This window comes from Lathyrus oleraceus, chromosome 2 (genome assembly GCF_024323335.1).
Source record: "Lathyrus oleraceus cultivar Zhongwan6 chromosome 2, CAAS_Psat_ZW6_1.0, whole genome shotgun sequence".
In the NCBI taxonomy this organism is placed as follows: Eukaryota; Viridiplantae; Streptophyta; class Magnoliopsida; order Fabales; family Fabaceae; genus Lathyrus; species Lathyrus oleraceus.
The window spans coordinates 13,728,579-13,793,374 of record NC_066580.1 but is presented as its reverse complement, the minus strand read 5'-3'; the positions used below and the strand labels follow the sequence as shown (position 1 = coordinate 13,793,374).

General features: G+C 37.2%; 2 protein-coding genes and 2 non-coding genes across 5 annotated transcripts; 3 read left to right on the top strand and 1 right to left on the bottom strand.

The window, feature by feature from the left end:
- The first annotated feature begins 22,194 nt into the window (after positions 1-22,194).
- On the top strand, positions 22,195-36,303 carry LOC127117665 (DNA mismatch repair protein MSH5). 2 transcript variants are annotated; one of them, XM_051047752.1, is made up of 34 exons: positions 22,195-22,423; positions 23,515-23,546; positions 23,845-23,939; positions 24,185-24,265; positions 24,339-24,411; positions 25,000-25,063; positions 25,315-25,469; positions 25,594-25,695; positions 25,771-25,798; positions 26,002-26,033; positions 26,121-26,178; positions 26,336-26,422; positions 26,808-26,864; positions 27,773-27,874; positions 27,950-27,994; positions 28,216-28,293; positions 28,563-28,613; positions 28,700-28,781; positions 30,305-30,378; positions 30,459-30,558; positions 31,066-31,162; positions 31,236-31,325; positions 31,411-31,475; positions 31,584-31,642; positions 32,501-32,577; positions 32,720-32,806; positions 33,310-33,371; positions 33,477-33,538; positions 33,980-34,033; positions 34,129-34,214; positions 34,723-34,754; positions 34,835-34,858; positions 35,833-35,948; positions 36,028-36,303. In XM_051047752.1, the coding sequence occupies exons 1-34, from the start codon at positions 22,385-22,387 to the stop codon at positions 36,109-36,111; spliced, it is 2,430 nt and encodes an 809-aa protein (XP_050903709.1). In that variant the 5' UTR covers positions 22,195-22,384; the 3' UTR covers positions 36,112-36,303. The 2 variants fall into 2 exon arrangements, with proteins under 2 accessions (XP_050903709.1, XP_050903710.1); XM_051047753.1 differs by lacking the exons at positions 22,195-22,423; positions 23,515-23,546; positions 23,845-23,939; positions 25,000-25,063 and having other exon boundaries at positions 24,196-24,265.
- LOC127117666 (GDSL esterase/lipase At5g55050) lies at positions 36,180-38,147 on the bottom strand. Its single transcript, XM_051047754.1, has 5 exons — positions 37,827-38,147; positions 37,584-37,729; positions 37,172-37,405; positions 36,837-37,083; positions 36,180-36,640 (listed from the first exon to the last, which is right to left on the bottom strand). The coding sequence occupies exons 1-5, from the start codon at positions 38,065-38,067 to the stop codon at positions 36,420-36,422; spliced, it is 1,089 nt and encodes a 362-aa protein (XP_050903711.1). The 5' UTR covers positions 38,068-38,147; the 3' UTR covers positions 36,180-36,419.
- On the top strand, positions 37,445-37,517 carry TRNAF-GAA (transfer RNA phenylalanine (anticodon GAA)). The gene has a single exon. It is a non-coding gene; the product is annotated as a tRNA-Phe (tRNA).
- Positions 38,148-58,501: 20,354 nt separating the features above from the next.
- On the top strand, positions 58,502-58,608 carry LOC127124593 (small nucleolar RNA R71). Its single transcript, XR_007804066.1, has one exon. It is a non-coding gene; the product is annotated as a small nucleolar RNA R71 (small nucleolar RNA).
- The last annotated feature ends 6,188 nt before the right edge of the window (positions 58,609-64,796 follow it).

Genomic DNA, 64,796 nt, shown 5'->3' with positions numbered 1-64,796 from the left:
TGACCATTTTCTCATTTCACCCTTATTTGTTTGGACCCTACCGCAAGCTTAACTCTACTTCTCACATTCCCTGTGATGTGAAACCTACAAAGTAATGCATATGATTTAGGAAACACCTTTGCAACCGAGTTCATCAATGTAGTATCACAGTCAGTGACAATGACCTTCGATGTGTTTTCCTTGTCCTTCAATACTGTCTGACACATTTCTAAAGCCTAAGTAACATTGTCCTCTTTTTCACTTTCCAAAAATGCAAACCCAACAGAAAAAGTCTTTTTCGTAGAAGTAACACCAATAATTTCCAATAGTGGAAGTATGTACTTGTTGGTATTATATGTTGAATCAATAAAGAGTACATTGGGAAATATGTTGAACAACCTTTTGGAATTAGGATGACTCCAAAATATATCTCGAATCATTTCTCCATTCTCACGCACTCGGTACCTAGATATATAATGATTATCATCCAAAAGCTTCAACAATTGTTGCATTTTAGTTTTATCGCCTTGTTGTTTCGGGAACGAACATCGTATACTTGCTTGATATTTGAGATATTTTGAGCTCTTTTCCATTTCAAAGTTGTAGGTATGTTTTTTGGGCTGCACCATGGTCAATGTCATGCAGAAATGATTTCCTTCTCTTCAAGCATAAGGCGATATGCAATGGGATGACTAGATAACTTGGTACACATGTCATAATTACATGTACCATAGATTACATTAAATATCCATTATTATTTGTCAAAAGGTATCCACGTAACTTAAAAGGACACTCACATTTTCTCGAATCGATGTCATCTCGTTTCAATTTCCAAATAGGAATTGTGTAGTTGCCACTTCTTTCGTATCTCGGTGTCACAAATGCAAATCTTTTATTTGAAAAATTATGTGACCTTCCGATTACATTTCCGAACCCCAATTTAGAATCCTTCATGCCAATCCATTGGAGCATATGATCATGAACAACAAACTCTTGCTCATTTGTAAATTAGTTGCCAACATGTACCTTGACATCAAACTGTTTGACATCCGTATACACAATAGGTTTGGGGACAACATCAGAGGCCACCAAATCTAAGGAAAATCATAACATAAAATATTCAAAAAATGTCCAAGTTCAACTATGAGCTAATCCAGAAATACACTATCGGATGACATTTAATAAAAATGCATAAATGCATTTTCAAACACAATGTTCATTTGTTTAGAGCAAAAACCAGACCAATGTAGGTGATAAGGAAGGAAATACATGTACATTACCTTAAATTCCAACTTGTTTTGCTCTTTTTGATGTGAAAAAAATAATAAAGAAACGATATTTCGAAGTAGAACAATTGATTGAGTGTGGAAGGAGGTTTTGGTAGGGTTTGAACAAAAATAGTGTTTTTGATCACGAGTGAAGCCAATGTGCAAGGTGGTGTTTTATTAAATTTTTGCTTGAAATTTTGGGAAATGAACTTCCAGAATTGTCATTGATATGTAGAAGTGTTATTTTTTCAAATTCCCGTTGTTAAATATGTTTGGACCTCATCCCTAAAAGTTATCTCAAATGGTAAAATTATCTTCACATATTTATACAATCAACAACTCAGGATCCTAAGCAATGTGAGACTTCAAACAAACTCTTACAACATATATACCAACTTCAACACCCACCATATCACTTGGCGTATGATTGAGTCAGATACCCATATTTCAGTTCTTAACCCGATTTCGATACCATATTAAATATATTTGGATCCCAACCCCAAAAGCTAGCTCAAAGGATGATCTTACCTTCAAATATTTATAAAATTAACATTCTAGAAACCTAAGCAATGTAGGACTTCAAACAAACTCCAACAACACAAGTACCAATTTCAACACCCGCTTGATAAATTTAGAAGTACATTGTTGGATTTGTCATTGAGTTGTTAAATAACAAAACCATTGAAGAGGTGTGTTAGAGATGCACAACCAAACTAGTTTTTTTTTAAGAATAAAGTGTGTTTCACTAACATATTTTAGTGTGAAATTGGTGTGTATGAAAATACACTTATGAATTTATAGAGACTTTTTCAGATTTTCATAAAGTACTTATCCACTTGCGAAAAAAGTAATCCCCTAATTTATAATAACAATATGAAATTAAGTGAACAATAGTATTAGATATTACATTTTAACACATATTTAGAAAGACAAACATGCTTAGAATATATTTTGCAACTTTGTATACATTTTTTTCTTTTGTGATTTATTGTAGTTTACACGGGAAAATTATATTTTTTTACCTAAATAACCCAGTTTTTTTCCCTTCAAAATAACTCACATTTAAGATACTTTCCCAAATTATCCCACTTTACAGAAAAAACACGTCAAAGCATTGTTGTCATACCAATTGACGACTGCACACTAATTTAAAGAGGGGATATCAATTAGATTGACTTCTGCACCTAGTGCTACCAAGCCAATTGGTGCATATGTGTAAGGTTATAGTGTTGACGTCAATTACCGTGACACCAGTGTGTGTTGTGTTTTTTAGGTATAAATAGAGGTGTGATGTGATCTATTTTTTCACATATATTCTTATTATCTTATAATATTGCTAACATGGTTTGTTGCCGCAAAGGGAAAGTGATTTATTCGAGAGACAAGTCTCCGATGGAGATGCTCTTCTGGAACATCTGTAGTTTCGAGCAACTACAAAGGGAGTTGATTCATTAGTTAGACAGAGACATACCTAAAGGAGGAAAAATTAGAAGTATTGAGAGACACGATGCCCTGCGTGGGTGGGTGCGAGTTAAAAATGATAAGGATGTGAGGGAAATGATGTTTGAACCAAATGATTTCGGTTTTATTGTTATAATCAGTTATAAATATTGTGGTTAAGTATTTTTATCTTTTTTTATATTTGTTGTATCTGTTGTTTATTTATACCCGTTGTTGTTCGTTTTATGATATCTGCTTTCTTGTTGGAAAATGTTATTGTTTTTAAGTCTGTTTTAGTTGGGGTGATGTTTGCTGTCAACATTATTGTAACAAAAAGTTAGTAATATATTAAAATCTAAGGTTATAAAAATTGAAAGGAGAAACTAAATTATGATGCAGAGGTTGCTCTGACATTGAGATGATTTTTACGATTGTGTCTGGACTGACGATATATACTACATAATCTTATCATTTTATCATCCATATCCATTTTTGTTCTAATACATGTGCTATTTGGGCGTCCTTATTTCTTTCTTTGCATCTCATAGTTGTGCCAAATGATGTCCCCTTGATATGGATGTCAATATTCCTCCATTGCTAGGATCGTGAAGCTTTCGTTGTAGACATTCATAATGTTAATGGTCTTGTAAACATTAGATAGATGGTTGTAAGCGTCCTGACAAGTATATGCGCATGCCGCAATGACGTGTGAGCAAAGTACATGGAAGGCCTGAAACTTGCCACAGTCGCACCAACTTGTATTTAGTTTAACACCATAGGATAAATTTGGCACCTGTCATACGGTGAACTGACTTTGTGTGTTTTTGCTTTGGAAAGCAAATGTCGCGGTTAGCAAGAGTCGCCACCGACTTTTCTTTCATCCAATAAGGAAAGGTGGAAAAGAACAGGAAAGACCTTAGTTTGATTTTGGGTTCGGGAGGTACATTATACAAAGGGAAGGTGTTAGCACCCTTTGTATCCATGGTTATCCATGGGCTCTTAATTGCTTGATCACTTATGTTTTTCTTGTTTGAAAAAGTGTGTGAGAGCTATTTAGAAAATGTTTTGAAAAAAAGAGTTTAACTTTGTAATGATTCTTGTACGAATGTATACAAAGTATTTATCTCGTTTAATTTTGAAAGTTGTTTAGAAAAATATAACTTGACAATGGTTCTAGTACGAATGTATGCCAAGTGGTGATTTTCTAATGGAGGTTTTGAAAAGTGTGAGATATGAAAGGTATCTTAAGTTGTGGATAAGCAATTAAGAGTTATACCTACCCAAGGTCTTTATGGGCATTTCCTATCCTTATGAGGGTAAAACTGTCCTTATTATTGAGAAGTAAGTAGTTTTACCCTTTGGATGTAAAAGGGTCATCGTAGGGTCATCGATTGGTCATTGAAGGCAACTTTTGTAGGGATACCTTAGCATTCGAAGGGACGATCATCATTTAACCGTAGGCTATACCGAAGGGTCATCGAGGGACAAAGGCAACATTCGAGGGACTATGATGATTTAACCGAAGGGTCTTTGCTAAGTGTATCCCCACATTCGCGGGACATGACCATAATACCGTAATATCGTAGGGTAACAAAGAGAGGTCCAAGATCGCATATTTAAAGGCAAAGTTTTACAATTAATTAGATAGCCGTAATCGATTAAGTAATTAGGTCCACATTAAAATCGATGAAATCAATACATTAAAATCAGCTAGGTAATTTATGATGGATCTCCACATTAAAATTAAGTAATTCAGAATCCATCTCCATAAGGGTATCCCACACATAAAGTGGAATACCTAGCCGGCCGTTTCCTCGGGAATATGTAAGCCTTTACACAATTCAGCACACGGGTTAGAACATCGAGATAAAGTACAATTGAAAATTGCACCACAAAATAAACACAGCAGTCATAAAGTCAGGCCAAATAATGCAGAATTATAATAAATCTTGATTAGATAAGCATAAGGCAGAACAGAAAAGAAACAAAACAGCCACTGTCCCGTTCGCTCCTGCTTCGCCTAGCGAAGACTCAGCGAATGCTCGCTACAGGCTCGCTTAGCGATGTGCTAGCAAGCGGCTACGGGTTTTGAGTTTGATAGCGGCATGATCTCTGGAACCCTGAACTTTATGGCATTTAATTACAAGAATAGCATGGACAAACATTCAGGATATTCAGGCATACTTAAATTCACATGTGAAATCAAATTACATATCCGAAAATTTAATCATGATGCCTTATGTATGTAGAGATTACCGATTAAAAGCATAAAACAGTAGTGATGCGCAAACCTGTTTGCAACTGAGCTGCAATGTTGAAGGGACTGACAACTCTTGGTATCGGATGGAGTTGGGCGGAGGTAACTTCGGTGCGGATGAGCGGCCTTTAGGGTTTCTTTACTCGGAATTCTCTGAGTTAGTCTCCAGGGTTTCTATGCCAGGGTTTCTGTCCGTCTTTTTCTGTTTCCTTTCGTGACTGAAGTCCTTAGTATTTATAATGCTTTTGGTGACCTAATGGGCTCAGAATGAAGCCCGAAAATTCTGATATATCGCAAGCTTCGCTAGGCGAGTATTGTAGCGAAAGGTTCGCTAGGCGAAGGAGTTGCTCGCCTAGCGAGCAAGCTAGTTTGGGCCTTTTTCTGGATTGGGTCTGTTGTGAGTTGGGCTTTTGTTCCTTTAAGGTCAGTGCCTTGAAAAACAAGTTGGAGGGCCTTGAAAAATGCCTTGTAATATTAACGGGTAAATTTTGGGGTATGACAGCTGCCCCTGTTCAATTTTCTTGAATCGAGAGAATTAGAATGGTATGTACGCCATTCGTGGTCTGGAGGTGAAAGATTATTGAACACTTAGAATGCCCCAAAATTTCCACTTGTTAATCAACCGTTAGTCTTGATGAAGATGGGCTTAAAGATACCATCCAGGAAATTTGATGATGAGGACTTCAGAGTGCGTCGTACATTAGACGATATCTGAAGACATGGGTGTCATACCGGGTCATACGCTAGACCGTACGGTGAGTCATCCATTAGGCAGTCGACTTCGCCAGGGAGTCAGAGTGTTATATGCTGCTGGAGACAAGGGATCCGAATGGGCCAGTTCCAGACCGTATCTGAATCGCAGAAGGAGTTATTCATTAGGCGGGTGATTTCGCGGGTGACTCCACTGGGGACGAAAGATCAGAATGGATCGTACGCCAGATCGTATCTGAGTTGCAGAATGGGCCGTTCATTAGGCTGTATCTGAGGAAGGTAGAATTAGAATAGATCGTTCGCTAGATCGTATCCGAGTTGAAGATCCAAGGGGGTCGTACGTTAGGCCGTATTGGAGTTGCGGAATGAGTTGTCTGTCAGGCCGCATCTGAGGATGAAAGGGTAGTCGTATGCTAGACCGCGTTTCAGAATGTACCGCACGCTAGGTAGTATCCGAGGAATAAAGATCAGAATGGACCATACGCGAGATCGTATCTGAGGGGATGAACATCCAAATGGGTCGTACACTAGAGTTAGGCTATGTCCGACAATATTTGTATATGTTGTATTTACAATAAATGTCTGGGGATGGGCTTAGAGATGCCATCATAAGAAGAATGTCAGGATGAATGTTGACATGGAGTATATCTGAAAGCCGTATCTGTAATCGATAAAGATGTCTGTCTGAATGGACCTTTATTTTGACTGTATCAGGAGGATAATTAACCTGAAAAATAGAGTTAGCTTCATGCCATGTCATGATGCATGGGATGTCTTATGCTTCTGAAAATAAATGCGGTCATTGTATGCATGTGTATGATGTGAAATGATGTAATGAATGAATTATGTGTGGGGAAGTTTTGCCGGGGGAAAGATAAATCCAATATTCTGGTTGGAAATACTTGTATTGATGACCCTTTCTTAGCTGGGGGGTATTTGATTTTTGTCTGATGGTGGAAATACCCACTGGGGATGGAAGAGATGATCCGTCTGTCTGGTGATGCCGACCTCTTCTGGGAAATAACTGGTTTTTGTTGGGGGAATAGAATTAGAATCGGACTTGTTGGAAACCCTGGTTAGACCTTTTTCTCGATCCTGAAGTCTTTTAGTAATTGCTATTGCCATTTTATGTATGTATTTTTGGTAAACCTTGATCATATTCAAATGCATATATTAATTCAAATTAAATCAATGGACGTTTACACAAACAAAACAGAAAAAGTAAAAACTCAATCATCTTTTTGGAAATAAAATTGTATTGATTTTGAAAGAGGGCCTATAAACAGGCAATTCGTGTACAGGGAGACAGAAATCCTAGTAAGAGGAAATTGTCGAGAAAACAAAGAAAAAGCTATGAAGGAAAAGCCCTGTTGATTTTAATTCTACTACTGTCATTATGTCTTCAAGTATCTCATCCCTTGCTGTCGGATGGAAGTGATTAGCTTGTTCAGTCCCTTGAACTGGGTTGAAGCTGACTGAGAACGGGACATAGTCTTACGCTTTAATCCCTAATTTTTTCCTGGACCGCCTTTTCAGGTTTTCAGTCCACCAGGATACCCTTTTTTGCCCAAGTCGCCTTTTCAGGTTTTCGACTTGCCGGGCGTACATTTTTATATGTTTATCCCTAATTTTTGCCCGAACCCTTTTTGGTTCGCCGGGATGCCCTTACTTTTGCCTAGACACGTCGACCTAGCGGGTCTTTTATGCGTAGTATTTTTTAACTATGTCCGTGTTTACCGGATGCGTGAAATCTTCACCATCCATCGTAGCAAGAATCATGGCTCCACCAGAGAATACCTTCTTAACCACAAATGGCCCTTCGTATGTGGGAGTCCATTTGCCTCTGGGATCACCTTGTGGTAGAACGATACGTTTGATTACCAAGTCACCAATCTGATACACCTGTCTCTTGACTTTCTTATCAAATGCCTGGGTCATGCGCTTCTGATATATCTGCCCATGACAAACAGCCGCCAGTCTCTTCTCATCAATCAAATTTATCTGATCGAGTCGAGTCTGAATCCATTCATCTTCATCTAAGCCCGCCTCTTTCATGATTCTTAGAGAGGGAATCTGGACTTCCACTGGTAAAACGGCTTCCATTCCATAGACTAAAGAGAACGGAGTTGCCCCTGTCGAAGTGCGCACTGAAGTGCGATAACCATGGAGAGCAAAGGGTAACGTCTCATGCCAGTCTTTGTACGTTACTGTCATCTTTTGTATAATCTTTTTGATATTCTTATTAGCAGCTTCCACGGCGCCGTTCATCCTTGGCCGGTACGGAGAAGAGTTATGGTGTTTTATGTTGAACTGCGTGCAGAGTTCAGTAATCATCTTGTTGTTCAAATTAGTACCATTGTCGGTGATAATTCTTTCTGGAATGCCGTATCGACAGATGATATTATTCTTGATGAATCGTGCCACCACATTCTTGGTGACAGAAGCGAATGAGGCTGCCTCTACCCATTTCGTAAAGTAATCAATAGCAACAAGGATGAAACGATGTCCATTGGAGGCAGTAGGTTTAATCTCTCCAATCATGTCAATGCCCCACATTGCAAAGGGCCAAGGTGTCGTCAACACGTTCAATGGAGCAGGAGGCACATGTATTTTATCCGCATAGATCTGGCACTTGTGACAAGTCCTGGAGTGATGGTGGCAATCAGCTTCCATGGTAGACCAATAATACCTTGATCTCAAAATCTTCTTGGCCATCGTATGTCCACTAGAATGAGTCCCAAAAATATCGTCATGCATGTCTTCCATAATCTTTTCTGCTTCCTTTTTGTCCACACAGCGGAGCAAAGTTGAATCATGATTACGTTTGTATAATACCCCATTACTCAAAAAGAATTTAGCGGAGAACTTCCTCAGAAATTTTCTGTCATTGATGGATGCCCCTTCAGGGTATTCCTGAGTTTCTAAATATCTTTTCACTTCGTGGAACCAAGGTTTCTCCTCTACTCCCTCAGTATTAAGTTCATAACAATATGATGGTTCATCTAATCGTTCAATGTTGATCCTGGGAGCTTCATTATCCCATCTGACTCTGAACATAGATGACATGGTAGCCAATGCGTCTGCCAACTGGTTCTCTTCTTGTGGAATATGTTCGAATGTAACCTCTTCAAAGTATGGGATTAATGTCAACACCCGCTCTCGATAAGGGATGAGATTCAGATGTTTAGTGTCCCATTCTCCTTTGATCTGACTGATTACTAATGCTGAGTCCCCGTACACGTTCAAAAACTTGATTCGCAGGTCTATAGCAGCTATGAGTCCCAAAATACACGCTTCATACTCAGCCATATAATTGGTACAGTCAAAACATAGTCTAGCAGTGAAAGGAGTATGGCCACCCTTGGGGGAAATGATTACAACACCAACACCATTACCCAATGCATTAGAAGATCCATCAAAAACCATAGTCCATCGGGATCCCAGTTCGGGTCCTTCATCCGGTCCAGGTTCTTCATAATCAGTAACAAGCATGACGTCCTCATCTGGGAACTCAAAATTCATAGATTGGTAATCATCCACTGCTTGATGAGCCAAATGATTGGCCAACACGCTTCCTTTGATTGCTTTCTGGGTAGTATACTGGACATCGTACTCTGTTAAAATCATCTGCCATCGTGCTATTCTTCCGGAGAGGGCAGGTTTCTCAAATATGTATTTGATAGGATCCATCTTAGAAATCAATAAAGTGGTATGATTCAACATATACTGTCTTAGTCGGCGAGCAGCCCAAGCCAAAGCACAGCAAGTTTTCTCGAGCGGCGAGTATCTTGTTTCACAGTCGGTAAACTTTTTGCTAAGGTAGTATATGGCATGCTCTTTTCGACCAGACTCGTCATGTTGCCCCAACACACACCCCATTGAATTTTCTAACACGGTCAAATACATGATTAGAGGTCTTCCTTCAACTGGTGGTATCAGAATGGGAGGTTCCTGGAGATACTTCTTGATTTTATCAAAAGCTTCTTGACATTCATCATTCCATACCATCTCTTGATTTTTCTTCAGTAGTTTGAAGATGGGTTTGCAGGTAGCAGTCAAATGGGAGATAAATCCGGCAATGTAATTCAAGCGTCCCAAGAAACCTCTGACTTCTTTATCTGTACGGGGAACTGGCATTTCTTGAATAGCTCTCACCTTAGCCGGGTCAACCTCAATTCCTTTACCACTGACAATAAATCCCAAGAGTTTACCGGATCTTACTCCAAAGGTGCATTTATTCGGATTCAATCTCAGCTTGTATTTCTTCAACCTCTCAAACAATTTGTACAAATGATCGAGATGTTCTTCTTCAGTATGAGATCTGGCTATCATGTCATCCACATATACTTCTATTTCATGATGAATCATATCATGGAACAAAACCACCATAGCACGCTGGTACGTTGCCCCGACGTTCTTTAAACCGAATGGCATTACTTTGTAATAGAAAGTGCCCCATTGCGTCACAAACGTAGTTTTCTCCATGTCTTCAGGTGCCATCTTAATCTGGTTATAACCCGAGAATCCATCCATGAAGGAGAATACCTTGTTTTGAGCGGTGTTGTCTACCAGAACATCAATGTGCGGAAGTGGAAAGTCATCCTTGGGACTCGCCTTATTCAAATCTCTGTAATCTACACACATTCGCACCTTACCATCCTTCTTCGGTACCGGTACCACATTAGCAACCCATCGAGGATAAGAAGTAATGGCTAGGAAACCGACGTTAAATTGTTTCATAACTTCGGCTTTGATTTTCTCAGACATTTCAGGACGCATGCTTAACAGGACGACAATCTTCCTTCATTGGCAGCCGATGCACTACTATATCAGTATCCAGCCCTGGCATGTCTTCGTAAGACCAAGCAAAAATCTCAATATAGTCATGTAACATCTGAATCAATCTTCCCTTGACACTGTTTCCCAAGCCTGCTCCTATTTTGACTTCTTTCTTGTCTACTTTAGTACCCAGATTTACAATTTCAATTGATTCCTCATGCGGTTGTATGGTCTTTTCCTCTTGCAGTAACAGTCTGGCAAGTTCACCAGGGACTTCACACTCTTCCTCACTTCCATCCTCGGCTTGGTAGATCGGATTTTCAAAGTCATAATAAACAGTAGTATAACTATTATCAACAGGATCCAGAGTGGGCGTGGATCTGCAATTTGTTACGTGAGTGTGTGTAAGAAAACATAGCTTGTTTGGAAGATAACAGGAAAGATAAAGAGCGCAATATTGGAATGCAAAAAGTCCATTGATTTATTGAATGTGAATATGCTTATGAAATGACAAACCCTTAACAAATTAGCTATTGTGCCCCGGGCCTGGACACAATGCTTTAAGAAGTTCAATTGAAAACATTAAAATTAAAAAATTTGCGACACTAAAATAGACAATAACAATTACTCCTGACTAAAGGAAATCGGGATAGTGTCTTTAGCCTTCCAATTATTGAGTCCGTCACCAATTGTTGGGTAAATCCAGCTATCCAGGTCGCAATCGCTGTCAGCGTCTTCTACAGCATTAATCTGATCCTTGACCACCTTCTTAGAGCTAAACCCTAGGCCAAATCTATTAGACATGTACGGTACATTGATCAGTTGACCCCAGCCAGTACGACCACCATCTTCAACCGCAGCTTGAGCATCTTTTAGAGAAATCATAGTAGGAGGAGCACGAATAACCTTGGGCGCACAGGAAGTTGGCTTAAGGACAGGATTAGTCGGAGGAATTACTTCAAATGACTGAGACGGAGTCTCGAAGAATTCACCATCCATCTCAACGTATCTGAAGGTATGCACACTACTGACGATATACTCTTCTTCCCCACATACAGTGACGATCTTACCCTCTATTGGATACCTCAGCTTTTGATGGAGAGACGAAGCTACAACACTTGCCCCATGAATCCAAGGGCGTCCCAGCAAGCAGGAATAGGCAGGACGAATGTTCATTACGTGAAAGATAGTGTTGAAGACTTGAGGTCCTATCTTGATAGAGAGAACCACTTCACCATGGACAACACTCTTCGCACCATCGTAAGCACGCACCACAATGTCGCTAGGCTTCAGTTCAATGCTTTTGCAGTCAAGTTTATCGAGCACGGCTTTCGGTAGCACATTCAAAGAAGAGTCATTATCGATCAATACATGAGACAAGGTGATCCCCTTACACTCAATGGAGATATGCAGAGCTTTATTGTGATTCCTCCCTGCTGGGGTCAGGTCAGCATTGGAAAAACCTAGGCCATTGTCAACAGTCAGGTTAGCAACATAGTTTTCGAACTGATCGACGGAGGTCTCCTGAGGTACATGAGCAGTCTTCAAGAATTTTATCAAGGCATTGGCATGAGATTCAGAAGATAACAACAAGGATAACATCGAGATTTTAGACGGGGTATGCCCCAACTGTTCTACCACATCAAAATCACTCTTGCGGATGATTTTCAACACTTCTTCCATTTCTTGTTTGGCAACATCTGCAGTAGTAACTTCGACCGGTGTCTTTGACTGAGAGGGGTTGACCGGTTCCTTTCCTCGATTTTCGGGGACTGGAGGTGAGATCTCCGGAGAAAAGATCCTTCCGCTTCGAGTAATTCTACTAGTCCCAACAATGTCAACGTCATTAGAATTAGCAGAATTATCATCTTGCTTTACGCCATGGATGTAAACATCACCTCCATAATTCCACGAAATGGCTTTGCTTGAGGAATATGGTACCGGGCCAGGTGCAGTAATGATTAGGGGAGCTACCTTGGGCTCAGCAGTAATCTTCACAGGTACTCTGGTAGCGGTAATCTTCACTGGAACTTTGGACCTAGCAATCACATATATTTCTTCAATAGGGTTTTCCACCTTAGGAACCTTTTCGAAGAGGATTGTATGATCGTCCATCAGTCGTTGAATACCATTTCTCAACTTCAAACAATCACTGGGTCGGGATATACAGAGATCGCAATTTTCAGCACAACCTGGAAATACACCAGCTTGCAACAACTTCTTCTTGATGGCCAGGAGAGGAGATGCTAAGTCAGCTACATTAGAAACGTGAGAATTGTCATCCACAGCATTAACGGCCTTGTCATGATTAAGCATAGGTGCAGTGATGACATTAGGAGTCTCCGGAGGCTCAAATTCAATTTCCCCAGCGTCGATCATATCCTGGATTTTATTCTTCAACGACCAACAATCGTTTGTATCATGCCCGGGGCTATCGGAGTGATATGCACACCTGGCATTGGGATTATAACTAGGAGAAGTAGTGTTGGGTTTTGCAGGAGGATCTCTGAGGGTAATCAAATTTGCTTTTAGCATACCCTGCAACGCCTGTGCCAAGGTCATATTGATCTTGGTAAACTGCCTTCTCGGCCTGTCTTGTTTGTGCTGGAAGTTTTGAGATGGCGGTGCTGCAATCGTAACTGCTCCAATGGTATGGTCACGATTTTTCTTGTTACGACCCTTTTGACTGTACACAGCATTTGATTCGTTCCTCCCCTGGTAGGACCTTTTGGTGCTTGCAGAGGTAGTCGCCTGTATCTTTCCACTTCGAATGCCGCTCTCCACCCGTTCACCTGTCAATATGAGTTCAGTGAAACCCGATGAAGAACTTCCCAGTAGATGGCTGTAGAATGGGCCAGTCAGTGTACCCATGAACATGTCTACTAATTCCCGATCAGTCATAGGGGGTTTGACTCTGCCAGCCAAATCTCTCCATTTTTGAGCATATTCTTTGAAACTTTCTTTAGATCCCATAGTCATATTCTGCAACTATAGCCGAGTAGGCGCTAGTTCAGAATTATACTGGTACTGCTTGTAAAAAGTTATTGCTAAATCAATCCAGGTGCGGATGTTAGAGCTTTCGAGCTGATAGTACCACTCTAACTGTGTGCCAGACAGACTCTCTTGGAAGAAATGGATCCATAGCTTCCTATCAGTGGTATGCGGCTGAATCTTTCTCACGTAAGCTCTCAGATGCATCTGAGGACAAGATGCACCATCATACTTAGTGAAAGTGGGGATCTTGAATTTGCGAGGGATGACCACGTCGGAAACCAGACCCAAGCTTTCAAAATCCAGACTGGGCGCCTTCTGGCCTTCCATAGCTAGCATACGTTCTTCTAGCAACTTGTACTTGCCATCTTTTGGAGAGTACTGTTCATTCTCGTAATCTTCATCGTCGTCCTCAGGGTTGAAGAGATCAACATCCTCCTCTCCTGAATCATTTTCTGTCTCCTCTTCTTGCTCTTTCGGAAGTCTAATCTTGACTCCTGCAGCCTGTCCTTTACGCCTCCTTCCCGGGTTAATGTAACTCACAGGTTTCGGGTCTTTCTTCTTCTCGAGCAAGAGAGCCTTCAGTTCTTCCTGACCCTTGGATAAGCTCAGCATCATCTCCTGGAATTGAGCATTCTGAGCCTGGAGATCTTTGACAGTTTGTTCGAGGGCCATCTTTCTGTTCAGAGGGAAGACCGTAAGAACATTGATCTTTTAGAATACCTGTTATGCAATGTATGAAATGTTTTCAAGGACTTTTGGAATTTAACTTTGCGTAAACCACCAAAAAGAGAGGAACTTTTTATTAATAATTTCTTTAATCATTGTTCATTACAAGAAATAATAATAAAAATACAATGAAAGCTCAAGTCTCCCAGGGACGGCTTCTTTTTGGGCGAAGATATGCATTGAGTCTTCGTTCCTCATTAAGCTGGCTGGTAAGTTCTAACACTTTCTTCCTCTCGGCACAGAACTGGGCTTCAAAAGTATCCCTTTCCTCTCTTAACTGGACCCAGGATCTCTTCAATTCTTCAACATCGGTAGGCATATCTGGATAAGGAATGATCTGAGGAGTACCTCCCTCAACTTCTGGTTCAACAATCAGCGGTCCGACTGCAAGATATGGCATGACAAGCTCACGAGCTCTGGCGCGTACCCATCTGAGATAAGGTTCCATAGGAATAGAATTTTTCTGTCCTAAAGTACTTCTTTTCACCATGCCCCAGGCTCGTACAAACCTGTGACGGAGACCTTGAGAGTCGTTGTCATAGTCAAACACAGTGCCTTGAATAATTACTTCATGTGGACCATCTCTTCGAGCATAACCAAACTGGCGTAGGGCTAAAGCTGGGTTATAAGTAATACCTCCTCTTATCCCCAGGAGTGGTACGTTAGAGAATTCTCCACAACGATCAATGATGATAACATTTTCTTTGAGATGAGGACACCAACGGATGTCTGAATGGGAGAGCGACATTATCTTTTGAGACCATTTCAAATTTGGATCATTCTTCAGGACTGATTGAGGAAGGTGCGAAATAAACCACCTAGACAATAAAGGTACGCAGCACATGAGGGTCCCTTGCCTTTTCATAGTACGAGTGTGAAGGGAATGCAAATGTCTCAAAGCAAGGTGGGCACAGGGTTATGAGTGAGAAATATCTTAATAGCATTCATGTCTATGAATTGGTCGGGATTAGGAAATAGCACCAAACCATATATTAGTAATGCTAGAACATCTTCGAAAGCATGGACGTTCATAACTTTTAGGAATTCTCGGGCCTTATTCATCAGAAACTTGGCAAGTAGACCCTTAACTCCACTTCTTGTTACCCAATTAGTTTCAATGTCGGATTTTGTCAAGTGTAAAGCCATGGCAACTTCTTCAGACTTCAGAATCTTTTCTAAACCACTGAAAGGTGTTCGATCAAGGATAGGTATCCCCAACAGCCTGGAGAATTCTTCTAACGTGGGCACCAACTGATAATCTGGGAAGGTGAAGCAATGATGTTTAGGGTCGAAGAACTGGAATAAAACTCTCATCATATCTTCCTTGGAACCGGTGGTAACCAAATTGAGGAGAGAACCATGTTTCTTGATGAACTGAGCATGATCGGGAAGTTCTGACACTAAATCCTTGAGTTGAGGAGAGATGACTACAAAATTGATCCGGATGGTCTTCCTGGAAGCCATAACCTGTTTAACGGAGCAAAGCTAAATCCCTAAGTCCTTGAAATGGTTAGCACAATGTCATGATGTTATGATGTTACGATGTTATGATGTTATGTAAATAACAAGCACAAGCAAGTCACACAACAATCATTCTTAGGTTTTAAGGCTTGCATGAGTTCCATAGGTAAGTACCCTCCCCATTGAAGTTTGGTTGGTTCAACCTGTCCTAGAATAGTAACCGGGTTCTAGAAGGATCTCAAATCATCGACCTTTCCTTAAGTCCACTTCAGTGCAACGCCAAGTGGTTGACCAAAGCTTTCATAAAGTCCAATCTCAAAGAGTGTAGTATCGAGTATCAACCAACCCCAGTCGGAACCGAAGTCAGTTATCTCACTACTTTCTAATGGCTAGGATGAGTCAATTAGGGTTCTAAAGGTCTGGTTAATGTTTTGATGACACCACGCGGAAGCCAAATTTTTCCTCAAGTAAACATGAGGAACATCAGGACATCCAAAGTGTCACATTAACCGTAGCCATCATTTTAACCATTCCAGTATACGCCGGATAGTCGCGATGATCTATTGCTACTTACCTAAGGTACACTAGATCCGGGTGTAGGATCTTTCACTCGAAAATACCCTTAAAAGAAGGAACAATTGAAACATAAATGATTTTTTTTTAAGGTGACCTCTCTTTGTATTCCCCAGCAGAGTCGCCAGTTCTGTCATACGGTGAACTGACTTTGTGTGTTTTTGCTTTGGAAAGCAAATGTTGCGGTTAGCAAGAGTCGCCACCGACTTTTCTTTCATCCAATAAGGAAAGGTGGAAAAGAACAGGAAAGACCTTAGTTTGATTTTGGGTTCGGGAGGTACATTATACAAAGGGAAGGTGTTAGCACCCTTTGTATCCATGGTTATCCATGGGCTCTTAATTGCTTGATCACTTATGTTTTTCTTGTCTGAAAAAGTGTGTGAGAGCTATTTAGAAAATGTTTTGAAAAAAAGAGTTTAACTTTGTAATGATTCTTGTACGAATGTATACAAAGTATTTATCTCGTTTAATTTTGAAAGTTGTTTAGAAAAATATAACTTGACAATGGTTCTAGTACGAATGTATGCCAAGTGGTGATTTTCTAATGGAGGTTTTGAAAAGTGTGAGATATGAAAGGTATCTTAAGTTGTGGATAAGCAATTAAGAGTTATACCTACCCAAGGTCTTTATGGGCATTTCCTATCCTTATGAGGGTAAAACTGTCCTTATTATTGAGAAGTAAGTAGTTTTACCCTTTGGATGTAAAAGGGTCATCGTAGGGTCATCGATTGGTCATTGAAGGCAACTTTTGTAGGGATACCTTAGCATTCGAAGGGACGATCATCATTTAATCGTAGGCTATACCGAAGGGTCATCGAGGGACAAAGGCAACATTCGAGGGACTATGATGATTTAACCGAAGGGTCTTTGCTAAGTGTATCCCCACATTCGCGGGACATGACCATAATACCGTAATATCGTAGGGTAACAAAGAGAGGTCCAAGATCGCATATTTAAAGGCAAAGTTTTACAATTAATTAGATAGCCGTAATCGATTAAGTAATTAGGTCCACATTAAAATCGATGAAATCAATACATTAAAATCAGCTAGGTAATTTAGGATGGATCTCCACATTAAAATTAAGTAATTCAGAATCCATCTCCATAAGGGTATCCCACACATAAAATGGAATACCTAGCCGGCCGTTTCCTCGGGAATATGTAAGCCTTTACACAATTCAGCACACGGGTTAGAACATCGAGATAAAGTACAATTGAAAATTGCACCACAAAATAAACACAACAGTCATAAAGTCAGGCCAAATAATGCAGAATTATAATAAATCTTGATTAGATAAGCATAAGGCAGAACAGAAAAGAAACAAAACAGCCATTGTCCCGTTCACTCCTGCTTCGCCTAGCGAAGGCTCAGCGAATGCTCGCTACAGGCTCGCTTAGCGATGTGCTAGCGAGCAGCTACGAGTTTTGAGTTTGATAGCGGCATGATCTCCGGAACCCTGAACTTTATGGCATTTAATTACAGGAATAACATGGACAAACATTCAGGATATTCAGGCATACTTAAATTCACATGTGAAATCAAATTACATATCCGAAAATTTAATCATGATGCCTTATGTATGTAGAGATTACCGATTAAAAGCATAAAACAGTAGTGATGCGCAAACCTGTTTGCAACTGAGCTGCAATGTTGAAGGGACTGACCACTCTTGGTATCGGATGGAGTTGGGCGGAGGTAACTTCGGTGCGGATGAGCGGCCTTCAGGGTTTCTTTACTCGGAATTCTCTGAGTTAGTCTCCAGGGTTTCTATGCCAGGGTTTCTGTCCGTCTTTTTCTGTTTCCTTTCGTGACTGAAGTCCTTAGTATTTATAATGCTTTTGGTGACCTAATGGGCTCAGAATGAAGCCCGAAAATTCTGATATATCGCAAGCTTCGCTAGGCGAGTATTGTAGCGAAAGGTTCGCTAGGCGAAGGAGTTGCTCGCCTAGCGAGCAAGCTAGTTTGGGCCTTTTTCTGGATTGGGTCTGTTGTGAGCTGGGCTTTTGTTCCTTTAAGGTCAGTGCCTTGAAAAACAAGTTGGAGGGCCTTGAAAAATGCCTTGTAATATTAACGGGTAAATTTTGGGGTATGACAGCACCCCTTATTATGGTTCATTGTTTTTTGTACACTGAAAGTTTATCTATGACAATCAAAGATTTTAATCGCATGTGTGCTAACTTTTATAGTTTCCTCTCTCATCGCTTTCATGCAACATTCACTGAATAATTGACTTGACATAAACACTACATTCCATCTTTCGCCTCTGGTTGCGAAGAGCGATGCCAACCTAAAATAGTTTATTCTCACCAATGTAGTTATTGGTAGATTCCCAATGCCTTTGAAAACGCCATTCATGCATTCCATAAGGTTTGTTGTCATGTGACCCCATCGACATCCTCCGTCAAATGCCCTTGTCCACTTCTCAAATAGAATGTTATCCACTCACCTTCCTGCATATGCATTTGACAATCTAATTTCGTCACGATAATGTTGAAATGACAGTTGACTTAGAGCATACCCATCATTCATCACTTTTTTGCAGTTAGATGAAAATTCTATCGAACAAACTCGAATAATAAAAATTAGGTGTTATATTATGTTTTTAATTGGTTTATTTTTATTTCACGAAGGTAGTGGTTATGGTATAAATGTTATGTATTTACCCTTATTAAGAAATGTAGATAAAATAAGAAGCTATAATCAAGGGTCCACTTGTTTAGCTTATCTGTATAGCTTTTTGTGTAAAAATGCACACAATGATACGTCTACATTTTTTGGATGCGCTGTTTTACTCCAAGCATGGGGTTGGTCCAGACTACCGTCCCTAGCGCCCGTCAACCATAACCCGTTCACATTCCCGTATGCACAAAAGTAAGTTTTTAACATTAACTATATTTTCTTACTTTACCGATTATTATCTCTAAATAATACATTTACTTTTTTGATGCAAATTGCCGGCTCGTGGTGTGAGTTACAACAGATGTCATGAACATTGTATTACCTAATATCGCAATCTCTCAGATCACCTTAGTGTTGGTGTAAGCCCTAGAGGCCAATACTTTTGGTACTTGTATCAAATTATTTATTAATAATAAAAGGATTTTTCTTTATTATGTTTGTTTAATAAAGTCCCTAGAATAGCTAGTCCGTTTAATGTATCAAATGTGACTTAATCATGAGAACCCATTAAACATAAGGACATTGTTCTTAAAGTATAAGTAGTCGAGCTTTGTAGTGAAATGGGATAACATTAAAGTATTAAGACTATTATGTATATAAACTGATGATCACATCTCATGGATCATGGATAAGGAGTTATCAAGTCTTAAACATATGTATAATATTAGGAGTAATATTTATACTGGATTGACCCACTATGAGAATACTACATAGAATGTTATGCAAAGTGTCATAAGTTATTCTCATGGTGATAGTGGTGTATACCACCCTTCGACCTGAAACCATTATGGACCCTAGATGTAAAGTCGAATGCTTTATTGTTGATCAAACATTGTCCGTAAGTGGACGACCATAAAGACAGTTGATGGGTACTCCACGAAGCATGTTGAGGGACATGAGTGACCTAGATGGAATTTGCTTATCCTGCATAACAGGAAAAATATCTAAGGGCCTAATATTGAACTGGACAAGGATGACACGGTCTATGCCTTGTGTTCAATATAGACATAAGGGCAAAAAGGGTAATTGTACACACAAGTATTATCACAAAAAGGGATTTATCAAATCACATGACATTTTCGTGTCTTGGGTAGCAGTGATGTGTTGCTAGATACAAATCACTGTTTATTATGTTAAATACGTGATTTAATATAATTGTCAATGTCGCGAAAACCTACAGGGTCACACACAAAAGAATGAATTGATGAGATATATAGTAAATAAGGAACACCGTAAGATACAATGCACTTAAGTGAATTGTATAACATCACAAGCTATCGTGCGCTTAAGTAGAATACTAAATGTGGTAAGGTACCACACGCTTAAGTGATTTTGGTATATAATAAGATATGTGCCACATACACTTAAGTGAGTTTTTTAGCTTGCAGCCCACACAAGTGGTTATATAAATAGAACCCTTGTGCAGAAGCATTTCATTAGATGACATTTCGTTTCTCTCTCTCTCTCACTCAAAACCTTCATTCGTAGTAGCTAGCACTGAGACTGAAGGAATCCGTTCGTGTGGACTGAGTAGAAGCGTTGTCACCATTCAACGCTCGTGATCACTCCTTAGATCTGCATCAAAGGTTTCAATCACCACAAGAGGTAACGATTTCTATCATTGATCATGCCCATTCGTAAGGATCACTAAAGGATAATTTTTTTAATTTCCGTTGCATTTGGATCGCAATTTTCTTTCACTTAGACCATCAAATGTATTGCCATTAACCAAAATAATTCATAATATTTTTTTAATATCATCCATTTTATAATCTAATATAGTTTTCCTCTTCAGTTCATTTGGCATCCACATCTAAACTTGGATCATGAACATGAAATCAACGAACAAGATGTAGATGTTTGGACTACATGCACACTAATCATCAGGTTCACCATTGTGGAGACGCACCATATTGACCATGTTAAATTCCAGTTCGACATCCTTCAACGCATCCCAGATCCCCTGAAAAACCTCAGAGAATGACATCTACGAAGAGTTAACGACCAATGGAACTTTAACCCTTGGCAAGACTTCGCTAAATTTGAGTGTCGAATATGGAAGCACTGGCATGACCATGTCTTAAGTGACGTTGTGATGCCAATCGAAGAAAAACCAACTCGTAATTATATGGCTTGGTACAGATCGGTTGAATTTGAGTTTTTTGCCGAGGATATGTACCTATACGACCCACGCCAAGTCATTTACACACAAGAAGGTTCAACATATACCCCCCACAAAATTATCAAATCGGTTACTCATAACCCCATACCCAACAAAATTACCGACCCACAAACAAACAAACAAACCTACGACCTTAACATGTCAAACACCCAACCACAATACCAAGAGCCTACCCCGTACCACTGCCAACAAGATGATCATTATCAAGATACCCAACATCGATATGTCCCTAACATATCGCCCTACCATAACCGCCATATACAAAATACTCAGTGATCATTTAACACTAATCTTCCCTTCTATTATAGCCAAAAAACCCAAACATCACAAAACCCAAACATGCAACCAGATGTCTACTAAACACCACAACAACCATTTCAAGCTCTCCCCAACGACATCAATGTCGCCCTTCAATCGTCCCGATCACACCCCAATAATCCAAACACACTCAAACTACTCTGTCATGGATCACGAACTCAGTTGTGGCGGTAACACTTCATTGGATACACGTGACTTCATGAAATTGACTGAACTTCTTATGGAATCTGCTGCAGGTTGTGGTGGTGATGTTCCCGGGTCCTCAAATCCTCAAAAGCCCGTGGTGCATCAACTTGGGTTAGGCCCATTCGTTAGGGTAGCTCGAGGATGTGGAACGGGAGGTCGATTGGGTCATCCCGGTCAACAACATTAGTATTTTTGATTTTCGTATTTAAACGTAATCTAATATTATTATTAATATTTTTGATTTCGACTTTTATATAAAATGTCAATTTTTATACTAAAGGAACACAATACACACTGGTGCCAAGTCAATTGACATCAACATTATAACCTTACACATATGCACTTATTCGATTGACAACACGCCAATTGAATTGACAGTACTAGGTGCAAAAGCCAATTCAATTGACGTCTCCTATTTAAATTAGGGCGCAATTGTCAATTGATCTGACACTAATGCTTTGACATTTTTTTTTTGATAAAGTTAGATAGTTTAGATTTTTTTTTGAAATATGAGTTATTTTGAATTATTTTTAAAAAATTAAATTATTTGGGGAAAAAAATTCGAAAAACTATATCGATACTACAATATTAAAATTAAAATTAAAATTAGGATAGACCATATCTGCAAAAGCTCTGAACGACACCGTATTACAACGGTTACGGCGTTAGGCGCCCGAATGCAATTTTTCCACCGCTTTCAGGTTTTCACCCCAATATAAACCAGAGACCCTCCATTTTTGAAATTTCCCCGCTCAAATTTCCGCCTCTTTCTCGGATTCACTTTTTCAGTTCACATTTTACTTGCTAGCTCAGAAACAAGATCGCCGAAAATGGAGGAGGATATGGATGAGATCGACGACGTTCCTCAGGTCCATCCCTAACGCATCTTTTTCTTCAAAAATTTCCTCTCTCACCGCACAGAACAAGAGAAAAAAAACTACAAACTAATTAACTCCTTTTAGATCAACGAGGTTAAAACTGAATTTCGCGCCATTGCTTGCTGCCGTTAACGAGTTTATTGCATTTTTGTACAGAAACTGGAAAATGAACTGTTTATTAGTAGATAACGCTCTTTGATCGTTTAAATTGATGAACTGAAATTGAAACTAGAATCGACAGTGTTAGATGATACTATTACCGGTTATGCTTATTCGTTAGGTTTATATCTCCAAATAATCAACACTTTGATATTTGATTCCATGGTTTATTTATTGTATCTATGGTTTCACGGTTGAATCACTTAGAATTGATTTGGAATGTAGAATTGATTTTGGCATGTTTGATTGCTATCAAGTATAATTGACTATGCTTTCCAGAATTAGTTATACTTGAAATCAGAATTTGAAGCTTTTAAGTCTAAACATGATTTTTATACTGAAATTTACGGTTTAAGTTACTTTTACAAGGATTTATCTAAACATAAAACACTATATCTTAAATTCACTTTTAGTCCGAATAAGTTTTCCAAAATCAATTCACTTAAGAATTTTTTTTTTTTCACCATAGAACCAAACACACATACACTTAAGCTCATGATTATTCTTACCGTCTTTGTGTTGAATAAAGTTATGTACTAAAATGTAAACTGAGTTTTTAATAAGCAATTTTTTTATATGTTTCATTTTTTATGTTACGATATGAAAATACAACAAATTAAATGCATTTCCGATCAGCAAACTTTATGATAACAATGTCCTAGAAGGTATATCACAGATAACTATAATCAAACACAGACTATACCAGGGAGTAAAAAAATAAGTTGGAAAGGGCTTTAATTTTTGTTTGTTGAATATTGATCTGACTGATACTTTAACCAGCTGATCTCAATTATAATTTCTTAGAGGTTATGCTTAAATAACTCATCAGTTTCAATACTTTAGTTCTTGCAATATTTTTATTTAAATTGATAGATTTGATTGACTGCAATCTCAGTTTTTAATTAATTAATTTATTTATGTAGGTTTACATGGCATGCATACAAAATGGTCATAGGTAAGCTTTCTTTTATTTACTTAAATATCTGTTGCTAGAAATTGTCAAACAATCTAGAATAAATTTGTTTGATGCAAAAACCAAATGATAATTTCTATGTTTTGGAAGTGAAATTGTGTGAGTTGCAGGAAGGTAGTTGAATTGAGTGGCCAACTGTTTCAGAAACATTGATAGTTCAAAGTAATATATAAATTATAATCTGCAGAGTGATGAGTGATGGGCAAAAAGTGGTTAGATAACTATAAAAGGTATATGCAGCGTGTGCTTTGTTTGATGAATTGTCAAATCCCCTTTACAGAATAGGAGTTTCTTATTATGATTCCAGCATTCGGCAACTTAATGTGCTTGAAGCTTGGGATGATGGGGACAAGGGTTTTTCAGTTATTGATCTCGGTATGTTCCCTCCCCCCCACCCCCCTATTATTGTCGGATTTGATTTCAGTTTTATTTTCAATGTTCCTTCTTGGTTCTATATTCCATCATATTGAAAATTAAACCTAAGAGCATTTAGGTGTTGTCATTTCACACTAATTTCATTATTGTGTTTCATATGCCCCTAACGACGACTTGCAGTTAAGTACTTTATTAGTTATCTGTTGTAATGTATGAATGTCTTTTGGCTTCAATGACTAGTGCAGTGAAATATCAAGCAAACCCTCTGGTCATATACACAAGCACTAAATGTGATGAATCTTTCTTGGCTACTCTGCAACAAAGTGGTATGGCTCACATCATGTGGTTGTGTTACAAAAATCTAGCTCTTGGAACATTTTACCAATTGATGTTATGCAGATGAAGTAGCTGAGGCTCCTACAGTAAAGCTTGTCAAAAGTTCAATATTCAGCTATGAGCAAGCATGGCACAGGTATTGAAGCAGCTAAGATCTTGAAGAATTTTTTTTATTCAGGTGTTTGCAGTGTACTTGTTCATGATATGTTGACTTCTTGAATCTTGATAAACATTGTTTTGTATAGATCTTTCAGTTCTTTGTTTAACTTTTGTATTGTTATGTGGCATGGTGATTTGTCTAATATATATAAAATTTAAAATATGAATATTGAAACTTATCATGCAGAAAGACTCACCGATATGTAAAAACAACTTTGATTTAGGAACTTACCTTCCATCTGAAATTAGGGTTTTTGGCTCGTCTTTTCAGCCCACATTTGGCAACATTGTCTCCCTCATTTTCTTTTTTAATCTAGAAAAGCCGTGTTTTTCGATTTTCAGCTTCAGTGAGGGTAAAGCAAAAGTATTTACAACGTGTTTTCTTTTGTACTTCTAATTAACATGCATAATTTTTCATTGTGATTTGGAATTAGGCTATTCTATGACATTTTATTTGGTGAATTGTCATCTAATCATTCCAATGAAAGAAAAACAAAAATGGTGTGCTGAAATTTCAGCATTTATTTGCTTCTTCTTCTTTCTCCTTCCCCTCGTGCTTTTACAGATTAATTTACCTTCGGGTGGCGGGAATGGATGATGGATTAGACGTCAAGGAAAGGATTTACTTTGTGAGTCCAAAAATACTACTGCAATTTATCATCTGTCTCTATCACATTAGTGGATCTTCCAAGCATCTTAAGATTGTTACTTATAAATGCACGTGCTTGGATTAATGATGGCAATATTTGTTCTTCCAACATTTTTTTTACTTGTATTAAGTCTGGCATGTGAACCGTTGTTCTGGTCTTTCTGTATGTTAGTGCAATACTCTAACAGATTTAGATGTATTTCTAACCTTTATTCCCTGTTACAATTGCAGTTGAGCTCCATGATGGACATGGGAAGTGAAGTACAAGTTCGTGCTAGTGGTGGCCTTCTTGCAATATTAGAGAATGAAAGGATTGTAGACACTCTTGAGCAAAAAGAATCTGGAAATACATCAATTACAATAGATTCTTTAGCAGAAATTTCACTGTATCCTTACAATTATTTTACTTGGCCCTTAAATGCAATCCATATTTTATTCCTCAACTTTGTTCTATTTAAAAGGAGATAATGTTGACTTCAACCCGTGTCTTTCTTTAAAGTGGAGATACAGAAATAACTTTATCAAACTTGATGCAGCAGCTCATGAAGCATTACAAATATTCCAGATAGACAAGCACCCAAGCCACATGGGAATTGGTAGAGCAAAAGAAGGGTAGTTTATGACTCAATCTTATATACTATACATTAGAAATCAGTAACTATCTGAGATAATATGTCTTAATTACAGGTTTTCTGTATTTGGAATGATGAATAAGGTATGTTGAAGTTGTTTATCTTAGGTTTTTATATTGAGCTTAACTCATTCTTACAAAACCGGTTTGTAAGGTAAGGAGTGCCCCCACTTATAAACAATTATTTAGGTCTTATTTCATTCAATGCGGGGCTCTTACCCATTTAATTCAATTTAGTGAATGTCAATTTCTTGCAAAACGTGAATACATTATTGTTCTGAATGCAGTGTGTCACTTCAATGGGTAGACGTCTTTTGAGGTGATAAATAACAACTATTAAACTTGTAAGACTAAATACTTATACATCTTAAACATCAAAACTTATAGTAATGTTTTTGTATTTCAGACAGTGGTTCTTGAGGCCCATACTTGATCTTGAAGTTCTAAACTACCGATTAAATTCTGTATCCTTTTATAGTATAATCACACATGGACTATTTTTCTTTACAAAATCTGCAGAATCAAAAGTTTCAGGTTGGAAGAAGCATTTACTTTATTGTACATTTTTTGGCGAACTAGCTATTTAGTAAAAAATAACTGATTTTCTTTAATAGGAAAGAGATATCTTTCTTTCGATGCTCAGAAGAACTCGTTACTTCTTTACGTGAAACCCTGAAATCTGTGAAGGACATTCCCCACTTGCTGAAGGTGTGAAAATTCTTTCCTGTTCCCCCCAAATTTGTCAAATATCTTGTTGTCTTTCTATAAGCTCTCTTTTATATATCATGTTATTTAAGGGGCTTACTGATTATTGAAAAACTGTATGATGTATGCTCTTAATTTCCAGGTAATTATAGGATTAAAAAAAACCATTGTCACATATATTGAGCATTATCAATATCTTGTTGAAACTGATGTTTAACTATTACATGCTGCATTGATCAACGTGTCTATCCTATGAGCATAGAGTTTTGTATATTAAGATAGGCTTGTCCGATTTAGTATAATTAAGAATATGCTGTTTCTCTGTTTAGCATAAGTTTATTTCTCTGCAAACTTATACATTCAAATATTTAATTTTCAATTGATCAAGAAATTTGACTCTCCAAGCTCCATATGCACTAGCGCTGATTGGGCAGCACTTCTGAAGGTAATTTGTCTTTAGGGCCTTTATTTGATTTCCAATTATTGTTTTGTTTCCTTGTGCTGTTTGAATTCATGCTTGCTTCTACATGTAAAAGTTTCCTTGAGTTAATACTGACGTGACCCCAATTCCCTTAGCAAAAAGCCATAAACTTGTAGGTTGTTTGTATCCTGTTACTGGTTGCCCGGAACCAAAAGTTTGTAGTTATTCCCCCTCTCATATTGGTCCTTGTTTCCTATCTGTCTTAGCTTGTAAGTAATGATTGACAAATAACAAAGTCTTGCTGTTGGGAAAAGGACATGACACCAAAGTCTTGCAAACATGAGGTAAGTTTGAGCTTAGGAATAACCAGTGCGAAGTGGGGAAGAAGTTGAACCAATTAAATGAAAAGAATAATCTGATGGTTTACCTGTTTATGATCGGTCAATGATAAAATGAATAGTGTATTAAACTATCTAGCTTCTATTTCCACTTCATTAGGTTTGCTCCATTCTATATGGTTTGGTTGTGATTTATAAACAATCATATAAAAATGTGTATTATTTAAACTAAATGTCATTTTTTTGTAAAATAAAACATATGGATGGAATATCTTTTCATAGTTTTCCTGGATTATCCATTATTTTTGTCATGATGTGAGAATATTGGGCATTGGTATTCTTGTACGTAGCAATAATTCATTAAAAGAAAACTAGGGAGATCAGGTTACCTTTCCATATTGGGCACTTCTTAATTAACTAACCCATTTTGACACACAAGTTTCGTATGTATGAAAGGATTCCTTACTCTTAGGATAATCATTATATATTCTCCTGTGCAGTTCAAACTGTTAAAGAGTCACAGGAATTTGCCAGTGAATATCACATTTTGGTGCCACAGCATTATTTTTATATTCTTTTCTTTAATCTTTGAAGAGTATCAGTGCACTATTACATGTAAACAAGATATTTGAAGTTGGAATTTCCGAAGGTCTTCAAGAAGAATTGAAGTACTTGAATTTGGATATTGTTGAGAAGGTACACATCCATTCTTTCAAGTGCAAGTATAGGTTATAGCTTAAATGATTATTTTGATTTGCAATTCTACTGCAGGCAAGTTCATGCATCACAACGGAGCTTGCTTATGTCTATGAGCTGGTATGTTTTATTTGCTCATCAGAATGAGGTGCAAAAACAAAATTGTGTAATGTTGATTTGATGATTAAAGGCATATGATTTATTTTTACTTTTTTAGAAAGCATCCTAAATGTCAACACAATCTAGAGAGTAAAAACTTATGTGATATATTTTTGGGTATGAATGGCATTTGTTGGTTATCCTTCAATTGGATTTCTTGTTATAACTGACTATCTTTACAGATAATTGGGGTTATTGATGTAAATAGAACTAAAGAGAAGGGATATATGACAGTGGTGAAAGAAGGCTTCTGTGATGAGGTTAAATTCCGGTTCCTCATTCTTTTCTTCACCTTAGTATATCATAATAATGAATTTAGGTAATATGTAAATGCTTATGCATTTCAAGTTGAAAAATCATGTATTATTCAAATTGCTCTGCCAAGCATTTGTGTAGTAGTTCAACAGATGAATTAGTCCATAGCTGTTGAAGTTTAATCTACTACATAAATTTTTCACAAGGTAAACCTTGTTTTTACTGTGGCTGATATTTTATTTTTGCACTTTTTTGATAAATTGGTTATTCTTAGTTGGATGAGCTAAGGAAAATATATGAGGAACTGCCAGAATTCCTAGAAGAGGTGGCCTTTGATGAAATTTCTAAATTCTAATTCAGTAAAAAAAATGCTGTGTGTGTAGTCATCATGATACTTTTTTTTTCTTCCAGGTTTCATCATTGGAGCTTGCACAACTCCCTGATCTATGCAAAGACAAGCTTGTTCCCTGTATTGTTTATATAGCGCAAATAGGTACTTCTAACTCTGAATAACATTTGTATCCAAAAATTTGTAATGAGTGGTTTCACTGCTCTTGCTGAATTATATTTTCTAATAAGCATATGTTATTCTTATTTTTGAATGCACTATTTCTTAGGTGACTTCTATATTAACATGTTTTCCTTGCACTAATATATTTTGGACTATTGTGCCAACAGCCCTAGCATTTTCAAACTGAAGCTAAATAAGAGTTGGGGTCTAAAGCCCTTGGCTTGAATCGTCATCGGTGTCATTAAGTTTTAACTTTAAAATTTAGTGTTCAAACCCCCCCACAACCCGCCATGGTTAATAATAGAAACCAGAGAAGATAAAGACAATAGTCAGGGAGAATGATTTCATATTGAATTTCTGTTTTAGAGTTTGTTTACAACTGAATTGTTAGTTACAATTGAACTAGGGACATATATTTATGTCACTACCTAACTGTGCTGGCATTAGCTACATCTAAGGCTAGCTACAGGCTACTCTATTAGTCAAGGAGAACAATTAGCTCAATTGAGTGTCTGGATTCTTATTTACCAATCACAGTATTTGGATTAAAAGTAAAATTAGTCCTTTTGTTGTTATATATGCTTGTGAAGAAATATAATACTCCCTCCACCCACAATAGTTGACTTAGTTGCAAAAACATTGTCCCAAAATGATCGACACTTCCAATTTTTAAGGTGTTATTAGTTATATTTTTCCAATTGTATCATCTAATTAATACTACATGTACCACTCCCAATTCAATATCTTCAACTTTGCATTTATGGATAACTATTCTCTCTCTTTCATTTATTCGCCTTTCTTAATCTATGTGAAATGGTAAAGTATATTGATTATTGTAGGGTAGTTTAGTCTTTATTACACAATTTATTTATTCTGAGTTCTGACAACTAGTTTATCTGTATACATGTCTTTGTTAAATGCTAAGTTAAATCTTTTTTGATCTATAACTGTTCCTTTGAGTGATTGCAATTTAGTGTAGACTTGTCAGAGATGAAAGGGTCATCATCTTATTAATGTAATGTTGATAGTTGCCAAAAATATGTCTGGATTTCTGGATCAGTTTTTGTTAGATGTTTGAACATATTTCTTCCTTAGTTATCAATAGCAGATGGTGGATGACAAAAATTTGCCATTGAGCTATTTGCAGTAAATGGCAGTAGTATGGTGGCCATATTTTTAAACAAAAATTTCTTTTAAACTAGACATGCAATATCTACAACTTATATTAAGAATTGCAGACCTTATTAAAACATTATCTATCCAATCAAACAAACTAAAACTTTTCACAAATTCAAATACAAGATCAAAGGAGAAAAAAAGTTAAAGCAAATACACTAATTTGATCTGTCTATTCATTTATGAGTATTTTGACTAAAACGCCTCTTCTTTTAATATAAAAGTCCCTGGACAGCCATGGCACCACAATTGTTGCAGGCTTGCTGCCATTGTAATTGTTTAACAATTCTTGAAATTTTATCATTGCATATTGTTTTTGTTTGCTGTAGGATATTTAATGTGCATCTTTGAAGAAAAACTGGAAGAAGCCACTCTGGAGAAACTTATAGAATGGGAATACATTGTATGTTGGTGTTTTCAATTTGTTCAAGTATTTATTCTAATCAATATATTCTATTTTGATGTTAATCATTTCAAATATAGTTTTATGATGAAGATGAAGAGACAAAAAGATACTTTTATCGCACGCCAAAGACACGAGAATTGGACAATCTTCTAGGAGATATCTATCATAAAATTCTAGGTGTTTATTTATCTATTTGATATCTCCCTGATGTTTTTTTAAATTTTTTTTTTGCTTTTTGACGGATCTCTTGAGGGAAATTCAAAAAACAAGGTGCATCCCATCGCTCATGCTGCAGCTTGAGAAAGTTATCCTAAAAGCTACTTCTTACCAACAACCTCTACACTTTTTAACAGAAAATTAGGAGTTGCAATTGGTCCACTTTGAAGTATTAGATTTATGCAGACTCCTTAATGGAACTTCACAGCCTTTAATTAGATAAATGATTTTTGAACAACCAAATTTGGTCAACTTTCGCGACAATTTTTAAAGTGGGTAATGCAATTCAAATACATGTTTAAATTATGTTTAGTAGATGGTCAATAGATATGCCAGATGAAACTCATTATCAAAAACAGATTTATACATAAGATACATTATAGAGAATGTTGATCTTGCTTTTAGAGTTGCAATATTTGGTCTATGGTGCAAATCTTTACTTATTATTTCTGAATTCTGTCATTTAAGATATGGAGAGGGCGATAACCCGAGACTTGTTTTCACATGTATTATTGTTCTCAACCCATTTGATAAAGGTTACAACCTTTGCTGCTGAACTGGACTGGTAAGATCAAGTTTTTTCATTATAATATAATGTACTTGCCCAGACATTTCATTATTGATAATTTGTTTTCCAGCTTTTTGTCAATGGCCTTGGTAGCTCGACAGAACAATTATGTCAGACCTTTATTGACTGAAGAAAACTTGCTCGATATAAAAAATGGAAGGTTCGAACCATCTGGCTCATTAAAAACCTCTTGATAAAGGGTAAATGTTGAAATGCTTAATTATAAAAATTGGTCTTGTTTGTAGGCACGTTTTACAGGAAATGACTGTAGACACGTTTATTCCTAACGATACTAAGATTTTTCATGAAGGTAAATAGACGTAGATCTACATAACTGATATTAGCTAAATTATGTCCAAGAAATCCTTTTTGGTATAGTTTTTCTGTTTAATCCATGCTCAATTACTCTTTTTATCAGGAAGAGTTAATATCATTAGTGGTCCTAACTTTTCTGGGAAGAGTATCTATATAAAACAGGTCGGTCAGTTATTAGCTCTTTATATTCCTAGAGTATGTATTCTCTAGGGAATTTTTTATTTATTGTTTCAAATAGAAATAATGTTGAAGAGGCAGGCCATCTTGTTTTTAATTCATCTGGTCTGATAACTCCAAAAGCTACAACTGTTAACAGAGTTTATGAATCTTGAAACACAGAAGTCCATTGCAGAATGAAGTTACAGATCCAAAATAAGTTATAGACAATGATAGATAAAACCCCCGAAGACTTACTGGTTCCCATGTAACAATTTAACAAGTGATAAATACAATTGAAATAATTTTCTACTGTTTTGCAGGCCACACATCTCTCTGTTGTATCATCAATGTTATATATTTTTGCCTATGATTTTGAGACATTATTATCCTGATTGGACGTAGTCCTTCGGTTCATTTGGTGAATATTAGCTGGATGTGTCCATTGGTCACGGGACCTTTTTGCATGTCATATAGAATGTTTCAGGAGTAAAGAGGAAATTTTCGTTGGACAATTACAATTTTTGTTATATTTACAAACTTAAAATAAATTTATTTACTTGATGTCTTTATGGTGCTTTGATAATGAGTATTCAAAAAGGGGTTTAATTCTGATTGGTGGATGGATAGATGTTGGTGAGCTTGTCTGTTTTGGTTATCGATTTTTCTTTTTTCTTGTTTTCCTTTAGTAAGACATTCTATTCTCTGTTTTGTACTTCACTCTAACAAGTTTTTATCGTTCTTTTAGTCAAACATAAGATTTATTTTGCATGTATTTTTTCCGGATAGTTGATCGTTACTACACGATGCTACGGTCCTCTCCCCTGTTTTCTCTAATATACAAAAATAACAAGTGTTTTCCAGGTGGCTGTAATTGTCTTCCTGTCCCACATCGGTAGTTTTGTGCCAGCTGATGCAGCAACCGTTGGGCTGACAGATAGGTATGACTTTCTTGTATCCCATATATTTTATGAGACATGTGTTCACCTTTGTATGTCCAGTAATTGCAATCTTAATCTTTTAAAAAGATGTTATTACAATCTCAATGTTAACAGTTTTTTTTTTTGGGGACCAAAAGTGCAGAATATTTTGTGCAATGGGAAGCAGGCTTATGACAGCAGAGCAATCTACATTTATGATTGATCTACATCAAATTGGGATGATGCTGAGGTATGCCGGAAAAAGGCCGATAGGAATGGCTCTAATATGTAGAACTAAAATCAATCATGGGCTAAATCTGTATATTCACCTAGTATTTGAACTGTGGGGGATTACCCTTTATTCCACATTACCCTTTTATAACTGTACAATATAGGATCAGGAAAACAACTATAATAAAGTTAGTAAGGGTTTCACTATAAATAAAAAGATATAGTGCCTTATATGATTCGGAGGATAGTCCAATAGTCAGAGACAGAGAGAAACAAAAAAATATAAGTCAAAACAGTTAGAGGTTATATGTCAAGTTATTACATGATAGAAATGTGGTGATGGTAAAAGATTTGATTGTTGTTATTGCGGTGAAAACTTGTAGGCATGGCAAACAAAAAAGTCAAATCATAAAGAGATTTATAGGTCATAGGGGAACTTAGAATATAATAGAACTTTATACATTAAATGTAGTGGTAGTAAAAGATTTGATTATGTTTTTTGCGGTGAAAACATGCCTGCAGGCATGCTACTTCACGATCTCTGTGTCTGGTGGATGAATTCGGTAAAGGTACTCTTACAGAAGGTCTGTTTCTTCATTGTTTATGAAATGTCTAATCATTAACACGTGTATTACATGTTTTTATTGAAGAGACTGATTTTTAGCATACATGTTTCAATCTCCTTTCAGATGGCACTGGTCTACTTGCTGGGGCCATAAATCACTTTATCACATATGATGAGCCTCCAAAGGTTTAACACTTAAACTACTGAAATGGCTGTTAGCTTTTCTTTCAAATTTGAAAATTGATGTAATTTTTAATTATGCTATTTTGGTGATGGGCCACGCTTGGCAGTTCCTCAATACTTTCTTATAGCCTTCCCTCTTCTCTCTAGTGGAAGCCATCTTTCAATTTAATTTGCATGCTTATATATAGATTCATTCATCTTAAAGGGGAATATATGCTTTTTTTTTACATATATTCATTAATCAGAGTTGATATATAAGTTTTTCTTATATATTTTATTTTTTAAAATTCAATTTTAGCTTGTTGTGTTATTCATAAAATTTGTATATCATGAAAACTGATAAATGAATATATGTAGTTACATTCATTTGTTTCACTTTTCGTAGACTAAGAAGCACTTCCTCATGAGAGACCGTAATTGTCATTTGTTGTATGAATCTTGTAGGTTTTCATATGCACCCATCTGATGGATTTATTGCATGGGTGTTCTTTAACCAAGGTCTGTTACTTATTCATTATTGGCCGAGTTAGATGTTTTAAAACTGTCAATTGAGTGATACATGATAATTAATATGGTCTCGTGGAGTATTTCAGTCTGAGCAGATTAAGTTCTACACGATGAGTATACTGAGGCCCGAAGTCAATTTAACTCAGATGGAAGACATCATTTTTTTATATAGGTATCTTTTAGTTGATGCTGCTATTTGGTATGGTAGGAATTATATTTACGGACATCTGAGTTTGATGCCAGTGAATTTGTTAGAAGGTTGTTGTCTTATTGTACTTTAATTGATCAGTTAATTTTACACCCACCGCGACCCTTATAACTTAATTAAATGCAAACCTTTTAATGAATGACTCTTTGAGATAGAAAACTGGGAGCCAAAATCTACAATTACGAAAAAATGTGAATGCTAGGTCGTTGAGCATGGTCCTGGATAGAATATTATGGCTGAAGTTGATCCATGTAGTCGATCCCACTTAGTGGGATAATGCTTGGGGGTTGTTGTTAAGTATACATTCTGATAGCTAATAGCCTAATATATAATAATCTATGCATGAGATTGTATTTATTCAGTAATCACATCCTCCTGCTTTCTAGATTATTGAAATTAGTATGAAACTCAAATGGTTCTGCGTCCGAGGAGATTTCAACTTTGTTATTAACTTATTTTCATATTGCTGCAGGCTTGTCCCTGGGCATGTGCATCATAGCTATGGTATGCTTTTGCTTTACTAGTGTTATGTATCAATTGAAATATGGATGGAAATAACATGTGTTGTTTTGGGAATACTGCAGGGCTGTACTGTGCACTGCTTGCAGGTAATTTACAAGATTACTGTTTAAAATGAAATTATCTATGAAGCGCAGACACGGACACTGACACGACACCGACACAGATACATTGACACCGGTAATAATTTTAAAAAATAAAGAAATGGAACGTAATCATATGTGTCGTGTAAGTGTCAGGCAGTGACACATGACGATGCCATAGAGGATATTATCTTATAAATTTTTTTTTACAAAACATATTTACCATTATATATATCAAAAATCACAAAAGAAAAGTTAAAAGAATTTGAAATGCCTTATTCTATTGTATTTACAAGAGACGATAAATGTCAGAAACACTAGTTGTCCTATGTCATGCTTTGTTGGCACTTTACACCTCACAGAGCAACCCTAGTTATAGAGGGATTGATACTTAAAACCTGTTTGTTTAAGATTCTACCAGGCACCAAATAAAAAAACACAAGTTACGGGACAAATTTTCTCTAAGCATAAGACAATGCTTCTGCTTAAACTGATTTTAGAGGGGTTGGTATAATCTAATAATACAAACAGGGTATAGTTTTTGGGATCAAAAGCCAAATAAATGAAGATATTCTAGAGACCAATGGCCAAATTAGTAAAGATGAGTGCTAGTAGTAACACTCTTACACACTATTTCTCACTGGTTGAAATTTAATGTGGGTCACATATAAATCTGGTTTAACTCATAAATATAAACCAGTAAAAGAGAGGTTGTGCTGATGTGTTGGTAGTATATTTCATTACGGATTATAAAGACAAAGTATATTTCATTAATGAAAACTGTACATAATGGACTAAATTTATTTAGAAGATTAAACTATAAATATTGATATTAGATGGATACATCATGTGATAGGCGTATTACTCAACAGTCACAGTAAAGTCTTAAATTTGGCTTTTTATTTATTTATGCGATGAATAATGTTGAGTCCGCTTTTTCCACCAAATTTGAATGATCAAGTTGTGCATCTTTCGTGCAGGTGTACCAGACGAAATTATTAAAAGAGCTGCAGTTGTATTGGATGCTGTTTCAAAAAACAATTGTGTTGAGAGGTTATGCAATGAGAACATCTCCGCCCAAGATGATGAGTACAAGGTGTCATATCAGTTTCATAAGTCAAATTGAAGATATTCTTTTTCGATATCACTTACTCACATAGACATGTTTCATGCAGGATGCCATGGATAGATTGCTGGAATTCGACATTGATAGAGGCGACTTAAACCTGTTTTTTGAGGAGATATTCTCCAGTTCCTAATGCATCATGACTAAGTCCTTGGGTTGTAGTTTTCAACAAAGAATCTATAACTATCCGATGATTGCAGATGATATTAATAGTCTACATGTATATCCATGATTGATATGATTAAACTAATGGTGGAATCAATGGCCTCCATGTATTACAATTTTGTTCTTGCATTGATAAAACTTGCACGACACGTTTCTTAAAGACGATCCTCTTTACTGCTATTCATTAAACTAATAACCCCTGTTTGTTGTCTAAAATTTTTGTTTGATGACGAACAAAAAAAGAAGTAATTTGAAGTGATAAGTTAATCGCAAACTTCAAGCTGCTACTAGCTGTCTCATATTAATAGGAGAAGTGTAAGTTGAAGGACCATCAAAAATTCTGTCGACAAAGATCCGTGAAGCCGCCTCTGTAGGATGGTATTGATCCCAGAAAACATGGTATTGTCTAGTGGGACAAAGGTTTGACACGGGCAGGCAAGGAGCCCTGGCATTCAACTCTCCAAGTCCACAACAAGCAGCTTTCGCATCTGTAAATCCTGAAATGAATGCAAAAGTTCATTTTAGTATCAAATGTCACAACAAAATGTTATCATATGAAACTCGTGTGATCATTTACAACGTTATGACTCATGTCATTGTGAATTAGTGATGTTTAAGGCTAATAACATGAAGGAAAAAAAACAGAATTCTCACAAAGAGATATTTGAGAATAAACGATAGTGATAGTAATACCGTGGACAGTTGGATTCTGAATGAGGTCACTCATTGTGGCATAAGTGTCAAAGTAGGAGTAGATAATGCCTTCATTCTCTGATTGCCATTCTTTCAACATGGATTGAAGGCCTTTGTTATATTGAACTGACCAGTAATTGGTTTCTACAACACATTCCGTTTGATTCTTCAGTCTGAACGCAGGGCAGCATCCAATCACCCCAACTCCCGCAATCTCAAATTTACGCCCACCATTATCATATAATCGCTGCCAAATAAACATTAATAACAGTTTACCCTCTAAGACATTCACTTAATCATATTAGTTAGAATAATGTTGAGTTATTATGTGTTACCTGTAGTTGCAGTTTAAGTGAGAAAAGCATGGAATCAACATACTCTTGTGGGGTGTTTTTCTTACGAAGTTCTGATGACTCAAAGTATCCAAAGAGATCATTGCTTCCAATAATTACAACAAAAATTGATTTTGACAGATGCTTCTGTAAAGCACTTGCTCCAACTTCTCTTGTCAGTTCCTCATACACATTTGAGTAATACTCCAGTTGTTTTCCCAACGGTAACGATTGTCTCTGCAAATAAAAAAATTTCAAACATAACATTAACATCAAGCGGGGATAGCTCAGTTGGGAGAGCGTCAGACTGAAGATCTGAAGGTCGCGTGTTCGATCCACGCTCACCGCAAATGTTAAATTTTTGTTTTCACCAAATTTTGTGGGCCACAAAATGGAAATGAAATTGGTGACTTACATAACGTTGATCTGTACCGTCAAATATTCCAGCACCTGCGGACGCAAAACTAACACCATTCATAAATGATACATTGTTCTCATTTTTGTTGCCCTTTGATATCAATGAGAGGTAAGGTGGTGAAGTTGCCAAACCTAATTTCTCACCTACAATCCAACAAATTAATTGTTACCATCAAAGATATCATATACTATGTAATAACTAATAACCAACACATGATAATAAAATTTTGAATCACTTTACCAATAAAATCAGCAGCATTTTTGCCGTTACTAAATCTCCCAGTTGGTTTTTGATTAAGAAAATCAACACCGTAGTGACGATGATTTGCCTTAGCAATAGAAAGAGGCAAGTAATTGTTGTTTCCAACATCTACAAGTGAATCTCCGAAAACATAAACAGCAGGAACCATTTGAGCCATTGAGAAACCGCAGCTAAAGATAATAAAAACAAAGAAACACACAAAGAAAACTCTGAGGTTCATGTTGAGTAAGTGATTGCTTAGTTGAAACTTGTTTTTGGTTTTAAAGCAATTCCATAAATTTATAAATGAATGGTACACGTCAATTTGCGCGTGAAAAGTATGATTTTATTAAAAAGGTTAGTGAAGCTAAGACTGCAAGTATTATCCAGAATATATTCTCCACCCACTTATGTTTGATTGTTCTTTAATGTTATTCTATGTTAACAAATGTTGTCGTTGTCAAAAATGAAGTTCTTAATTTGTGCTTTGGGGCTAAATTTTAATGATCCAACTAGGACATTTTGATTCTTTACATGTTGTAAGTTTATGATCTTAATTTTTACTACTATTATGTAGCTGATAATCACGTGACAGCCATATACAATTAATTAGTTGATTGAAAGTGAATGCATTCAAAATAAATATATATTATTCTTTATGATTTGGTTTAATATATCAAAATATAATACGCAATATATGTATATCCCACTAATTGAAAGTGCTTTAAGCTCAAAGTAAAATAAATGCGGAATTAATTAATTTCTTGAGACAAATTGAATGACGATGAAGTTTTTTTAATGGAAAGGGCCGAAATCCAGAAAGAAAAAAAACCAAGGTTATTACTCGAGAAATAGAAATTCCCGCTACATCATTCACGAGTAATTTGGTTATATCTTCCGGGTATTCGTGGTAAATTCTTAAATCAATACCATGCTGAAGACTTATGTTTGCCAAGATATCTGTGTAACAGTTAACTTCACTATGAATATACTTGATTCGCTCATCCCAATATTCATTCAATCTGATTTTATCTGTTGCAAAATGTCGATACCTTTTCTGATACACGAAGTTCTCGTATTGATACTCTTCGCACTTGTTTTGTTGTCAGTAGGACTGATAATGAACCGAATCAACTCGAATATAGTTTGGAATTCGATTCGACAATTAAATTGTTGAACTAGGTTCATGAATCAAATGATCTGAATATGAACAAAAAATTAAGTTCGTTAACTAAATGAGTTGAACTAAAAATATACATAGTTCGACTCGTTAGGTTCATGAATCAACTCGATTATATATGAGAATGATTATATTGTCTTTAAGAGTAGGTTTAAAGCAGTTTAATAGAAAACCTCTTGCTGATACGATAAAGGGAAGCATCCTTTCGCACCTCATGGACCAAATTATGAGGCAAAACATAATGAGGGTGCAACCCAAGCATCTTCCCACATACTAATATTTGAACTGCTACCTACTTCCCAGTAGGTCAAAGAATCTAGCTTCGTCCGAAGCTCAACTATCGGTTTCTAGATGCAAGAATCGAAAGGTTTAGCAATTAAAACACCAGTATCAAACTGCCTAGCAGCATACTTATTCTTCATCAGTCTGCTCCAAAGAGAGTGGTCTTTAGTTTTCAGATTGCATCCCAGTTTGATAAGATAATCTTTGTTCATAATTGACAAGTTTCGAAGGCCAAGACCACCAATATGCTTGTCTATACTAAGGATACTCCATCAGATAGTATGAAGGTGCTTCTTCTCATTGGAATCACCCCATATAAAAGGTCTTTGGCATTGATGAATCTTATTGATGCAATCTTGAGGGATATGAACATACATCATAGTATAAGTGGGAATTGCCTCTATCACAAACTTTGTCTAAGTGACTCTACCAGCAAAAGAGAGTTGACTTCTTTTCCAATGGGCAAGCTTAGCTTGAACTTTCTCAATAGAATACCATAAATCTTTAATTCTAGGACTCTTACCCGAAAAAGGAACTCCTAAGTAAGTACCAAGGAAGGATGTCTCCTTAAAACCAAATTTAACAAGAATGTTCTTCCTGATAGAAATCAGAGTATTGTCGGGAAAAATGATGTTTGATTTAGATATTAATATGTTGCCCAAAAGAGATGCAGAATTTGGATAAGATGTCCATAACCACATTAATTTGGGTTTCAGCTGCGGATCCAAACATAATGAGATCGTCTGCAAACATGAAGTGAGACACCTTAGGGCCCTCTTTACTAATCTCCAAGCAATGCCAATGATTGCTCTTCATAATACAGCGAATCAGGTGAAATAGCTTATCCATATAAAGGACAAACAAATAGGGAGACAAGGGATCGCCTTGTATTAATCCTTTCTTGGCTTCAAAAAAAATCTCCGATATAACCTTTCCAAAGAACCCGTAATTTAACCGAGGTAAGAACAAGCATAATTAGATATTTCAAATTACCTGGGATCCTAACTTCACTAATAACATTGTTAATGAATTGCCAACTCATGTTGTCATAGGCCTTGGCAAGATCAATTTTGATGGCAAAGGAACCTACTTTTGTCTTTGATCTGTGCATTCTATTGGGGATGAAGCCAACTTGATTGGCGGATATTATGTTGCCCATGTGCGAGAAAATTCTTTACTTTGAATAAATTTTGAATGATAGCAAATTGTGTGATCATCATCCAAATGTTGGTTGTGCATTACCTTACATGATACATTTGTGTTTTTACTGTGTTTTTATCCCATTCTATTGTTGCATGACTGTACATAAAGACCTACATTGATACATCTCTTAAAAGAACTCATAAAATCCATTTTGTGTCAGTATGCATCAACACATAAGCCTATGCATCGATACATACAACATGTTGCAAATCACAAAACTTTTTTGTTCAGTATGCATCGATGCATACGAGTCATGTATCGATACATGGACAGGCAAAATGCTCTATGGATCGATCCATACGTGCCTTGCATCGATCCATGATTAGTTGAAATGTCCTATGTATCAATGCATACGAATTATGCATCGATGCATGTTAGTTGAAATGTCATATGCATCAATACATACGAATTATGCATCGATCCATGCTTAATTCAATTCACCAAAAACTCACTTATCTTACAGTATGCATCGATGCATACTCTCATGTATCAATGCATAAATCTGTTTTGTGATCTAACAATTTCTGTTTTTCAGCATATATAAGAGATGTTGTGACAGCAGTGCAAAACACGAATTCTTTGAGGGAAAAACAATTGAACACAAGATCAAAAGAAGTGTAGCAGCAATTGTTTGAGAGCACATATAAACCTGAAAGAGACTTCATCTTCTTCATCTTCTCAATCACTTTTTTTCAAGAACATCAACACATAACCATTCTTGTTCTCTGGATTAAAGGATTATCGAGATAACATTCAGTGGTACGATCAAGGATCTAGCTGTGGTTTTCAGTGGAACGATCGAGGATCTAGCTGAGTTGAAGATTGAAGGGGGTTTCGAGGAAAAACCTACTGGTTTATCCTTCAAGAACTGGAGTGTTCTTGAGGGTTTGTGAGTCACGTTTGCAGAACAGATTCAGCCGCAGCGTTGCGTTTGGAGATCGGGGGATTTCGCAAGCAGGTCGTGGAACCGGTGAATTGTTTGCAATTTCGTGCAGGAAATTCTTGATCGTGCTCAGATCAAGTGAAGGTTCATACAAGAAGAAGTTGTTGGAATTTAGAATTCTGTCTTTGTATCATAACCTTGTATCAACGAATTCGGCAATAATTGATAATCAAAGTTCTCAATTTCATTTGAAATTGAGAGGGAGACGTACCCACACGTGAGGACGACGTGGGGAACTTCCTTACCAAATCTCTGCGTATCGTATTCTTACCTTACTCCTCTTTACGTTTAAAACAGTTTTCGCAATTTCAGTTAGTGTGTTGTGATTGTTCCTTTTGCAAGACAGCAGTGGCAAGAAAACCTTTTTAATTAAACTCTACTGCTGTTCATCATTGATCACATACACATCAACTGTTTGACAAAATTGTTAGCTAGGTTTTATTCATTGGAAATAGACTTTAATGACAAGTGCATTCAATTAGCTAAAATTCTGGTGTTGATTGTTTCTGTCATTCTTATTCAAATCCAGCATTAAACTCGTGTGTCCGGTTTTCTAGTAGCGGTTCAGAATAGACGGAAGTCGATTCGGGACTGATATTTTCCGCCAACTTTAAAAACTCTGATAAAACTTTAAACCCGTTAAATTTCAAAGAGGTGATCTATTCACCCCCTCTCGATCACTAGCCACACCGTCTAAAAAGTGGTATCAGAGCGCCAGTTCGCTGGTGCTCTGTGGCTGCCTGTAACAGTATGGATTCTGAACCAAAGGGGGCGTATAATAGAGCGCCTATTTTCAACGGTGAAAATTACGGCTACTGGAAAGACTGCATGCGAGTTCATATAAATTCTGTGGATAGGCTAGTATGGGCTGCCATTGAAAATGGTCCGTTTCAAATTACTATGACAAATGCGGCTGGCGCCATAGTACCTAAACCAGAAGATGATTGGAATGAGAAAGATGAGAAAAAGTGGTCGTGTGATTGGAAAGCTCGAAACATGCTAATTTCAGCACTTGGTGTTGACGAGTATTATCGAGTATCCCATTGCACGACAGCTAAAGAAATGTGGGATGCTTTAGAAGTTGCCCATGAGGGTACTACTGAAGTAAAACAGTCCCGCATTAACACGCTCAATCAAGAGTTTGAGCTCTTTTGCATGAAACAAGGAGAATCTATCTCCGACATGCAAAAGAGATTCACTCATCTAACTAACCGATTGAATGCGCTTGGAAAACCTATTTCCAATGAAATTGCTACTAATAAAATTCTGAGGTGTCTTAGCAGGGAATGGCTACCTAAAGTAACAGCTATTAAGGAAGCCAACGATCTAACGACACTTACTATTACAACTCTGTTTGGAAAGCTGGAAGAACATCAGCAAGCATTGTAAAGTCTTGAAAAATATGAGAACAAAAGTAAGAAGGAAAAGGAGAAGAAAAGAGACAAAGAGGGAGAGAAGAAGCCAATAGCTCTTGTGGCCTCTAGCTCTAAGTCCTCACGAAAAGAGCAAAGTGACAATGATTCTAGTAGTGACAAAGATTCGGATGATGAGGAAATGAGACATTTTGTAAGGAGATATAATAGATTCATTCGAAAGAACGGAGTCAAGCATTCCGACAAAAATCTCATGAAGTTTCGAAGACAATCTACAGATTCAAAACAGGAAGAGAATAAGAAGAGTAGAGGAAGAGGATCTTGTTTTAATTGTGGTAAATCTGGACATTATAAAACAGATTGTCCTATGAAGTATAAGGATCAAGGAAAAGCTCCACCAAAAGGGTACAGCAAACAAAGAAGAGCTTACATTGCATGGGAAAGTGATAGTGATTCATCAAGCACACAAAGTTCAAGTGATAGTGATGAAACCGCAAATCTGTGCCTTATGGCTCACACCAAAAATCTGTCCTACCACAAGAAGAAAATCAATGATAAAAAGGTAAAACAAGCCTATTATAATAATTTCTCTTCTATGACTTTTGCTGAACTGAAAATAGCTTTTGAAAAACTGCATAACGAAGTTGTAGATGCTTTTAAAAGATTATCTTCCGATAAACAAATTTTTTCATTTCTGGAAGGTAAAGTATACAAAGCTGAAAATGCTTTAGAATCATTAAAAGCTAGTATTGCAGAAAATTCAAAATATATTGACATTGATGGATGTAGTAAAGTTAGGTATTGTGACGCTTGTCATATTTGGCAAAAAGAGGTAAACACTCTCAAGGTCAAATTAGAGAAAGCGTTACAACCTAAGGTTACTTATGCCGTTGACTCTAGGTTGTTTAAGAAGTCATTAAATCCTTCATATGCAAAATACTCTTTTATTCCAAAGGATTTAATGAACAAGAATAAACAAACGCATCATCATGGTTTATGTCATTATTGTTGTCGTGCTGGCCATACCATTGAGAAATGCAAGTTTAGGAGATTTCTTGTTCCTAAAGGTATTTACCAATGGAAGCCAAAAGGCAACCATGTTAGCACTTACCCACTCGGACCCAATGAAAATTGGGTACCAACTTCTCTCTTTTGATATTGTAGGATGAGTGCCTTGCTTCCGTAGATAGAAGATGGTTTCTTGACAGCGGATGCTCAAGGCACATGACCGGTGACATATCGCTTTTCATAGACTTCAAAGCAAAGAAGAAGGGATATGTTACTTATGGAGACAATAACAAAGGAGCTATACTCGGCAAAGGTAGTGTAGATAATCCCTCTACCACTACTATTTCTGATGTCCATTTAGTAGAGGGGCTTAAACACAACTTGTTAAGCATAAGTCAATTGCGTGACAAGGGTTATAAAGTTTCTTTCACAAAAACTTGCTGCATAATTGAACATGCTGAACAAAACATTGTGTTTAAGGGAGTAAGAGTAAATAATATAATAAGCGTTTACTTACTGTTGAAGAATCTGTCTATGTTTCTTTTGATGAGTCTTATCCGAAAAATGTCGGAAAAGGTATTTCTTTTGATGACGCAGGTGTATCTACAGAAGACATACTCAAGGAAGCTGTTGAGGAAACTGATCAGTCCAAAACAGCTGCCCATGAGAAGGAGGAAGATACTAGTCATGAAGAAAATGGGGAAGAAAAGACAGCTGAAGTGAATGATCTTCCAACAGCTTGGAAATCCTCAAAAGACCATCCCATTGACAACATCTTGGGAGACATTTCAAAGGGAGTAATGACCCGTTCTAAGATAAGTAACTTTTGTTCTCACTTCGCTTTTGTTTCACAAGTAGAACCTAAAAATGCCAAAGAGGCCTTGATTGATGAATTTTGGCTAATGGCCATGCAAGAGGAGCTTAATCAATTTAAAAGAAATGACGTTTGGGAACTTGTTCCTCGTCCACGAGATCATCATATCATAGGTACTAAATGGGTTTTTAGAAATAAGCTTGATGAAAACGGAGTGATAACTAGGAACAAGGCACGTTTAGTAGCACAAGGGTATAACCAAGAGGAGGGCATAGACTATGAGGAAACTTATGCTCCAGTTGCTCGCCTTGAAGCTATACGTCTCTTGCTTGCCTATGCGTGTTCCAACGACTTTAAGCTTTACCAAATGGACGTAAAGAGTGCTTTTCTTAATGGTGTCATAAATGAAGAGGTATATGTTTCACAACCTCCTGGTTTTGAGAATGCTGAAAATCCAGATCATGTTTACAAATTAAAACGAGCTTTGTATGGTCTTAAACAAGCCCCTCGGGTTTGGTATGAAAGGCTTAGCAAATTTCTAATTGATCCTGGATATTCAAGAGGTAAAGTGGATAATACTCTCTTTATTAAGCACAAAGGAAAGCACATCCTTTTAGTTCAAGTTTATGTAGACGATATAATTTTTGGTTCAACTAACATACACTTGGTCGAAGAATTTTCTAAGGTTATGCAGGGTGAATTTGAGATGAGTCTCATGGGGGAGCTGAATTACTTCCTAGGAATGCAGATAAAGCAACTTGACGAGGGTACAGCAGTATGTCAAACAAAATACTGCAGAGAACTACTCAAGCGCTTTGGAATGAATGACTCAAAATCAATTGACACCCCTATACCTACCAACGGAAATCTGGATAAGGATAAGCATGTTTCTTCTTATTTTTATTATGCCTCACCTTGGTTGATGAGATTTGTTTTAGATTACACTTATTCCTCATAAGGTTACACCAACAGAGGTAATATCACTCCTATCTATATCTCATTTAGAATTATATGATTGTGTATGTTAGAACAAAAGTTTTTTTGCTTATACTGTTTGAACATTAAAAATTCTGATTTGTGAATCATACTTGGGCATAATTATCATGACATACTTCTGGGCATAATGCAAATCCATACTGCACAAAAATTCATTAAAATTTGGTTTGGCATCAGTATGTATCTGGTTTCTCAAAACTGGTTCAGGATGTATCGATCCATCCGTCGTTTGTATCGATACATAGACCCTATAAAAACAAAATTGCATGCTATGGATCGATTCATGGCCATATGCATCGACACATACTCACTGCTATTTGGATTAAATGCATTTTTTTCATGTTGCTTAAGTTTTTTTTGTTGCACAATATATGGTTTAGCTTATGTAATTCTTAAACTCGTTCATACTAATTAAATGCTTATAACCTTCTGTTTACTTCTGATGTTATTGCCCTTATTTGTCATTCTTTGTGAGTGATTCTTTACTTTGTAAGCTTCATTCTGTGTGATTGTTAGCTTATCTATCAATTTTGCTGTGTTCTGCTACATGTTGCCTTGATAAACCTGTTTTTTTCTTCTTTTTGATGTTGACAAAGGGGGAGAAATGCAGATGTTGACAGACATGCACAAACTCAGGGGGAGTATCACACATCTTGCCAAAAATTTGCCATCATCAAAAAGGGGGAGTTTGTGAGAAAATTCTTTACTTTGAATAAATTTTGAATGATAGCAAATTGTGTGATCATCATCCAAATGTTGGCTGTGCATTACCTTACATGATACATTTGTGTTTTTACTGTGTTTTTATCCCATTTTATTGTTGCATGACTGTACATAAAGACCTACATTGATACATCTCTTAAAAGAACTCATAAAATCCATTTTGTATCAGTATACATCAACACATAAGCCTATGCATCGATACATACAGCATGTTGCAAATCACAAAACTTTTTTGTTCAGTATGCATCGATGCATACGAGTCATGTATCGATACATGGACAGGCAAAATGCTCTATGGATCGATCCATACGTGCCTTGCATCGATCCATGATTAGTTGAAATGTCCTATGTATCAATGCATACGAATTATGCATCGATGCATGTTAGTTGAAATGTCATATGCATCAATACATACGAATTATGCATCGATCCATGCTTAATTCAATTAACCAAAAACTCACTTATCTTACAGTATGCATCGATGCATACTCTCATGTATCAATGCATAAGTCTGTTTTGTGCTCTAACAGTTTCTATTTTTCAACATATATAAGAGATGTTGTGACAGCAGTGCAAAACACGAATTCTTTGAGGGAAAAACAATTGAATACAAGATCAAAAGAAGTGTAGCAGCAATTGTTTGAGAGCACATAGAAACCTGAAAGAGACTTCATCTTCTTCATCTTCTCAATCACTTTTCTTCAAGAACATCAACACATAACCATTCTTGTTCTCTGGATTAAAGGATTATCGAGATAATGTTCAGTGGTACGATCAAGGATCTAGCTGTGGTTTTCAGTGGAACGATCGAGGATCTAGCTGAGTTGAAGATTGAAGGGGGTTTCGAGGAAAAACCTACTGGTTTATCCTTCAAGAACTGGAGTGTTCTTGAGGGTTTGTGAGTCACGTTTGCAGAACAGATTCAGCCGCAGCGTTGCGTTTGGAGATCGGGGGATTTCGCAAGCAGGTCGTGGAACCGGTGAATTGTTTGCAATTTCGTGCAGGAAATTCTTGATCGTGCTCAGATCAAGTGAAGGTTCATACAAGAAGAAGTTGTTGGAATTTAGAATTCTGTCTTTGTATCATAACCTTGTATCAACGAATTCGGCAATAATTGATAATCAAAGTTCTCAATTTCATTTGAAATTGAGAGGGAGACGTACCCACACGCGAGGACGACGTGGGGAACTTCCTTACCAAATCTCTGCGTATCGTATTCTTACCTTACTCCTCTTTACGTTTAAAACAGTTTTCGCAATTTCAGTTAGTGTGTTGTGATTGTTCCTTTTGCAAGACAGCAGTGGCAAGAAAACCTTTTTAATTAAACTCTACTGCTGTTCATCATTGATCACATACACACCAACTGTTTGACAAAATTGTTAGCTAGGTTTTATTCATTGGAAATAGACTTTAATGACAAGTGCATTCAATTAGCTAAAATTCTGGTGTTGATTGTTTCTGTCATTCTTATTCAAATCCAGCATTAAACTCGTGTGTCCGGTTTTCTAGTAGCGGTTCAGAATAGACGGAAGTCGATTCGGGACTGATATTTTCCGCCAACTTTAAAAACTCTGATAAAACTTTAAACCCGTTAAATTTCAAAGAGGTGATCTATTCACCCCCCTCTCGATCACTAGCCACACCGTCTAACAATGTGCTGCTTAAGTCTGTTGACAATGACCTTGGTAAATACTTTATAGATAGTATTACACAGAGCAATAAGCCTGAATTGTGTAACCAACCGAGGATTATCCAATTTAGGGATCTAACATATGTTTGTCAAATTAATATCTTTCAGGGAGATTTCCTTGTTCCATAGTTGATGAATAAATGAGCAAATATTATCACCAATATGGTTCAAAGTGTTTTGATGGAAAACAACAGGAAAACCACCCAGACCAGAAGATTTCAATGCCGTCATATCAAAGAGATCCCGTTTGATCTCAAAATCTTGGACCTCAGATTGTAAAGCTCTGCTAACACTGTTACTAAGAGAAGGGAAATGTTGATCAGTCTGAAACCAGTCATTTGTCTGAATATCAGTAGTGAAGAGGTTTTTGAAATGACCATGGAATTGTTGGAAATCCCCCAAAACCTATGGAGAATTTTAATCAATCTTGACGAACATCCTTTTTTCATGATGTCTGCAATCTGATTCTCAGTTCTACAGTGTTGCACATTCATCTTCCCATCTTCTACCTGCTCTCGAAGATAATGGAACCTCATTTCGATGTGCTTGCTTCGATAATGTGCTATCAGATTCTTCTCCAGATTGATAGCTGACATGCTGTCGATCTTCATGGTAATTTCTCCATGACTCTTCGCTGTTATCTCTTCGACCAAATTCACCATCCATGTTGCTTGACATGCACAAAGAGAAGTGATCGTATCGATTCACAAGTGCACGAATAACGTCAAAGTAATATAAAAGAATATCGATCCCACAGAGACCAATCGTCAATCTATCGATTACTATCGTTACAGTGTTTATCTAAGGCGGTATAAAAGAGATATTGGGTTTGCAAAACAATGGTAAATAATAAATGCAGGTAAAGACAGGTTGAGTGTAATTCACGTCAGTTAAGTGATGTTTCGATTGTCTAAATAGAACTACTTATGAGGCAATTTATTTCTACTCTTGAAAAAAATCCATTTAACAGGAACTGTCGCTTTCGCGTATTCAGAATCGAGTTTACCCTTAAATTAAAGCCTTTTATTGTCACTTATAAAAGGTGCGTAGAACGCTAAAGTAGTAAACCTATTTTTAAGAAATGAGACTCGTAAACTTAGTTGAAAAGTGATTTTGATTTGGAAAGTTTACCCAAGGAGTTTCCTGAATTTAAATCTATCAACGCGTCCGAAAACAGTTTCAAAATTAGTTTTTCCTTAAAGCGATAAAGATTCCTAGTTACTAAGCCAGGGTGCTTTCACACTCCTCGAATAGTTAAACTAACCAAGTCTGTTTTAGAAAACTCAAGTTAAAAATCAAAACAACCTTTTAAGTATTTCTACAGATTTCAATATGTGAAACATTACTTTAACCGCGATCCTTACATTCTAACCTTTAAAAGATTTAGCCAGACATGGTGACACAAACGAACACAACGGTGTTAATCGTGATGAAAAGTTTGTTATAGAATGTGAGGGGTAGAGAGCGAGTAAAGTGCGTAAAGTAAATAAAGTAAAGCGAGTGCGGAAAATAAATAAAGTAAAGTGAGTGCGGAAAATAAATAAAGTAAAAGCGATGCGGGAAATAAATAAAATAACTGCGATGCGGGAAATAAATAAAATAACTGCGATGCGGTAAATAAATAAAATAAAAGCGATGCGGGAAATAAATAAAATAAAAGCGATGCGGGAAATAAATAAATAAAGCGAGAAATAAGAGCCTGCTCCAAACGGAGGCTTCGATTCTGGTACAAAAATAAACCTCCGACTCCTGAAGCTAAAGACGACAGCAACTCGAAGTGACCCAACTCAATCTCACAAAGGTGCGATAACCCCCCGATGTGACGGATTATCGCTATTACAAATGATAAATATATGCTTAGTGTTGTAAAACTAAGTTGGATGATTAGAAAACGAAATGAAATGAACTATTTATAGAGGATTTCAGCAGCTTGCAAAGACCATGGTGCCCTCCAACTTCCCCTTAGTGGGAACGTGACTTCTAAAGGTGGCGCCCGCCATCCCTTCATGGCGCCCGCCATGTGTGTAAATAGGGTGGATCATGGGAACATGGCAGTTACCTCCTAGTTGAGGGCTGATGACTCATGGCTTCCCCTATAGCGGCCGCCATGTGCAACGCCATGTGTGTAATTTCGCCGAAAAACCCTAATTTTAGGTCTTTTTGCTTCGTTTCTTCCAAAACAGTCTGAAAGTGCTAAATATCTGAAAACAAGAGAAAAGAGAGCATAATACAAACAAAATGATAATAAAGTCCTAATAAACATATGAAATCCGAGTAAGAAAAACGGTGTAATTCAGTGTGATCAAATTCTCCCACACTTAAACCTTTGCTTGTCCTCAAGCAAAACTCTTTATAGTGTATGCAAGAAAAACAGTATCAACTAGAATTAATTCAAGGCAAAAAGACTTATGAGTTCATTCGAGGAATGTATCGATAGGTACTAACGAATCGAACTAAGGATATTGTAGTGACACTTCCCATAATTGCGGTCGTAGGCTTCGTTTCTATACAAATCAATCCATATTACCCCACCATACCTAAGCCTTCTTTTTGTTTTCTTAAAGTCCTTTTCATTCAGGTGCAATCACATTAAGCCCGTTATCCGTACATACTCATAGTAAAGCGACCAGTTAGTGATTATGATCTTAAGCATGAGGCTCTGGTACATAAGTTGGTGTAACCCTTTTATTCAACCCAATTTGCAGTTGTGGGGGATTGGATCGTAATCCACCCTACCAAGTTCAGCACCAGATACCTCTGAACCAACAAGCAAATAAGCTTATTTTTTTATTTTTCTAAGCATGAGGCTCCGGTACATAAGTTGGTGTAACCCCTTTATTTAACCCAATTTGCAGTTGTGGGGGATTGGATCGTAGTCCACCCTACCAAGTTCAGCACCGGATACCTCTGAACCAACAAACAAATAGGCTTATTATTATTTATTTTATATTTTTCTTCTGCATGTTCTGCATATGTTTTTATTTTGCTGGGTTAAATGACTGTGTGAGAGTCACCTATCCCGAATTTTCATGCGATTTGAGAACAAAGCAGGAATTTTTGTGATCATTCACTTATTTTCGTCGGTCCCCTACGTAGAGCATGCTTAAGCTGGAGCTGACTGCTAGGATAAACTACTTAAGGACTTATTTGGAACAAAAACTGGGGCTACAACATATGGGGTATCGGGATCGACTTTTATAATCATGAAGCCTAAGGTGTTAAGACAATAACGATTTTTAGAAAAAGTTTTCCCAAGTCTTTTACATCCTATTATATACCTGTCTTATAGCCTGAATGTTCAAGATGTACTGTTTTCTTGGCTAATTTTTTTTTTGGTAAGGTTAAAGAAATGGGGGAAATAAGGATACACTTACACAGGTGACTCGTCAGACACATATTATTTTATTGAAAGGGAAAAAGAAGCAACTAAAATAAACAAAACATACTAAAAATAAAAGAAAACGGTAAAAAGCGATAAAAGTAAAGGAAAGTGATAAAAAGCAATAAAAATAAAGGAAAGATGAAAAACGATAAAATCTCCTCCCACACTTAAACCAAACATTGTCCTCAATGTTTCGATATGAGATAGGGTAGGAGTAACCTGGTAGAGAGAGAGAGAGAGAGAGAGAGAGAGAGAGAGAGAGAGAGAGAGAGAGAGAGAGAGAGAGAGAGAGAGAGAGAGAGAGCTAGGTATCCATGAATGGTGTTTTTTTTATTTTTGATTTAAGCTTGATAAAATAAAATAAAACGAAATAAAATAAAACAAAATAAAGTAAAACAAAATTAAATAAAACAAAACAAAAATAAAATAAAATAAAATAGTAAAGTAAAATAAAACAAAATAAAACAAAAATGGACCTAAAAATATAATAATTATAATAATGCATATATATATATATATATATATATATATATATATATATATATATATATATATATATATATATATATATATATATATATATATATATATAATATATATATATATATATATATATATATATATATATATATATATATATATATATATATATATATATATATATATATATATATATATATATATATATATATATATATATATATATATATATATATATATATATATATATATATATATATATATGAAGAGTCAAAAATAATTCACGAGTCCAGAGATCTTAGGTAAAATAAAGAAAGCATAATGTCAGCGGAAACAATAAAAATAGGCATGAATAATAAGCAACGGAAAAATAGGGAAATTCAAACGACATTTCTTGGTTCATGATGGCATCAATGCTCGGGGTACGGTGGAGTCTCCTCGACTTCGTAGCCTCGAAGCTCTCTGATCTGGCGTCGGAGATCGACGATCTCATCATGCAACATATCAGTCTCGGTGTCGTGTGAGGCAACTGATACCTCGACCTGCAAGGCAACGTCAGCAAGCTCCTGGCGAAGCTTGGATATCTCCATGCGAAGCTTAACCAATTCAGACTGCATGCTCGGAGTCTGGAGATTCGGATTGTTGGTACGAACTTTGATTCTGATCAGTGCAATCTTCGGTGCATCTATTGTATCTCCCTGCCCTTCTATGGCGTAGGCCCAGTTGGCCTGATCAATAACACAAGTCACCTAAGGGTCAGGTAAAGTGAAGTAGTGAATGGTCTCACCCTCAATTAACAACCTGTATTGATCCGGATGGAAAGAAGATCTCCTCATGAGGCCACGGTCCAGACAGAAATCAATATCCATCAAGGTGTAGCTGCAATAAGACGTCAGGTGAGATAGTCTTCTATCAAGTCCCAGGGCTGAGGCTATGTGAGTCGCCGTGCTTCCAACATGTATAGGGCTCGCAGCAGAGCGAGCATTAAGATATAGACTCTCGATCAAGAAAGCTCCACAGTCTACCGGGCATGACTGAGTGGTATAGTACATGAAGAAGATCTCTTCAACACTCACATGTGTATTAGGGTCACTCTTCCCAAGGAAGGTGTGGGCAATGATCATCTGGAAGTATCGGAAAGCAAGGTTGTGAATCTTGTTGGAGATCTGGGTTGAAGGGTCAGGACTACCTCCACACGTGATATCGCTCCAAAACTTCTCGACGTCTCGGCTCAAAAAGTAGCTCATGGGGAGCTCAGATGAAGCATCATAGGCAGTCTGAAAACTAAGCAAGTCGCCGAAACGCTTGTGGTTGAAGGTGTATTCTGCCCCAAATAACCTGAAGTTAATGTATCCTCTATCACTGGCGTGACCAACATAAGGCTCGTAGATAAGCGAGCTCAGGAACTCTAAAGTCAGGTTCCTGTAAGTCACGTGCATATCATCTGTATATTCATCCCACTATAACTGATTGCACAAATGCCTGAAACTAGGCTCAATGCCTAATGCCTCCATGCAGCTCGAGTCGGGATATCTGGTGGGCAGCATTGGGCGTTGTGAAAGCATGGCATAACGCTGTTCTTGAACTGGGTTACGAAAGATTACTGGCATGGTGTCGATATTCTCTATTCCTGAAAAGTTAGATTAGAAACAGAGGACACCTGAAATCACAAATATTATAACTGTTAGTCTTCACATAGATATACATTTATATAAAACAAATAAAAATAAAAATTAAAAATAGTAAAAGTAAAGGAAAAGAAGTCATGGGTTACCTCCCATGCAGCGCTTGTTTAACGTCGTTAGCTTGACGATTCAAACTTTATATGTTAGAGGTAGGAACTGGAGGATCGGTCAGAGTTTGGTTATGACATTCTGTGGGTATGTCACCTCCTTGGTATTGCTTCAGTCTTTGTCCATTTACCACGAATGGATTACAGGAGTTGTTCCGGATTTCAACTGCTCCCGATTTTATGATTTTGGACACCTCAAAGGGGCCTGTCCATCTCGAACGCAGCTTACCTAGAAAAATATGTAATCTAGAATTGAAGGGGAGAATAGAGTCTCTTATATTAAATTCCTTTTTCACGATCCTTTTGTCGTGACAAGCTTTGGTTCTCTCTTTGTATATAACAGCATTCTCATAAGCGTTCTGGCGAAGTTCCTCCAATTTGTGAATATCAAGGATTCGCTTCTTGCCAGATGCTAGGTAATCCAAATTTAGGGTCTTGATGGCCCAATATGCCTTGTGCTTGAGCTCAAAAAGTAAGTGGCATGACTTCCCGTAGACCAACTGGTACGGTGTAGTTCCAATATGGGTCTTGTAAGCAGTTCTGTAAGCCTACAGTGCTTTTGTTAGCTTTTCAGACCAATCTTTTCTAGATATTGATACAGTTTTCTCCAAGATCTGCTTAATCTCTCTCTTGGGTACTTCCACTTGACCATTAGTCTGGGGGTGATATGGTGTTGCTACTCTGTGTTTCACTCCATATTTCCTTAGGAGTTTATTAAATATCCTGGCTATAAAATGTGATCCACCATCACGTATGACAAGTCGTGGAACTCCAAATCTGGGAAAGATATTATTCTTGAACATATTGATGACTACTCTTGTGTCGTTGGTGGGTGCGGCTATAGCTTCTATCCACTTGGACACATAGTCAACGGCTACCAAAATATACTTGTTTCCTAATGAAGATGGAAAAGGTCCCATGAAATTTATACCCCAAACGTTAAATAGTTCTACTTCTTGGATGTTTTTCAAAGGTATTTCGTCACGTCTTGAGATGTTTCCAGCGTGCTGGCACCGGTCACATTGGACAATATAAGTATGGATATCACGCCATAATATCGGCCAATAAAGACCAGCTTGAAGGATCTTAGCGTATGTCTTGGATATGCTTGAATGTCCACCATAGGGTGAAGAATGACAATGCTTTATGATGTTTCTGACTTCTTCTTCCGGGATGCAACATCAAAATAGGTTATCAGTTCCTCTTTTGAAAAGGAGTGGTTCGTCCCAATAGAAGTATCTTATATCTTTAAAGAACTTCTTCTTCTGTTGATAGTTGAGGTCAGGTGGTATGATATCAGCGGCTAGATAGTTCACAAAATCAGCGTACCATGGTACTCTGCTAATTTCTGAAATCGTCCCAAGCTTGTCTCTATCAGGTTCAAGGGGAGCGGTATCTATCTTAGTTATCAATCTGTCATAGGTGAAGTCATCATTTATAGGTAAATGATCTGGCTTTAAATGCTCTAATCTGGAAAGATTGTCAACAACTACATTTTCTATTCCTTTTTTGTCTCTAATGTCTAAGTCGAATTCTTGTAGTAAAAGGATCCACCTGAGTAATCTAGGTTTTACATCCTTTTTGCTTAGAAGGTAAGGAATAGCTGCATGGTCTGTATAGACTATAATCTTAGATCCTACAAGATAAGACCTAAATTTCTCGATTACGAAAACTACAGCTAGGAGTTCCTTCTCTGTTGTTGTATAACTTAATTGAGCGGCATCTAGGGTTCTACTAGCGTAATATATTACATGTAGTTTCTTATCTTTTCTTTGCCCTAAAACAGCTCCTATAGCGAAATCGCTAGCATCACACATTATTTCGAAGGGTTTAGTCTAATCCGGGGTTTGTAGAATAGGTGCTGAAATTAATGCTTGTTTTAAACGGTTAAAGGCTTCGATGCATTTTTCATCGAAAATGAATTCGATGTCTTTCATCAGAAGGACGGTCAGGGGTTTCGTTATTTTAGAGAAGTCTTTTATGAAGTGTCGGTAGAAACCGGTGTGTCCAAGGAAACTACGGACTTCTCTAACTGTCTTAGGAGGGTTAAGGTTTTCTATAACTTCTATTTTTGCTTTATCGACCTCAATGCCTCTTTCAGATATTATATGTCCTAACACCGTGCCTTCTTTGACCATAAAGTGGCACTTCTCCCAGTTTAACACAAGGTTAACTTCTACGTATCTCTCTAGGATTTTCTCAAGGTTAATAAGGTAGTCTTCAAAGGCTAATCCACACACCGAGAAGTCGTCCATAAATACTTCCATGATTCTGTTGAGATAATCTATGAAGATTGACATCATACAACGTTGGAAAGTAGCTGGCGCATTACAGAGTCCAAACGACATTTGTATGTAAGCAAACGTTCCGTAAGGACAGGTAAAGGTTATTTTTTCTTGATCCTCGGGGTGTATGGGTATTTGGAAAAATCCAGAATATCCATCCAAATAACAAAAGTAAGAGTGTCTGGCAAGACGCTCAAGCATTTGATCTATGAATAGAAGGGGGAAATGGTCTTTCCTAGTTGCCTTATTGAGCTTCCTATAATCTATGCACATACGCCATCTGCCTTCTATGCGTTTAGCGACATGCTCTCCCTTTTCGTTCTGCACGATTGTGACGCCTCCCTTCTTGGGTACCACATGTACAAGACTTACCCACTTACTACCAGAAATCTGATAGATTATACCAGCTTCTAGTAGTTTAAGGACTTCCTTCTTTACTACCTCGCTCATTACAGGGTTGATTCGTCTCTGATATTCTCTGGAAGGTTTTGAATCCTCCTCTAGTGAGATACTATGCATACACACGGATGGGCTTATACCTTTTAGGTCAGAGATGTTGTACCCTAGGGCAGAGGGGTATCTTCTTAAAACGTTCAAGAGTCGATTCGTCTCTTCTTTGTTTAAGGTGGCATTAATTATTACTGGACAATTCATCTCTTCATCCAAGAACTCATATCTTAGGTTCTTGGGTAGTTCCTTAAGTTTTTGGGCTGGTTTTTGAGAATTAGGTGAAGGGTCTGGAGTAAGGTCCAAACATTCGTTAGTGTGAGGTTCCGTTTCCTCTAACTCGTCGTCCTTTTCATTCGGGTTTAAAAAGTGTTCGATCTTAGGTTCTCCTTGATCAAATTATCTTATGCATTCATTTATGATATCGATCGCATAACATGCGTCTCCTAGAATTGGTGCCATCAGGAATTTTGAAAGAATGAACTCGATCTTTTCGTCCCCTAGTTCGAAGGTTAATTTCCCTCTTTTGACATCTATTATAGCTCCGGCTGTTGATAAGAATGGTCTACCTAAAAGGATAGGGATATCTTTGTCTTCTTTGATATCCATGACCATAAAGTCTGTTGGGATATAAAGTTGACCGATCCTAACTGGGATGTCTTCTAAAATGCCTACAGGATACTTAACAGACCTATCGGCTAATTGAAGGGACATCTTAGTTGGGTGTAACTCTCCTAGGTTTAACCTTTTACATACAGCTAAAGGCATTAAACTTACACTAGCACCTAAGTCTAGGAAAGCTTTGTCGATCACATGACTTCCTAAAATGCAAGGTATAGAAAAACTACCAGGGTCTTTCTCCTTCTTAGCAAGTTTATCCTCAGAAATAAAGTTGCATTCCAAGGGTTTTGGATCGTCGAGCCTACGCTTGTTAGTTAAGATGTATTTGAGAAATTTGGTGTAAGACGAAAGTTGGATGATAGCTTTGGTGAAAGGAATCTCTACATGAAGCTTTTCTATCACTTTTATAAATTTTTGGTATTGGTTATTGACTTTGGTTTGTTTAAGTCTTTGCGGATATGGGATTAGTGGTTTGTACGGCGGTGGTGGTTTGTAAGTTTTATCCTTGGCTTTACCTTCTTGGTTGGTTTGTTTCTCGGATTCCTCCGGTTCCTCTTCTTGGTTGGTAGGCATATTTTCTTTAGAAGTTTTGGACTCGCTCATTGCTGGGTTCTGAGGCCCTTCGTAAGCGGTCCCACTTCTTAATGAGATAGCATTAGCTTGGCCTCGAGGGTTTGGTTGAGGTTGTCTAGGAAATTGGCCTCCAGGTGTAGTTTGTGGGGCTTGGTTTTGTGCTACCTGTGAGATCTGGGTTTCAAGCATCTTGTTGTGAGTGATTATCTGATCAACCTTGGTTCCTAATTGCGTTATAAGTTCGTTTACGTGAATGTTTTGGTTTAGGAATTCTTTATTTTGCTGAGTCTGGCCCGATATAAAGCTTTCCATGATCTTCTCAAGGTTAGACTTCTGGGGCACAACTTGCATAGGTTGGTTTGTTTTTTGAGCTTGATAACCTTTCGGTCTCTGAGGTGCATGATTCTGGATAGGATTCTGGTTTTTATAAGAGAATTTTGGATGATTCTTCCATCCAGGGTTGTAAGTGTTTGAAAATGGGTTACCTTGGGCGTAATTCACTTGGTCGGTATTTAGTTCGTTCAAAAGGTTACACTCCGCCGATTTGTGTCCTTTAGATCCACAGAGTTCGCACTCTGTGTGGACTACTGCTACGGTGTTAGTGTTTGTAGACATATGTTCGATCCTAAGGGCTAAAACGTCCATTTTCGCCTGCATTATGTCTAGAGAGCTTACCTCATGTATTCCACCTTGGGTCTCCTTTTTCTCTGTTGATGCTCGTTCGGTTCCCCATTGATAATGGTTTTGGGCCATATCCTCAATTAGGTCACAAGCTTCCGGATAAGGTTTGTTCATCAGCGCGCCACCTGCGGCAGCGTCGATGCTCATCTTGGTGTTATAATGGAGTCCATTGTAGAAGGTATGAACGATCAACCATTGTTCTAGGCCATTGTGTGGGCAGACTCTTAATAGCTCTTTATATCTCTCCCAAGCTTCGAAAAGCGATTCTCCTTGGTTTTGAGAAAATCTAGTTTTTTGGTTTCGAAGAACAACAGTCTTACTAGGGGGAAATATCTAGCAAGGAATACTCTCCTAAGGTCTTCCCAGGTAGTTATTGAATTGGCTGGAAGTGAATCTAGCCATGAACATGCTCTATCCCTGAGGGAGAAAGGAAATAATCTTAAACGGATCGCGTCGGGTGAAGCACCGTTAGATTTAAAGGTGTCGGCTAGTTGGATAAAAACTTTTAAATGTTGAGTCGGGTTCTAAGTAGCGAGACCCGCGTATTGCTTCTGTTGCACTAATAGCAACAAATACGGTTTTAGTTTGAAATTGTTAGCAGGAATAAGAGGGTTTACTATACTCGAACTAGGTTCCTCATCAGGGGATTGGGCGAATTCCTTAAGAGGTCTCCTATCGTGATTCTTGGCCATAGATTTCTTAATTCGAATGAGTAAGAGGCGTGTACGAGTATAACATTCGGGTTCCGCTAAAGGATCTACTAAATTTCCGGTACTACGGGTTCTTCGCATTTACCGGCTAATAATGCCTTAGTCTAGACGGTGTAACAACATGGTACGAAATTTGACGAAGTTGGTCCCCAGCAACGGCGCCAAAAACTTGATCGTATCGATTCGCAAGTGCACGAATAACGTCAAAGTAATATAAAAGAATATCGATCCCACATAGACCAATTGTCAATCTATCGATTACTATCGTTACAGTGTTTATCTAAGGAGGTATAAAAGAGATATTGGGTTTGCAAAACAATGATAAATAATAAATGCAGGTAAAGACAGGTTGAATGTAATTCACGTCAGTTAAGTGATGTTTCGATTGTCTAAATAGAACTACTTATGAGGCAATATTTTCTACTCTTGAAAAGAATCCATTTAACAGGAACTGTCGCTTTCGTGTATTCAGAACCGAGTTTACCCTTAAATTAGGGCCTTTTATTGTCACTTATAAAAGGTGCGCAGAACGCTAAAGTAGTAAACCTATTTTTAAGAAATGAGACTCGTAAACTTAGTTGAAAAGTGATTTTGATTTGGAAAGTTTACCCAAGGAGTTTCCTGAATTTAAATCTATCAACACGTCCGAAAACAATTTCAAAAATAGTTTTTCCTTAAAGTGATAAAGATTCCTAGTTGCTAAGTCAGGGTGCTTTCGCACTCCTCGAATAGTTAAAACTAACCAAGTCTGTTTTAGAAAACTCAAGTTAAAAATCAAAACAACCTTTTAAGTATTTCTACAGATTTCAATATGTGAAACATTACTTTAACCGCGATCCTTACATTCTAACCTTTAAAAGATTTAGCCAGACATGGTGACACATACGAACACAACGGTGTTAATCATGATGAAAAGTTTGTTTTAGAATGTGAGGGGTAGAGAGCGATTAAAGTGCGTAAAGTAAATAAAGTAAAGCGAGTGCGGAAAATAAATAAAGTAAAGCGAGTGCGGAAAATAAATAAAGTAAAAGCGATGCGGGAAATAAATAAAATAAAAGCGATGCGGGAAATAAATAAAATAAAAGCGATGCGGGAAATAAATAAATAAAGCGATAAATAAGAACCTGCTCCAAACGAAGGCTTCGATTCTGGTACAAAAATAAACCTCCGACTCCTGAAGCTAAAGACGACAGCAACTCGAAGTGACCCAACTCAATCTCACAAAGGTGCGATAACCCCCCGATGTGACGGATTATCGCTATTACAAATGATAAATATATGCTTAGTGTTGTAAAACTAAGTTGGATGATTAGAAAACGAAATGGAACGAACTATTTATAGAGGATTTCAGCAGCTTGCAAAGACCATGGTGCCCTCCAACTTCCCCTTAGTGGGAACGTGACTTCCAAAGGTGGCGCCCGCCATCCCTTAATGGCACCCGCCATGTGTGTAAATGGGGTGGATAATGGGAACACGGCGGTTACCTCCTAGTTGAGGGCTGATGACTCATGGCTTCCCCTATAGCGGCCGCCATGTGCAACACTACGTGTGTAATTTCTCCGAAAAACCCTAATTTTAGGTCTTTTTGCTTCGTTTCTTCCAAAAGAGTTCGAAAGTGCTAAATATCTGAAAACAAGAGAAAAGAGAGCATAATACAAACAAAATGATAATAAAGTCCTAATAAACATGTGAAATCCGAGTAAAAAACACGGTGTAATTCAGTGTGATCAAGAAGCAACTATGTAATCTGCTTCGCACGATGATAATTCCACTACTGGCTCTTTTCTCGAACTTCAAGCAACTGGTGCACCACCTAGCACAAACACATAGACAACTGTGGATTTTCGATCCTCAGCATCACTACACCAACTTTGGTTGGTGTATCCCACTAATTTGCATTCTTTTCTTTCATCAACTGCAGGAAACAAAATGCCATAGTCGAGAGTTAATTTCAGATACCTTAGCATCCTCTCCGCCGCTGCTAGATGTGATACCTTTGGCTTCTGCATGAACCTACTCACCATACCTACACTGTATGCTATGTCAGGCCTTGTATGACATAGGTATCGAAGTGACCCAATAAGTCTTCTATATTGGATTGGGTCGACATCATCTTCATCTGAATCTTTCGACAGTTGTAATCTGGGCTCAGCTGGAGTCGAAGTTGGGTTGAAATCGTGCATCTCAAATCTCTTGAGAATTTTGCCTGCATACTTTCTTTGATGCATCATCAAACCTCTACCACTCTTGTAGAATTTGATGCCAAGGAAATATGAAATGTCACCCATATCTAACATTTCAAATTCCTTGTTGAGATCACCTTTGAAGTATTCGATCTTCTTCTTGCAGCTACCTGTTATCAACAGGTCATCGACATAGAGACATAGTATAAGGAATTCACTCTTGCTTCTTCTTACATATACTCCATGTTCAAATTTGCACTTCACAAATTCCTTCTCCCTTAGAAAGCCATCTATCTTCTCCTTCCAAGCTCTTGGAGCTTGTTTAAGTCCGCACAGGGCTTTATGCAGCATGTACACTTTTCTTTCTTCGTCATGTTTCATAAACCCAGCTGGTTGTGCAACATAAACTTCTTCTTATAAGGGGCCATTAAGGAATGCACATTTCACGTCCATCTGACACATCTTCCAGTTGTTCATGTTTGCTAGACCAACAACCAACCTGATTGTTTTGATCCTAGCAACATGTGCAAAAACTTCATCGAAGTCGATTCCTTTTTTCGGAAGAAATCCTTTCGCCACAAGTCTCGCCTTGTGTCGAGTAACTTCTCCTCTAGGATTTAACTTCACTTTATATACCCACTTCACATTGATTGCCTTCTTGTTTTAGGGCAATTCGACAAGTGACCAAGTGTTGTTGACTTCGATTGACTTCAGCTCTTCGTCAATTGCTTTCAGCCACTTCGAATATTTCAATTCCTCAGTTGCATTGACAGGTTCGACATCTGCGTAGAAAGCATAGTGTACCAACTCACCTTCTTCATTGACCATATCATCTGATGTACTGAGGTCGATTGATTGACCACATCTTCACTTGAAAGCACTACTTCACATGTCATCTCAAATTACACTCTCACCAAATCTCTCGGGTGTTAATGTGTTTTACACTCAAAATTTACAATACATAATATCATACCATAGGCTTGAATAAATTCTCTTTCGATGTAAAGGTGCACGATACACACACTCTTTGAGGTCTTTATGGTTGTAAAAGGGCTAGGGCTAAGGTGGGATAATTTTGGAAAAGTAGGCTAAAGTTCAAAGTCAATATGATCGTTATATTCACTATGCTTATTCTTATGGATTAGTTTTGGAATTATTTCTTGCACTCATCCTTTAGGATCAACTGTTATCGAGGATTCAACTTTTTGGATTTGTCTTTATTTTCGGTATCCGCTGACTTTTCCTTCTTTCGAGTGCCCTGGTGATTATTTTTCTTATTTTTTTTCAATTTGATTTTTCAAAATTTCATCTTTTATTTTTCTTCTCTTCTTTTTTTTCTCAATCACCAGGTGCCCTCATTTGTACTAACGCCGCAACTACCCCAAACTTAAAGGTTGTTATCCCAACAGGAACCCCAAGCTTAGAATGAACATAGATCTGATAACTCACATTAATATTCTGAACATGGTGGGGAAGTGTTTGTGTCATGGGTTAATATGATGTGGTTTTTAAAACAAACAAATGGATAAAGGATCAAATGGGGTTAACAATGGATAATAATAAAAAGGATGGCCAAAAAGGCTCAGGGGTAATAACAAAAAACTTGTCTCATTGTGTGTAATCATGCAACCGAAATCAGAAAAGAACGTACGCAAGTTCTGAATGATAAAGACATACCTGAATGCTCTCTTATGATGTACATTGTGTTTGGCTTTTTCTACTCTCACCATGTTGGGTAGAGCTCACAACCTCCATAGCACCTCTTGCTCGATGTGGCTTCTCAATCAGTTGCAGTAAACCTGATCAACCTTCATTCCAACTCAATTAAACCAATCAGATCATTTATAAGTATATAAAAAAATATTTTGGCAAGTTAGCATGCACATAGGACACCCATGCCTTCAGTTCAGGTACTTTTCTCATAACCACTGAAGCTATAATCATCATATTATTAGATGAAAGTAAACAACCAGAAAATAAACCAATTGAAAGCAAACAAATCTCAAAAATTAATATAAAATTGAAATTATAAAATTAAAATTACTAGTACCATCCTTGGGTTGCTTCCCAAGCAACACTCGTTTATCGTCATTAGCTTGACGCCTTATTCCCCCTGTTATAAGGGGTACTTCGGCTTCCACACTTTGTTGCTTGTCTTTTCCGAAACAAAGAAACCGTCTTTTTCAGATATAGGGATTACTTTGTGCCACAAGTCACTTCCAAATTCCATAGCCTGCCACTTTCTCTTATTTCTCTTGGCTTTTGGAATGGAAATATGAGTTTTTCCACTCGGGGTTATTAATGGAGGTGATACCAGTTAAGATGGACTTCTTGAGACTTTTTCTGATGTTGGCATATTACTTTGGCCTTTCACATCTCTCTTGATCATTCATACTTGATAGTGATTTTCTTTTTCTACCTCCTGCTTCCTATTTTCAAGCACATTTAAGGTTATTTCATCATCATAAACTTTTAAAGTCAATGTACTGTGTTCTATGTCAAAATTGCATCGACTTGTCCGCAAGAATGGTCAACCCATAATGATAGGTGTCTCTTCATCCTCAGGTATGTCCATGATCACAAAATCAACAGGAAAACTAAATTCCTCTATTTTCACCAGTACATCTTCCTCTATCCCATATGCATTCTTTATGGAGTGATCTATAAATTTTAGATATGTCCCTATATCTCTAACCTTTGTAATACCAAGCCTTTGACAGATTGACAATGGTATCAGACTCACACTAGCTCCCGAATCAATAAGTACCTTCTTGAAAGTTTTGTCTTTTATAGTGCATGAGACTATGACAAATCCAGGATCCTTCTACTTGATTGGGATTCTCCTATCTGGTGATATTGCATTACACTTTTCATTAAAGGTTACCGACCCATCTCCTATTGGTCTCTTTTTAGAGATTACCTCTTTCATGAATTTTTCGTACACGGGCATTTGCTTGAGTGCTTCAAAGAAAGGCATATTGATCTCTAACTTTTTGAACATTGTGATGAATTTCTCAAATTCTTTCTCTTTTGGATCCTTCTTTGTCACTCTCTGAGGGTAAGGTAACTTAATCACTAGTTTAGCCTCCTTTTTATTTTTCTCTTCAGTTGGCTTTACGGGTGGTATAACTTCTTCTGGTTCTTTCTTGTTTTCCCTCACTTCTAGATATACCTCTATGAAATGGTCATCATTTGTTGCCTTATTTTCTTCATCTTTATCAAGTTTCTGACTTCTTATTGTGACAAGATTAACATTCTCATGATTTCTCAGATTTTGTATTATTGCACTCAGAAGGGTGCCTTGAGCTTGATTTGAGAGTTATTGTGCTATGTGTCCCACTTGAACTTCTAGATTCTTAAATGCAAATGTAGTGCTCCTTTGGCTATTCCTTGTCTCTTCCTAAAATTGGGCATTTTGAGCAACCATATTTTCAATAGCTATTTCCCAATATGATTTTTTATGGTGCTTGTTGCTGATGTTGTTGTAGGAATTGATTCTGAAAGTTCTGTTGAGGTTGAAATTGTTGTTGATTTTGATATTGCACTGGACCCTACTTTTGAACATTGCCCTGCTGATCTTTCCATGAGAAGTTTGGATGATTCT

Coding starts and splice junctions, on each gene's coding strand:
- LOC127117665 (XM_051047752.1), top strand. CDS start 22,385: ATGGAGGAGGATATGGATGAGATCGACGACGTTCCTCAG. Junction 24,266..24,338: donor GGCTACTCTGCAACAAAGTG/GTATGGCTCACA, acceptor GATGTTATGCAG/ATGAAGTAGCTGAGGCTCCT. Junction 28,294..28,562: donor AAGAAGGCTTCTGTGATGAG/GTTAAATTCCGG, acceptor GGTTATTCTTAG/TTGGATGAGCTAAGGAAAAT.
- LOC127117666 (XM_051047754.1), bottom strand. CDS start 38,067: ATGAACCTCAGAGTTTTCTTTGTGTGTTTCTTTGTTTTTATTATCTTT. Junction 37,730..37,826: donor AAATGCTGCTGATTTTATTG/GTAAAGTGATTC, acceptor GTTGGATTGTAG/GTGAGAAATTAGGTTTGGCA. Junction 37,084..37,171: donor CACTTAAACTGCAACTACAG/GTAACACATAAT, acceptor TTTATTTGGCAG/CGATTATATGATAATGGTGG.